At 41.8% G+C, this 71,518-nt stretch overlaps 3 protein-coding genes across 4 annotated transcripts in view; 1 reads left to right on the top strand and 2 right to left on the bottom strand.

Moving 5' to 3' along the window:
* CTSL (cathepsin L) overlaps positions 1 to 8,425 on the top strand; it is an 8,732-nt gene extending 307 nt beyond the window's left edge. The window contains exons 2-8 of the mRNA XM_075067234.1: positions 1,859 to 1,988; positions 3,061 to 3,183; positions 3,269 to 3,424; positions 3,642 to 3,866; positions 6,509 to 6,677; positions 7,025 to 7,142; positions 8,031 to 8,425. Coding sequence (XP_074923335.1) covers positions 1,859 to 1,988; positions 3,061 to 3,183; positions 3,269 to 3,424; positions 3,642 to 3,866; positions 6,509 to 6,677; positions 7,025 to 7,142; positions 8,031 to 8,130 — 1,021 coding nt within the window. The 3' untranslated portion in view covers positions 8,131 to 8,425. The remainder of the gene's footprint in view (positions 1 to 1,858; positions 1,989 to 3,060; positions 3,184 to 3,268; positions 3,425 to 3,641; positions 3,867 to 6,508; positions 6,678 to 7,024; positions 7,143 to 8,030) is intronic.
* An 18,874-nt stretch (positions 8,426 to 27,299) lies between these two features.
* Positions 27,300 to 57,356, bottom strand: LOC116837929 (fructose-1,6-bisphosphatase isozyme 2). The gene is made up of 7 exons (XM_032802841.1): positions 56,992 to 57,356; positions 51,213 to 51,375; positions 50,198 to 50,290; positions 41,697 to 41,837; positions 40,232 to 40,369; positions 33,250 to 33,369; positions 27,300 to 28,004 (listed from the first exon to the last, which is right to left on the bottom strand). The coding sequence occupies exons 1-7, from the start codon at positions 57,162 to 57,164 to the stop codon at positions 27,810 to 27,812; spliced, it is 1,023 nt and encodes a 340-aa protein (XP_032658732.1). The 5' UTR covers positions 57,165 to 57,356; the 3' UTR covers positions 27,300 to 27,809.
* A 9,326-nt stretch (positions 57,357 to 66,682) lies between these two features.
* LOC116837917 (fructose-1,6-bisphosphatase 1) overlaps positions 66,683 to 71,518 on the bottom strand; it is a 20,007-nt gene continuing 15,171 nt past the window's right edge. For both annotated transcript variants that reach the window (XM_032802816.2, XM_075067232.1), the window contains 2 exons: positions 69,066 to 69,185; positions 66,683 to 67,072 (listed from right to left, as the gene is read on the bottom strand). In XM_032802816.2, the coding sequence (XP_032658707.1) occupies positions 66,881 to 67,072; positions 69,066 to 69,185 (312 nt within the window). In that variant the 3' untranslated portion in view covers positions 66,683 to 66,880. The remainder of the gene's footprint in view (positions 67,073 to 69,065; positions 69,186 to 71,518) is intronic.

Raw genomic sequence — 71,518 nt, 5'->3', positions numbered from 1 at the left:
CGCGCCTGGCGGGGCGGGAGATCGTTTGGACCGGTTGTGAGGGGAGAGGAGCTGCCTGCCCCTGACTGATGGGCCAGGGAGAGCGAGCGGGACTTGCCTGCCATATCCCGCCTGGGGCTAGGGAGCGAGCTGATCGGGAGATCCCCGGGCTGTGGGTGTCGGGGGTGGGGGGTGGATCTCGAGGTGTTTGGGCCCCCCTCGGCTGGGGGACAGAGGATCTAGGGGTGTCTGGGCCCCCTAGGCTGTGTCGGGGAGGGGGGCGGGGATCTAGGGGTGTCTGGGCCCCCTAGGCTGTGTCGGGGAGGGGGGCGGGGATCTAGGAGTGTCTGAGCCCCCTTGGCTGTGTCGGGGAGGGGGCCGGATCTAGGGGTGTCTGGGCCCCTTGGCTGTGTCGGGGAGGGGGGCGGGGATCTAAGGCTGTCTGGCCCCCCAGGCTGTGTCGGGGAGGGGGCCGGATCTAGGGCTGTCTGGGTCCCTACGTGCCGAGTGTGACGGCGGGCACTGGAGGTGCCTGGGCACTGGCTAGCTGCAGTGTTCGGCTCGTGCTCATTGCAAGGCTCCTATCTTGGCTCGGTAACGCCCCGCGGTGATTGTAATTGGGACCCGCTCTTCCCGGCTTATTCATCCTCCAGCAACGCAGGCCGCCTAGGAGCCAGGCGCTGTGATTTCTGCTCCCCGCGCTGTCCCTGGAAGCCGCTGTGGGCTCTGACAGAGCTTGTTTGGCTGAGCCCGGAGCACGATGCAGCTCTGGGCCTGGGGCTCCCTATTACGCTCTCCCCGACAGGCCCCAGCGGCGCCGCCCCGGACTTGTTTACACACAAGTGGCCTTCCCGAGCAGAACCCTTCCCTCCCGTGCGTTGGGTTTGGGACCGGTCTCCCGGGTCAGCGCTCATGTGAGTGGTCTCACGTGATGGATCAGTGGAGCTGCCCTTCCCAGCTGCTAGGGCGGCTGCCTCCTGCAAATCGCCTTCCCCCCTCACCCCTCTCCGGGAGGACAAGAGAGTCTGGCCCCTGCGGAGCCTTTAGGGGAGTAAGAGGCATGGGGTGGGGGAGCTGGGCGCACGGAGGTGGCCCTTAGGAAGGGACCTTCACCCTGGCCTCAGCTCACATTCCACAGTCTATGATTTTGGAACTAGTTTCTGTGAGGAGAGCGGAAATGATTCCAGGAAAAGACTCCTGAGTCAACTGTGCAGACAGGCTTCCCAGAGGCAGATGCTTTCTATGTGTGGAAAATGTTCCTCTCTTCCCACTATCCAAAGCTTCCTCTAAAGAGTGCAGTCACTGTTACGTGTATTTAAAAGAACTGGTATGGAAAACATAATGGGGAAAACCAAATTACAATGTGGTGTGAGTCCTTTTCTCTTGCAGATAAAGGATGGGTATCCTATTGAAATGCAGTGATTGTCAGTTAACACCCTATTGATTGGATTTGGGTGAAAATTAGAAAAGGAGGAGAAAGACAGAGGGAAGGGCAGAACTGATCGAAAGGGCTGTGAAGTGGGCCTGCAATTTAATAGAATTTTTATGGTGTGAAAATGTCCTGCAGCATTTAGGGTTGGTGGACCAAGTCTAGGCCCCTCTCCATGAGTTCATATATCTCTAGTGCCCCATTATAAGAAGAGAAATCAGTTCTTTTTTGCATGCCATGAGTTAAGGAAGAAGTGGTTCTCTCTTCTTACATAAATGATAATGGCTTCAGCTTTGTGATATACCCTCCAAATAGGTCATTTTGAGTGATGTTCCCCCCACCCCCATTTATCTTTGTATGTTACTAAACAATCTTTCTACATAGAAACTTCTGATAAACAGAATTTTACATGTGAGAAATGGCTTAACTGGGCTTGTTAACTTTTGGTAGACTTTCCAACATGAATATATATCTGGGCATATTTTGCTTGGGAATATCATTTGCTGCTCCAAGAATAGATCCTGTTTTGGATAACCACTGGAACCTGTGGAAGTCATGGCACACTAAGACCTACCATGAGGTAAGTATTTTGCAGAGGCAGACCCTACAGTATATACATTTGCTTAGTACAGTAGATAGTAGGGACACTAAAATGTAACCTAAAAGTTAGCATTTAGAACTGAGTAACTATTCCCAGCTCTGCCATTAGCTCTCTAACCTTGGGAAAGTTACTCTGTTTTCCCTGTCTGTAAAATGGAGGGGTTTACTTATCTGAGGGTGGTACTTCTACACTGCAGTAAAAGAGCCACAACAGGGCTGTGTTTGGCCCAGCCAGCTAACTCGGGCTTGTGGTGCTAAAGATTGCAGTGTAGACATTCAGGCTGAGGCTGAAATCTTGCAAGGAGAGTGGAAAGTGATTAATTTGTAATGAAAGAGAGAGGTGCTGGGGATCAAGCAATTTTTTTACATTCATAACTGATGCAGCAAGTCCAGAGGTGCTGGGGCTCAGCCTTGGCAAGCCCTGTGACAAATTAAGCACTGAGAGTGGGTCTCAGTGTCTGGGTTCCAGCCCAAGCGTGAGTGTCTACACTGCAATTTTTAGCTCTGCAGGCCGAGTCAACTGACCCGGCCTCTGAGACTCATTGCTAGGGGTTTTTTATTTCAATGTGAACATAGCCTAACAGGTGTTAATGTTAAGAACTTTGCCATCGTTGTATGAAAGACAGCATAATAAGTAAAAGAAGAACACATAAACTATGTCTGCACTACCACTTTTGTCAGTATAACTTATATCGCTCAGAGGTATGAAAAAAACAGCCCTCTGTACCTAAGTTACACTGGCAGAAGGGCCAGTGTGGCCAGCACTGTGTCGATGGGAGACTCTCTCCTGCTGACATAGCTACCGCTACTCATTAGCGGTGGTATAATTATGTCAACGGGAGAGCTCTCCTATTGGCATAGAGCAGCTATGCAAATGATCTTACAGCGGCACAGCTGCATTGGTACAGACTGTTGCGAGCAGTCTGCAGCTTCCAGATTACTTTGGACAAGAAAAAGCCTAAAAATTGGTATATTACTGTTTTCGTTTGTTCTTTTACTCATGGAGAGAGGCCAAATTCCATTATCCATATCACTTGTTCTCTGCCCTTTAGAGGGAAGAAGGCTGGAGGAGAATGGTATGGGAGAAGAACTTGAAAATGATCGAACTACATAATCTAGATCACACAATGGGAAAACATAGCTACAGAATGGGAATGAATCAATTCGGTGACATGGTATGTATAAGGAAAGCCATAAAACTTGTTTTGTTAGTAGTGATATATAACAGAAGACAAGCACACTTATTTTTTCTTCCTTCAGACTAATGAAGAGTTTAAGCAGCTGATGAATGGGTTCCAATATAAAAAATCAGAAAGGAAGTACAGAGGATCGCAGTTCCTTGAACCCAACTTCCTGGAGGCACCAAAATCTGTAGACTGGAGGGAAAAGGGATATGTAACTCCAGTTAAAGACCAGGTATGTTGTCTTGTGTGTAGCAACAAATAGAATGTACATGTCTGTATGTTATGAGCACTGGAAGGATTTTGATATTGTCACAAAGGTTGAAGTCCGTAATGAGCATGAATGAAGTGAGACTTGGATAATGGTATACTCCATAACATTTAGACTGCTGTGGTAACATGGACTAGTACATTGCCTGTGCTAATGAGCAATTTTTCCTTTTCAACTTCAGGGTCAGTGTGGATCTTGTTGGGCATTTAGCACAACTGGTGCTCTTGAAGGGCAGCACTTCAGAAAAACCGGCAAGCTTGTCTCACTGAGTGAACAAAACCTTGTAGACTGCTCTCGTCCTGAAGGAAATCAAGGATGCAATGGCGGTCTCATGGATCAAGCTTTCCAGTATGTACAGGACAATGGAGGAATTGATTCAGAGGAATCCTACCCATACATTGCAAAGGTAAATGTAACTAGCTCCAGGCTAATCTGTTTTATCTGTACAGTGTGTCTTAAGTATAGAAACACAAGGTAAATGTACAGGTTGAAATTTGGGGAAGAAAATATATTGACAGCTTTTAGAACAGATCTGTCCTTCCCTTCATAGTTATCCCCCAAGCAAATGAGATACCTGCCCACCAGTCCCAAAATCAATCAGAAGTATCAGAAAAGTGACCTCAAAGATTTAGGCAAAAACCAAAGGCTCATCAGAACAGTTTTAAGAAGTGACTAGCAAAGCAAAGGGCCTTCCACTGATGATGCTCTGCTATCACTTACATCACCAGAAATGTTAACTCCAAGTTAATCTCAGATGCCACAATGATATGCATGACAGAAGCAGTCTGTCACATAACCAGGACCCAAACAAGGTAGCTTTTTATATAGATTCATAGACTCTAGGACTGGAAGGGATCTCGAGAGGTCATCGAGTCCAGTCCCCTGCCCTCATGGCAGGACCAGATACTGTCTAGACCATCCCTGATAGACATTTATCTAACCTACTCTTAAATATCTCCAGAGATGGAGATTCCACAACCTCCCTTAGCAATTTTTCCAGTGTTTACTACCCTGACAGTTAGGAACTTTTTCTTGATGTCCACCTAAATCTCCCTTGCTGGAACAGTTTAGCCCATTGCTTCTTGTTCTCTATCATTAAGAGGCCTAGGTGAACAAAGTTTTCTCCTCTTCTGATGACACCCCTTTTAGATAACCTGAAAAAGCCTATCATGTCCCCTCTCAGCTTCTCTTTTCCAAACAAATAAATCCAGTTCCTTCAGCCTTCTCTTATGGTCATGTTTTCAAGACCTCCTAATCATTTTGTTGGCTCTCTCTGGACCATCTCCAATTTCTCCACATCTTCTTGAAGTGCAGTGCCAGAACTGGACACAATACTCCATTTGAGGCCTTACCAGCGCAGAGTAGAGCGTAGGAATGACTTCCCGTGTCTTGTTTACAACACACCTGTTAATGCATCCCAGAATCACGTTTGCTTTTTTTTTTGCAACAGTATCACACTGTTGACTCATATTTAGCTTGTGGTCCGCTATGACCCCTAGATCTTTCTGCCATACTCCTTCCTAGACAGTCTCTTCCCATTCTGTATGTGTGAAACTGATTGTTCCTTCCAAAGTGGAGCACTTCATCCAGTTTACCTCAGACCATTTCTCCAATTTGTCCAGATCATTTTGAATTTTGACCCTGTCCTCCAAAGCAGTTGCAGTCCCTCCCAGTTTGGTATCGTCTGCAAACTTAATAAGCGTACTTTCTATGCCATTCTATATAAATCAGAGCTGACTCTTCTGGGTGCATTTCATTTGCAGAAGATGTGATGCAGTACATTTCCTTGCAGTTAATACTGGTAAAGGGGCAATATCTGCATTCAAAGTGGTCTTCAACAGTATTCCCATGTAGAGAGCACTATAGTAATCCAGTCTAGAAATCCAAAGGTATTCAGAGATGACTGGCAAACTTCAGAAATAGCTTTAAATTTCCTGGCCAATTGTAGGTGTTAAGTGTATAGCTTGTGAGGACTACATAAAAAGAAAAATGGGAGCAAGGAGACTTCTTGCTGCCAACCACAACCTGGGATTCTGGAATATTGGATTATATGTAGAACGTATATTGGGTTTTTAATTTAGGAAGAAGATTTTATGCTTGCAGTTTCATTTGAATCATAAACTCCTTTGCTTGTTAAACACGTCTCCAATTTTTGGTCTCATCTACACAGCGTAGAGAATGAATGAACCACATGACCCTTTTTCAGTTAGATTAAAACTTTTTTTTCCACATCTCCTTAATTCCTAATTTGTCACATGTGTCTCTGAAAACACTTGCTCCTTCAAAAGAGTTATCACTAATGTGTTTTGTGAAGTTTCTCACACACTTGCTTTATTCTTTACAAAATAAGAAAACTTTACCAAAAAAAAAGTTCAGGAGCCTGCGTTCCTTACTGTGCTTTGGGTGATCATGATGTTGCAAACCAAATGTTAACTTGAGTCTTGCCATGTAAGTAATGCAGGAGCACACTTCAGCTGTTCAGTTTCAAAGGACCTGACTTTCATACTGGCCATTCATTTCATAAGGTAAAGTTTTGTGCCCACAATTCATCATGCTTATCCTGGCAGTTCATCCTTTATTCCAACAGTTATTGTAGGCACAAAAATGGATACCCTGTTGAAGAGTAGGTTCAAAATATAGGTGCAAAATGTGTAAGTCTACAAGTATTATATGTTAACTGCTTGAGAAAATAAGAGACATCTAATGCTCGTATTTTCAAATCAATTTTGACAGCTCACGCTCTCTAGTTAATTCTGGCTACTTATAAATTACCTGAGTGGGGTTTTTCATGGTGTTTCTCTGAATGAATCTTGGTCAAAAGATCAGCATGAGACAACTGGGTCTCTTTCAGTCTCTTATTCTTACCTACTTAAAACTTACATTGCTTAGGTGTGTTTTGTTAAAGAAATGCACCAGGATTGGTTGGCAGACAGTTTCAACATACCCAGCTAGACAAACTAAGTGCAGAGTAGCTGGCAATACCTGTATCTCTCTGCTAATGTGAATTTAGAGAAATATGTAGTAACTCAAGTTTCCTTTTTTGTCAAGGATGATGAAGACTGTATGTATAAGTCAGAGTACAATGCTGCTAATGATACTGGCTTTGTGGACATCCCAAAAGGACGTGAAAAAGCACTCATGAAAGCAGTGGCATCTGTGGGTCCAGTCTCTGTGGCTATTGATGCAGGCCATTCATCATTCCAGTTTTATGAATCAGGTAGTGATTTGCTCTCAGTTTTGAGAGAGAACTTCATGTACTGTATCTAATGTTGCAGTCTGTACTTTAATTACTGATGCAAAAAAGTTTGATCTGGAATTCAGGTGCTCTGGGGTCAGTCTCCATCTCTTATGCAGATTTCCTTTGTGATCTTGGGCAAGTAATGTAACCTGTCCTTTGGTTTACTCTTCTGTGAAATGGGGAATAATGCTGAAATATCTTGCAGAAGAGATGTTTGGCTGATTGACCACCATTAAGATCTAAAGACAGAAGATGGTCTAGAAATGCTTTAAAAAAAAAAAAAAAAAAAAATCTTGGGAGTCCTTACTTGAACTTGTATTTTCTAGGTATCTATTATGAGCCAGAGTGTAGCAGTGAGGACCTGGATCATGGTGTTCTGGTTGTAGGCTATGGTTTTGAGGGAGCAGATGAAGATGGGAAGAAGTACTGGATTGTTAAGAACAGGTGCAAAACTTCTGTTTTTTTTTTTCTTTTTTGTACAACACTCTTCAACTTCAGTCCATGGTTTATAAAGTTGGGGTTGCAAATGGCTTGATTACATGTTCAAGTGAATCAGTGTGAAAGGTGCTATGATGCAGAGTGGGGGAAGTCCTGCAAATTTGGCAAAACTCCATAACCACCTTTATACAACAGTGTCTCAGTTCCTATGTAGGGGAGAGAAGTTATACCTTTTGGATTCTTAAACTTGGCTTTAAGCAGCAAATTCATTCTAATGCATTTTGGACTGTTTAGATCATGATCTAAACTGGGATTGAAAACTAGCATAAAGTTGGGATGCCTGTAAGTGTGGAGGAGAGACACTCTGAAGGTTTCATATTTTGTACAGATGTAAAAGGACTGAGGACTGGCCTCTTGTTCTAGGACAGGAGGCAAAAATCTGACAGGTGAAAGATAAGTGGGATCACAAAATCTTGGTGGCTGGTCTTCTGCTTCCTCCATCAGAGTACCCTCCCCATAGTTATCTGCAGTCTTTTGGTGTATTACTTTCTGGGAAGTCAGTTGGTGAAGTCAGTTACACACTTGACCACAGAATCAGAAATGTTGCCTTGCTAGTTCTGTCGTGGGGCAGTGCTGCCCACTCATATCCACTCCAGCCACACTGCTACTGGAAAGAGAGTCAAAGGGGTGCATTACAAAAGTTCTAGTCTGCACTCTGGGTATCCTTAGCATATCATGCATTTTACCAATGGAGACCGTTTGTTACTTCAGCTTTTTCACAAAGGTGAAAGGTGGAAATTGCCATTCTAATCCATGGGACAAATGTAGATCTCAGTATTAAACTCTCTTGCCTTACTGTTAAGGCTAACCACAGTTTTTTGTTTTGTTTTCCAGCTGGGGTGAGAAGTGGGGTGACAAAGGATATATCTACATGGCTAAAGACAGGAAGAACCATTGTGGAATAGCTACAGCAGCTAGCTATCCGCTAGTATAACTTACTGAGGGGGGACTAAGTGTTTCATTGCAAAAGTGGTTTTAAACTGATTGACAAACCGATGTTAATACATGTGGTAGGAGTTGTATCTTCCAGGATCAGACTTGCGAGTTTTACATGTTGGTGACAAGCCACTTGTTTAAATTAATGTAAATGTTAGTATGTAAACAAGCTTGTAATATTGCTGGCTTGCAGACTGCTTAATTGATTGGATTCTTTTTTGAATTTCCTTTTTTAACTGTAATGTGCACAAAGGTTTACTTTTTAAATAAACACACCAATTCCAATGTATAAAGGTGACTTTGTCATCAATATATATACATAAATGAAACAATCTTAACCAAACCATGTACCCCTCACTTTCATCATCCACTGAAATGTAGCACTTATTCAAATGGAGTACAGTATGGTACACAGGACAAGAATATAATTTAAAAAATACTGTATCTGTTTGAAGTACACCTGATGTAGTGGGAGTGACCAAAACTTGGTATTTCATGTGAGACTCTGAATTTCTATTTGAGAGTCATGCAGGAGTTTTCATTACACTCAGACATATTGAACAATTAATATGGCATATCAGTCATATGATCCAAGAGGAACAAATAATTAGGCTTAGTGTGCCTTTCACTAAACGTTTTTGATATTGTAGTGCCAAAATAGTTTTTGGATTCATTTATGTATGCAAGCAGCATCCTGTTCTGCTGTTGTAATTTAAGTGACCCATGAAGGAGCTCTTAAAAATCTGGACTTATGCCTTTCCCCTTGTCCTCGCCCTTTGTTTTTTCTGTGTTTATATTAAAGTCCCTGAAAATCTTTAAAAACGATCTTCACTTTCTTTACACACATCAAGATTGTCGAATCTGATCTTCCCTGAGTTTGCTGAAAACCCCTTGGTGCTCTTGCAGCTTAACTGAAAGGACAGAGCTGTTGAAATAATAAACCATCCTTCTCCAAAATGTTTTTCTTTGGAGTTTTTAGGCTTTTCCGTGGCACTTACTGTAGCACCTCCCAACCACACAGGGCTTTATCCTTGCTGCCCATGTAAAGTAAGGAAGTATCTTACATTTTATAGATGAGAACTTGAGCACCGAGAGTGACTTGCCAAACTTACACAGGAAATATAGCAGGAGTGGGAGTAGAATGTAGATTTCCTCAGTACTTGCCATATCCACAAGATCCACCTTTCTGGTTACTGAATTCTCATTATGGGTCATACTAGTTTGCATTTAAACCCTGGTATAGGTTTGTGGTGGGGTGAAATATCAGCAAGATTTCTGCTGTCCTAAAATCCATTTTTCAGAGAATGCAATCGTTAGGAATCTCTGATACGTGTTTACATTCCAATACGTGGAGGATGTATGTGAGTTTGCTGCTTCCTTGTGGCAAAATTCCGCTCTACTCTGCACTAACTAAGCCTCAGCTGAAGTAGTGTGTTCAATTCTGGGTGCTACATTTCAGGAAAAATGTGGACAAACTGGAGAAAGTCCAGAGAAGAGCAACAAAAATGATTAAAAGTCTAGAAAATGTGACCTATGAGAGAAGATTGAAAAAACTGGGTTTGTTTAGTCTGGAGAAGAGGACTGAGGGGTGGTTATCATAACCGTTTTCAAGCACATAAAAGGTTGTTACAAGGAGGAGGGAGAAAAATTGTTCTTAACCTCTGAGGATAGGACAAGAAGCAATGGGCTTCAATTGCAGCAAGGGTTGTTTAGGTTAGACAGTAGGAAAAGTTTCCTACTGTCAGAGTGGTTAAGCACTGGAATAAATTGTCTAGGGATTTTGTGGAATCTCCATCATTGGGCATTTTTAAGAGCAGGTTGGACAAACACCTGACAGGGATGATCTAGATAATACTTAGTCATGCCTTGAGTGCAGGGGACTGGGCTAGATGAACTCTCGAGGTCCCTTCCAGTTCTATGAAACAGGGAAATGGCTTACCGTGTAGTATATAATAAAAATATACCTTTAAACTTAATTTTGAGTTCTAACTATGGACTCAAATATATAAAAAATTATTCAGTAAAAGATACCATTTTGACAAAACTTTAGATACATTTTCATATCCAAGCTTCAAAATTTACAACGTGAAAATATAAGCTGATTAAGAGCTGAGTGTGCATTGAGGTTCTCAGTGGATGAGAGATGAAGGTCAGTATGCTTTCTAGTAATAGGAAAAACCAACAACCTTTTCGTTCTTAATGGAATAATTGTATTGGAAACAAAATGTGAAATCTTAATGCTTCTCCTATTAGGTCTTCCCCTTTCTCTTCAAGTTAGTTCTGTATTGCTGACGTACGTGCTGTCATCTAGTATGTATTGTGGTTTGCAGTGTTGGTGACACATTGCAGGTGTGTTGCCTGGATCTTGTGTAATTAAAAGTAAAATCTAGATGGCTGCAAAGCAGCTGAGGTTAATAATTGTAAAATGCATATATGGAAAAGGTCAGACTCAGTTTAGTTCTTGTCTACAGGGAGTCTCTGGCTACTGGTTCAAACCTTTAGTGCAGTTGCATTTTGCACTAGTCAGGGTAAGCTTGACAGGCATACATTTGTTTGCACTTGTGTAGCAACACTAATAGCTAAGGATACGATTTAGTCAGGTCAAGGAAGTCACAAATTCCATGACTACTGAACCTCTGTGACTTTGCTTGAGCTGGAGCTGTACATCCTCCACCTGTGGCTTCTACCGGAGCTGGTGCTGTATCCACCCCTTTTTCCCCACCCCTGCCCGTCTTCAGCTGGAGCTGTGTGCCCTGGACCTACAGCATCAGCTGGAGCTGTGTTCCCCCTACCCTTCACAGCTTCGGATGGGCCTGTGCACCCTCCCACAGCTGCAGCTCCTAACAGGAGCCAGGGCTGTGTGCCCTCGTCCCAGGGCTGTAGTGGAGGCTGGAGCAAGGGATGTGCCACCCCTATGGCAGTGGGGCTAGGGCTGTCAGTCCCTTGCCAGGGGCCTCCAGCTATCATTCCCCCGCCCCCCAAGCCCTCTCTTCCCCCAGTTTTTTAAGGAAAAGTCTCAGACCGGTCACAGGTCCTGTGAATTTTTGTTTAGTTCCTGTGACCTGTCTGTAACACTTACTAAACATAACTGTGACAATCTTAACCTTACTAATAGCTAAATATGCTTGCTGAGAAGACTAAGCTTTAGATAAAGTCTATAAGCAAGTACAAATTACTTTGTTTACCAATTAATATGTCACAGTGCCCAGATCTCTAATGAAAGAAGCCCACACATAAGGGAGCAGAGACGAAGTTGCTGTCAGGAACCCTCAACTCTGAATTTCTTGACTCTGTAGACAAAAATCAGTCTTAACGTATTAACAGTTCATTTTTATTTCCTGGAGGGATTGGGGGGGGTCTTAAGATGTGTATTGGATAGTATATACTTCTTTCTCTAGTATTGCTAGACACCTCTTTGACTGTCCCACACTTAAAACAAATGAATCGCTTCAATTCAGATTTACTAAAATAATTTTCTAGGAGAAAAGCCAGGAACAATATCAGTCCAAAGACCGTTTTTGAAATAAACCACTGAAACAGATTAGAAAGAAGATCTTGGTCATATTTAAAAAATCAGCTGCTCTGTAAGAAGTAATTCTTTTTTTGGGCCGGAGGGGGAGAAGAAACATCAGAAACAAATTACGATACAAGTAAAGATCTCAAACAAAAGCCTTTATTTCAGGAAAATTCCATTCTATTAGGAAATGGCGGTGATCTCTGTTTTCAAACTCAGGAGGGAGAAAGAGGTCAAAATTAAAGTGAAGATCAGGATGCTGCCTACGAAGCTGAAGAGGAGGTTGGAGCTTCTGCCAGCTGGGAAAACTCAGATGTGTGGTAATCCTAGACATGACCTATTTTTTTGGCCCTCTGCTCTCCACCCCTGAAGATTTTTGAAATATGAACAAATATCTGTGATTTTTTCCTTGCTCATCCTTTTTCCAACATCAATTCTGATAGAACTGCAATTCCCAGCATGCCTCAATAGCAACATGATATTTACTGGTTTGCCCCCCTCCTTTGCTGCTGCTGCTGACGATGGCACTGCCTTCAGAGCTGGGCAGCCAGAGAGTGGTGGTTGCAGGCCGGGCACCCAGCTCTGAAAGCAGCGCCACCACCACTAGCAGCTCAGAAGTAAGAGTGGCAGTAAAAAGAAATTGTACCACTCCTCTCTCCAGTAGTGTCTTCTATTTGAGAACTTGAAATATGGGTAACCCTACTGCCAACACCTCCAGTAGGCCATGCTGACCCAGAGTTGGGAATGGACTGAGTCCCACAGAGTCATTGCACAGGACCTTTGTACAGATGTCCCTGTTCTCCAGTGGATTTCTCAAAATCAGCTGGTTCTGAAGACTGAACATCCTGTTGTTTGTTCCAGTCAGAAAGGACCTCTCCCTACCTCAATCTGGTGAAAATATTGCGCTCCCTTCCAGGTGATTTGCCTTTGGAGATGGCAGTTTGTCGCTTTGTGAGAAAAGGGAGGCCAATCTATTTGCATAAGCCTCTTTAACAGTGGTGCCAGCTCTTGTGATTTTTTTTTTTTGTCACATCTCATGATATTTGGTGGTTAAGTGCTAGCACCAGGAGTCATATGATTATGTGAGAATCTCAGCTTTCATTTAAAAAAAACTGAATGCCTGGCCCTTTCAGTTGTAGAAAATGTGAGCCCTACAGGCTCAAAACCCAGAAGACAAAAAGGCCCCCTAACTTTTTGAAAATTCCAAAAGTTTTAACACAGTCTTAATAGCTTTTGGGGGGAATGGGGGCTGACATAATTTCTGTACAGTTGAAGCTGGCAATGCTGTGAGTTTAATTATGCCTAGAGTCTTTCCAGTCTGAGAGTGTACCAGATCATGCAACATAGAAGTTGGGAGACAATCTAGATTTACAACTGAAGGGAGAGGATATGCCTTGATTCAGTGCACTGGGGGCCCACCACAAAGGCAACTGGGATGAATTGCTGTAAAATGTTGTGGGAGAGGAAGAGGTTTGTTGACCAGAAACACCAGGATTAATATAAACAGCCAAGTTTCAAAACTAAGATTTCACTCTGGTCAGAAGGAAGGAAACCATTTCTTCAGAAGAGAGTGGGGCGGGGGGAGTAGGGGGAGGAGGGAGAAAAGGTGCTCAAAATTGATAATCCAGTTTTTCAATTGCACTGTCTAATCCAGTGAGAATCCTTACATATGGATGGAATACCACCATGTCAGGAATATGGCCAGCCAAGTGCATAATTCTAACCATTGAAATAAACATGTCCAATAACAACTTCAGCAATGTGTCTTAATTTTAGCATTTAAACTATATCATGTATGTGTAATTTGTATTTAAACATGCTGATAGAGATTTAATAGCAGTTATACAGCTGCTATACATTAGTAAACTCTGGTCTATATTACAGACCTATATCAGTGTAACTACATCACTCAGGGGGCGAGAAAAATCCACACCCCTGAGCAACGTAGTTATACCAACCTAACCCCCCTACATGTACACAACGCTATCTTGGCAGGACAGTTTCTCCCACTGACATAGCTACCGTCTCTCATGGAGGTGGATTAATTGTAGGCTTAGACCTTAGAGCATCTTCATTACAGTGCTACACCTCTGTGCTGATGCAGCGTTTTGAGGACTTGTGTACGTTACCACTTCTGTTGGCGTAACTTATGTCGCTCAGGGTTGTGAAGAAACATCCCCCGAGCGACAAAAGTTACAACGACAGAAGCGCTGGTGTGGACAGCGCTACGTTAGCAGGACAGCTTCTCGCGCCAACATAGCTACCGCTGCTTGAGGAGGTGTTTTTATTATGTTGACAGGAGAGCTCTCTCTTGTCAGCATACAGTGACTACACGAGCAATTTTACTGCAGTGCAGCTGCATCAGTGCTGTGCTACTGTAAGCTCACTAGTGTAGACATGGCCTAAATGTAGGCGTGCCCTAAGTGTGTTAAATCCCATAATATGATTCCCTTACAATCCCTATAATATATAAAGCCAGTGAAAAGACTCTTTGGAAGCACTTGTTTAAAGTGTTAACTATGATCTCTTGAGTGGGAACTGTTCAGTCTCTTATCACTTGTCCCCTGCTGGATTGAGCAAACAGGCATTTAATGCAAAAAAAAACCTCCTGATGCGTTTCCTGTTTATGTGTAACTAAAAGCTTTAGTCACAAGACACATTTTGAAATATTTCAGTGGTAGTCAACATTTTTTTGTAGCTCCATATTGCTAATGAGGGTTGATTTGTTGTATTTATTACGTGTTGTATTATTTTTAAGTAATGGTAAAGTTTCTTCAACTAGAGAGTCCTGTAGTCCATAAGCAAAATATCTTGTTCAGGTCCTGTCTCCATAGTAGCAACCAGAGTGCTAGAGACACAGTTATACCACTTAAATATATGGTTTGGCAATAAAATGTAGACAGGGCTGAATCAGAAGGACAATGTTGTGCAATGTTTCAGGAATGCATTCTTGGCTCAGTTCCAGCTATGTTGCAGAATGAACTGTTTTAATTTTAATTGGAGGATAATTTATATTGCCCCTGGCTTCTCAGAATTCTGGTAGTTACCATATAGGTAGGATCTTTATTCTAAAGATCTCCCAAGAATACCACTTTCTGTGATCTACTCTGTGACTGAATTTTTTTTGGTGGCTAGTGACCACGTGATCTATTGTATATGTTCTGTGGATAGGCAAGATCATAAAAACAATTTAGTGCTTCCATTCTCATGCATGAAGCAGCCTCTCAAAACTCCAATAACCAATTTATCTAAAAATCCTAACTATTCCCTCTCTCTCTAAAAATAAATGCAGTAAATGTTTGCTCATTCTTTCTTTGCATGCTCAATACAGTGTGACCAATTGCTTTTATGAACTGAGTTAAGTGCTCTTTCTTTGCTAATGCTGACCAGCTCATCACTTGACACTGACAAACTGATAAACAAGTTTATTTTCCTCCTCCTGGATGAAATTAGGTGATCGCTGAACTTGGTCTTTCAAAGCATTCCAAGAAAACCCAAGTGTTAGCATGACAAAATACTTGCTATCCAGTTTTGTCATGAACCTTAACCTCTAAACCCTGATTTGGGACAAGTTTTCTTACAAAAGCCCTTTTTGATGTTGCACAGTTTTCTAGTGAGTAATTAACCAGTGGTTCGCATAGGTAAAATGTTTCCTTATTAATTATTTTCTAGTGAATAAATGGATTGAGGGAGTCTTGAGCAAACATGGCCTGAGACAGAGACACACAGCAATCAGAAGATGGTAGTTGTGTAATCGCATTAGAAAAGGACTGTGGCAAGGCTCCTGCTTGAGGATATAAGTAACATCGTTTGCTGTTTCCAATAATTTAGTAACTGTCTCCATAATAAATTCATAGTTATTCATCCTTATTATGCATATTTATATTAAGTATAACACTGATTATCATAGTTTTAAATATTAATACTCATGGTGATTTCTGGATATTAACAGATCAAACCAGCTGTAGTAATCATGTCACTATGCTTGCATTTTACTTCCTGGTTACCACTGCACTTTACTAACTCCTTGAACAGCCTGAAAGCTCACTGTGGAGCTTTTCATCCCTGAATAAGAATTGGACTCAATGTCCCTCACTCATTCTCTCCCTTTCTGGGGAATAGCAATGCATGCTACAAGCTGTTTCAAGCCACTGGCACTTACTGCTTTTGCAAGAAGCAACTTGGGGTACCTATAATACCTAGATGAAAGGACAGCATTACACACAATTAAAGCGAGCAGTTATAGGGGAGACCTGCACCACATATTTCTTAGTTGGTTGCAATTAATGAATGAATGGTAATATGAATGAATGTGGGTGGAAAGATAAGATTTGCTTAAAGACCTGAATATGAAGTTTGCAAAAGTCCTCGCCAAACAAGGGACTAATGTAATGTTGCAGGTGGAGAGACTGATCTGAATAGATTTTGGAAACCAGGCCCTAGCTTTCTTTTACGCAGCCAATTTTGTTTTTCAGTGAATACATTAATTGCTCGTGTAGGGACATGCCCTGATTTTTTTGTTCTGTCCTCCTGCCTCCTTGGAAGAGAACAAGCTCCAGGTGCATCTAGTAAGGTTCATGAGATGTGTGCCATGCACCAGTTCTGGACCAGGGCATAGCTAGGAAATGCACTTCGGGCAGTAGTGATAAGGAGTCCTTATCTGCAGCCTGGCAGTAGAGAGCTGCTCTGTGCAAACTCAGGGCTGCAGTAAACCCTGCAGTGTTATGAATAACTGCTTTGTGGTGGTGAATAACCAGTAGATGAGCAAAATAGTGGATCTACTATTCCGTTTTTCTCGACTCCACTGCCAAAGTCCCTGGAAGCCCAGCTCTTGGCTCAGCAGAATGGCTCTGGTTTCCCTGCTGTGAGAGTCTTCCATGGCCTAAAGTAAGATTTGTTTTCATACTTATAAAAGGAGACTATCAAATATGTATGAAGTGCACCAGAGAGCCACACTGTTCCAGTTTTTCCTTCAATTACACTAAGCTTCAGTAAAGTCTGAATGTGGCCCCTTAGCCTGTGTGGGGAAATCTTTGGTCACTCAAAAATAAATGTTTTTTTATCCTCTACTCTTCAGCAGGGATTTATTTAGGAAATAGCTAACAAGGGAAGTGGAGTAGCTACACAACATTCTCAAAACTGCAGACTGAGGTGCGTGGTGTGTGATAAGCCGAGTTTAGGCAAAATAGCCTCCTCAACCAGACAGTGCTTGATACTTGCCTTTTCTTTAGATTGAGCAGTTTCGATGAACCAGTTTTCATACACATTTATTTCTGTCAAATGTGACCAAAAATGTTACTGTGTGATGGTAAATATTTTCAATCTTTTCCTGAAGTATTAAAATTTCACTTTCAGTCTGGGATTGGTCAAATGATGGAAATCACATGGTATTTCCTCTGGCTCACTGATTGGTGTACCACATCACATGAGTTCAGAAATGCCAGTAGAAGCCATTTGAAACTTGTTTTCACAGCAATAGTGACTTTTGTTTGTTCTTTCTGTATCAAATAGGGTGAAAAAAGGTCTCTAACTCTTCTAAGGGTCATAAACCTTTGTTTCCTTGGTAACTATGTGGAGTGTGTGGGAAATAGAGTGCTTTGACAGTATTGTCAGCCCTCAAGAGTCACGCTCTAAAAAATCATGAGCCTGAATTAATAGTAGATTATAAAAAATAACAGACACTGCGTTCTTCTCATTTGCCTTGCTGGTTTTGAGTGTTTGGGGTTCATATTTTCAAGCTTTTCCTGGCAGCTATGAAGTCTAGAAACCTGCTTTAAAAAAAAAATGAAAACAGATTCTTAATTAATTAAATAGCTGCAGGAGCTGGGCCTTTAAGAACGCCACCGAGTATTGTGAGGATTAGCTACACAGGACTTACAGCTGCCCTCTGCTCCACACCCCATTCTGAACTGGGAAGCAGTGGTCACAAACGCTGGTGAGTGTTAATCTATTGGCCATGAGAGATGAAGAGGGAGAGCTCTCTCTCCCCCACCCTTCTTAGAAGACATCTCTAGGTAAGACTGATTGAGAGGATAGTGTTGGAAGGAAGGTCTATCTCTGGGCCTATTTGTGAGAGGGGAGTTATGTGGGAGGGGAGGGTCTCCAGCTCTGTTGGTGTGTAGTTCTTTTTCCTTATGGCTAATTCAGATAAACTTCTAGAAGCTTATCTAAAATGAACTGTATGCCTTGGGGATCTTCATCACTAGATTTCTATGCTATTTCCAGTGAGGAGGCTGGTTCACTGTATTCTCCTACGCAAAGTCCAGCTGTGGTAAGAGTGGTTCCGGAGTGAGTTTTGGAGCTATTACAATTATTGTTGTTGGTTTATGTATCATGGTGGCTGGAATGACTGTCTAAGGAGCAGTTGAGAGAGTCTTTTGTGTATGTCGTGGTTTTAACATTCATACTGGGTATTTTCAAATGGAGGAGTAGTGGAACAAATAAAACATTTTGAATAAACACAGTGGCTCTGAACACTGATAATTACCACAAGCTGAGGCCTTCTCTGTGTAATTAATGCTGAAATGGGGCATTAGCTCTTCTCCTTGCAGCTGGTCATTAATCCTAGAACTTCCCTGGGCTGTGTTTTTTGTTTAAAGTCCATAAGCTAAATGTAATGCAGGTGGCCTCAGAATGACAGGTCAGGTGCTGCTGAGTCATGAATGATTGTTAAATTACACAAGGCAGATTTCTAAATACTGCCGCTTCACTCCCTGGTATGAATTCATGTTCTGTCAGTTTTAGTCACAAGATTGAAAGCAAATTGACAAAGCTAGATGATGAACTCTTTAAATCTTTTACTTAATTATAAGGTATTTCTGAAAGGGGAAAAAAAGACTTTCAATGGGGATAGCTTTTCGAATGATACTGCATTGGAACAGCTCCTGGGAAGCACAGCTAAATGGTTCTACCAAAATTTATTACAGAAATGCAATTTTTATAACTACAGATCCTGTTTGAGTTCCCTGTATGCATTCCTGCTGTTCCTGTGTTGAATTGTTTCAGACTGTGCTAAAGTAACATCACAAACTGCTCTTACAGCTCAAGTGCTCAATGGTGGTTGAGAAGTGCTCTTGGTACAGGTAGTAAGTCTTCCAAGCTATGGATATGACAGTGCTACTAGTTTTGCAGGAGATAATTTATTAATAATTTGCTCTCTATTGTTCTTTGCGTCTTGAAAACAATTTGTATACATTAATTAGTGCTCAAAACAACAGGCAACATAGCTAAAAAGGGCAAACTAAAGCAGAGAAGTCAAGTGATTTCCCCTTGATCCTACAGAAAATCAGAGCTTGTCTACATTTAAAATGGTACAGTGGCACAGTTGTGCTGCTGCAGTGCTTCAGTGGAGGTGCTACCTATGCTGTTGGGAGAAATTCTCCTGTTGGCATAGGTGATCCACCTCCCCAAGAGCAGTAGCTAGGTAGACTAAAGAATACTTCTGTCCACCTAGTACTGTCTACACAGGGATTTAGGTAGGCTTAACTACACTGCTTAGGGGGTGCAGATTTTTCACACCCCTGACCAACATAGTTAAGCTGATCTAATTTTCTAGAGTAGCCAAGGCTTGAGGGACCCTTTGGTTCCTGCCTCTTGAGTTGTGTTTATAGACCATTAGACCACATTTCTCATGAGCTATAGCACTATATTTCAAAAGAAGCCCTGATTGTTCCCTAAGGTACAGACAGGCAACTCCTAAGCACTTCAGTGGGAGTTATAATTTAGCATTTGTCTCAGCTGAGGTCAGGTCCCCATTGTGCTAGGCACTGTACAAACAGAGAGAGAGAGAATAACTGCATCGGAGTCTGCTATCAAAACAGACAAGCCAGACAATGGGAGGAGGAGGAACAGGCACACAAATGTAAAGCTATTCCCTGAAGGTCACACAGCAGGGTACTAGGTTCTTTTAAAAGTATCACTTTAATGGCTTTTTTTAGGTTAGTTTAAATTTTATGTAAAGTCTAGTTTGTAAAGTGGCTCATTTCCTTTCATTTAACATTTCTGCTATATTTTCATTTTAGCAACTCTCTCATGTTGAGGTAGCAAATAGTGGCAGGTTAAAAGGCAAAGGAAACAGTCAAGGCAGGAACAAAACAGGAAACCAAAGAATCAAAAGGGCAGAATGTTGATAGAATGACTCTAAAATAGGTGCGCAAGGTGAATGGAGCATGTTTGTGTTCATCCTGGAGTTAGGTTTTTTTAAAAACATGTGACACAGAGCAACCAGGATCTCTGTTTTAGTATGAAGTAAACTGACTTCTCTTTTTTCAGGGCATGTCCTGACAGCTCATTTCAGTTTAACTCTGAATCAGTGAGACACAAACAATCCTGCCCTGGGCTGGGATTAGGCCTGCTGAGTGCGTTCCTTCCCACACCAGCGCATAGCTGAATGAGTAATTGAGTGGATATTTTATCTCCACCAACAAGCCTTCTGTTCAAGTGATAAACTGTTCCACTGGTGAGCTGCAAAGGAGCTGACAAGAACATTTAGGTTTAGCTTCACTTAATATTGCGTAGACTTGAATTTTCATGGACTCTATCTAGTTTGAGCCTGTTCTCTCACTCATTATGTTTGTTAATCATTTTGACAAATGGTACTGAATGGACAGAGCTAGCAGAAGTTTCAAGAAATACTCTTGCCTCAAAAGAAACGCTAAACAAAACTTTGCTAAATTTGACCCAGATCATCCCCTTCTCTGGGAGAAGTCCCATAGCAGGGGGTGTTTAAGGTAGCCTGATCTGTTTTTACTGAAACCAGGCTTTCTTAAAACAGGTAACCATTATGGGTCTAATTGGTTTAGCTGAACAAGTTCTGAAACCAGTCAGAAATTTTTCTCAAAGTAGATGTGCCTTGTGCAGATCCCCTTCATTATCTGGTAAGGGGGCAGGAGTTGCCCCCATCCTGTGGAAAATGCTGTGGATCTTGCCCTGAAATCTGGCAAATCCTTGGGGCTCTGTGGGAGGCCGGAATTATATGCATGGAGATCCTGTGGTTCTGTTTTAGCTATGGCCTCTGGCATGTCTACACTGTATACTAAACAAGGTTCTGATTCAGGTTTGAGCCCAAGCCCCACTTCCAACCACACAAAAATCAGGGCTTGTCTACACTGGCAATTTACAGCAATTTCTGTGCGCAACGAGTTTCAGTGATTTAAAGCACCAGTGTAAACAGTGCACCAGTGCTGGGAGCTATGCCTTTCATGGAGGTGGGGTTTGTTTGGGTTTTTTTTCAAGTGACCACACAAGCCATGTTAAAGCACTGCCATGGCAGCGCTTTAGCATAGCCAGTGTAGACTAGCCTTTAGTCTGACTCAGATCAGCAAGTACACTAGACCTGGACCTTGGGATAGTGTGGCATAGATGTGTTAGTACAGCTTTGAGACCCAGATCCAGTAATCATAGACCCAGGTTTACAACACAGGGTATATGTTTACAAGTGCAGGCTTGTAAGCACTGAGTCTACAAGCCTAGGTCCCACAGACATGGGTTTATAATGCAATCTAGACATACCCTGGAGTGCATTGCTGGCTCTCTGGCCATAGCTATCCTCAGGGAAATCAATGGAAAATATAACACAGCCCAGGGCTTCAATGGGATTGCACCAAGCCACATTTCTAAAGCCAATGTTCTAAAATCTGCCTCCACTTCAATTTTTTTTCCTTCAAATCCCAACACTATTACATTTGACTAATAGCGTCAGCATTTAAATGCTTCCAACTAGGCTTTGGCTTTAACGGCTCACTGAAATGAATGGGTTGATAGCAATGTTTGTTCTATGCTACTGCTGTTGTCTAACTGAAGACACTTTTCTGCAGAGCTGGGATAAACAGGGCAGCAGTGTGTGAATAGACTGTGAAGGTTTCTGGCAACAAAATTGTCTGAGAATCTCATATTTCTCAAAGAGAACCCACATGTTCTGAGTCCTAGTCCTGTGATTTAGCCACAAGACAATCCTTCCCTTGCTGGAGATGTATTATCCACTCAGAGAAATTTGCTCTCTTTTGCTTAACCAGGGGTATTTTCAGATTCTCAGATATCAAAGGGTTCCAATAGTTTCCTTGTTTTACTCCTGAAATAGGTTCTAACATATCAAACTTAATTCTAAGAGAGAATTTCAATACAACAGTAAAAGAGCAGCTTTAAAAAAAAAAAAAAAATCAGATCCCAGCTACAATATAACTAATCTAGATTTCTGCATGTTGTTCCCAAAACTATAGCAAATATTTGTTGCAGCTGGACTCTGTTTTCTAAATATGTTAAATTTAAAAGGACAAAGAAATATAGCAATAGGGATAAATGTACAAGTGCATCTTCAAGTATATGTCTTAACTGTAGACATTTGCAGAGTTTGTTACCTGTAGCTGGTAATTGCAAGTGTCAAAGCTTTACCTATTGTGTCATGCTGATAGTTGGCTGAGCTGGAATACAATGCTTCTGTTTGATGAAAAAGCTTGATCGCATGACAATGCCAAATGGACAGAGCTAACAAATATGATCAGCCAAAAAAGTGTTTACTGTATATAACACGTGCCCCCAGGGTTCCCAATTTCTCTTGGCAGCCTTGAATAAGGCTGCATGTCCCTATTTGATTGGGTTTCAGTTGCTAAATGTGATCTCTGATGCTTTATTTATAAAGACCATGTCTGATTTCCTTCAGCTGTCTGCCTGCACTCTCACATCCTGGCAACCTGCCATGGATAAGAGGTTGTGCCCCAGTGATATCAGGATTCTTGTGGAGTTAAATGCAACACAGACTACCTGAGATCTCAGACCTGATCTACACTTAAAATTTAAACTGACATACCTAAATTGCTCAGGGATGTGAAAAATTCACCTGCTGTGTGATGTAGTTAAGCTGACCTAACCTCTGGTGTAGACACTGCGAGGTCAACAAAAGAGTTCTTCCATTGACCTAGATACCTCCGCTTGGAGACTTCTTACTACATTGATGGAAAAACACTTATCAATGTAGAAAGCATCTACAATACGACTCTACAGCAGCACGACTGCAGCATTGTAGACATAGCCTCAGCCAGAGTGCATGGTTTGTGTTTTCTCAAAATAACTCTGAGAATGAGGTCTGAATATGTATTTTGTTAAAAAGAGATATTTTCAATTCCAAAATCAAATTTGACTTCTTGTTGTTTAAGAAGGATCTTGCCTCCCAGGCCATGGGTTAGAGGAGATTCCTGTGAGAGTAAAGAATGGATCCATGTTGCTCCACCTCCTCCATCCCAAAGCTGGTCACTCATCCTTCCATCCTGTCCCCTGCAGCAGTGAGGACACGGTATGGCCATGCCCCTTGGCTTACCCCTAGGTCCCCCTATTCAGTCACTGATAACGCTCTTGAAGAGAAGAAATGGACATGCTGCCTCTTTCTCTGTGCCACATTCTTCAAAAATAGCCTGTTGTTTACAAGTCCTTTAGTTTACTATCTCTGGGATCTAGGCATGTGGCATAACCTAATCAGCCAGTATTTTTGACTTTTTGAATCTATCTCAGAATAATTTCACCAGCTGAAGCTTTGTCTGCATTGGGATCCTGTTCTAATTCTAGTAACTGATGGCCAGTCACCAATGTAGAGAAAGGAGAGTTCAGTAATAAGGGTGCTAATAACTAGCCTCCAAGGCTTAGTTCCTAATTTATTTAATCTAAGGGCATGGCTACACTTGCAGATGTAGAGCGCTGTGAGTTAAACCCGCCTTCAGAGAGCGCAGTAGAGAAAGCGCTGCAGTCTGTCCACACTGACAGCTGCTTGCACACTGGCATGGCCGCATTTGCGACACTTGGAGCGGCATTGGGAGCAGTGCATTATGGGCAGCTATCCCAGTATGCAGGTGACTGCAACATGCTTTTAAAATGGGGGTGGGGTGGAGTGTGACAGGGAGTGTGTTGTGTGTATGTGGGGGAAGAGAGAGTGAGGTTTTGGGGAGCTGAGAGCATGTCACCATGCTGTCTTGTAAATTCAGACAGCAGCAGACCTCCCCTCCCCCTGCCTCTTTCTCACACAGCATTCCATACTAATGGCTTGCATGCCTGCTGTCAGAAATGGAGCTTTGGAAGGGCAACCCCAGGTATGAATTCAGTTATGCTAGTATGAAGGTGCTTATATCAGTAGAGTTTGTTTGGGTATATCAATACAAGCACCTGTATACTGGTATAACTGAATCTGCACTAGCAGGCTGTACTGTGATATTATATTGGTTTCTAAGTCAATATTGTTAAATCGGTACAAAAACTGCATGTAAACTAGCCCTTTGTTTTTGTTTGTCTTTTTGTTTAATTTTATTTTTTAAAACTGCAAGAGAATAGTTCAGCTGGCAAAGACGACAGCTAAATGTTCCAATGCAATGACTGAAAAGAGTTTTTTACGTAAATCAGTGCCTGCTGGAAATAAAAGCTAATTTGTCTGGTGAAATTTCAGAGTATTCCAGTGAATAACAGTGTTTTAAATTAGTGTATAATTACATTATAAATCTAATATGCTTCACTTTAAGGCCATCTTGGTTATTACCTTAATGCCATCATGGTGATTTCTCAGTTCTCTCTGGCTGCTTGCCCCTCTTATATCTCACAGAATTAAACGCTGCTTCGGTTGCTCCAGGGTTAGTGGTGAGGAGGAGGAAGGCAGATAAGAAAGGGAAGTTGGAGCAACCAAGTACATGATATAGATGTTGAGCAAAGGCTGTTTCCACTGCAATACTAGAAGACTCAGTGGCATTTTAAAAAAAAAGGTGGGGGGGGGCAAAGTGGAGTGTTTGTTTTAAAATGCAGCCTTCAGCTGCAGCAGTAACAAGGTAACAGTCCTGAAATGTGGTAAGACTAGCAATGTGCATGTGTCTGTTTGCTACAGACCCTTTCTCTCCTCTACTTTTGATATGTAGAATACAGATCTGTCTCATCTTACGCTGGGGTTCGGTTCCGCAGTCAGCGCGTAAAGAGAAAACCATGTATAGTCAAACTTCCATTGAGTGTAATGGTGGGCAGAATCGCCTGCACTACAGGAACAGTATTTAAATTGTTGTTTGTTCTCTGTTTTTTTTGTTTTTGCAGACCTCGTAAAGCTGAATTTGTGCATGTTAAATGCGCGTAAGATGCGACAGACCTGTATAGCTCTCAAGGTTACAGTTCTAAAGAGGATCAATTGCACTTCTAGTTGAAGTGACAGTGGCTTATGTAATTAAAGTGGTTTAAACATTTCAATTCTAAATATCATTTTTCAAGTCCTAGACTGGGGTAGGCAACCTATGGCATGCGTGGTGAAGACAGCATGGAAGTTGATTTTCAGTGGCACTCGTGCTGCCCGGGTCCTGGCCGGCGGGGGGGCTCTGCATTTTAATTTTAAATGAAGCTTCTTAAACATTCTAAAAACTTTTATTTACTTTACATACAACAATAATTTAGTTATAGATTATAGACTTATAGAAAGAAACCGTCTAAAAATGTTAAAATGTATTCTTGGCACACACAACCTTAAATTAGAGTGAATAAATGAAGACTCAGCACATCACTTCTGAAAGGTTGCTGATCCCTGCCCTAGACTCTAGCCAAAGGGAAATTGTTCATAGTTCCAGGATAAATGGTTAAGCCACCTCTGAGAAAAAAGGCCAGAGCCAAAATAATATTTTTCCCATTAGAAAACATTTTTGTAACTTTTTTCGAACAGGTCCAGTGCTGAAGTGTGTGGCAATAGAAAATTCAAATTTGGCATTGAAATGGTCCATAAGATGGAGAGAGACCTTTCAGTATCCTGATGAAAATCCCTTTTGATTTGGCTGAGATCTGAGGATCTGAAAATTGCAGCTCATAGAGGCATAGTAGCTCCATCAAACAATCACAGGCAGTTTTAATAACTGTCTCCCTTCATTTTGAATAGAAGATCTCCACTGCACATATAGCTTGTTTAGGACTGAGGCAAAATGGATGAATCCTGCCTCAGTAACTGTTCTCATCTGGAATGCAGGGGGTAGGCATCTATAGCTGCTCTCTTCTGGATTTTTGTGTTGTAGGGTGATCCTGCACCTTAAAGTAATTGAGCAGTAGATGAGGTAGAGCTGATAGCTGTTTTTGGTTCACAGACTCAACTAATACATAGGCATGAGAAGTAGGGGTGCAGGGCACCCCCAGGTTCCGCGCCTGGGGTCCCAGTCACCGGCCCCATGATTCTGCTGCTCGGGTTCCCGGCTGCCGGCCCCACTACTGTCTGGGGGCTCTGGTGATGGCCCTGAGTCTTGCTTGGCTGTCGGCCCCGCTCGGCCGCTGGCACTGTGCCCAGGGGCTCTCTGCCAGTCCAAGGTCTGACTCGGCTGCAGAGTCCTGGCAACCAGCCCCGTGTGGGGGGTTCTGGCCACCGGGGGCTTGGGGGCTCCGCTGACAGCCCCAGGGTCCTGCCTAGCCATTGGCCCCACTTGCAGGATCTCAGCCGCCACGTCTCCCACCCCGCTCCCAGAGGGGCACGGACAGGGGTAAGAGGGTACAGCTCAGCACCCCCAATTCAAAAAATGTTCCAGTGCCACTGGAACTAAATCCATGTTCGGTCCACAAAATACTCCATCCCCTATGAAAAATGTTACTGTATGTAAGTAGAGCTCTGCAAATCTGCGGATATCTGCTTTATATCCACGGATTGTTTTTGCGGATTGCAGATCAGATATAGATAACAATCTTGTATCCATGCAGGACTCCCTATACAAGGGTAATGTGGTGTTTTGAATAGCCCATGCCACTTTACAAATGGATGTATTACAAGTGCATGAGTACAGTAAATTTAAGTGAATTCACTTGTTGAGTATAACTCTCAACTTGTAATGGTCTAAATGTGGACAAAAAATCAAAATGAGGGAGAAGAAAAAGGAGATGAAATGCAATACAGTTAGTGTCATGATGATGTGTTTGCAAGGCAATAACTTACGTTAATACAGGAGACAGGCATCTGGATATCAAGGTGATAGATGTACTAGAATTAGCTGGGATAGATAAAGAGGAGAGTAAGGCGGGATATGATAGAAGTATATAAAATCAGGAGTGATGTGGAGAAATTGTATAAGGGAAAGTTATTTATTTGTTCTCATAAGAACTAGGGGCCACCAAATAAAATTAATGGGCAGCAGGTTTAAAACAAATAAAAGGAAGTTCTTCTTCACATAGCGCACGGTCAACCTGTGCAACTATTTGCCTGAGGAGGTTGTGAAGGCTAGGACTATAACAGAGTTTAAAAGAGAACCTCCATGAATTTATCTAGTTAAGTCCCTTAATGGCTATTAGCCAGGATGGGTACGGAATGGTGTCCCCAGCCTCTGTTTATCAGAGGGTGGAGAGAGATCACTTGGTCATTGCCTGTTAGGTTCACTACCTCTGGGGCATCTGGCATTGGCCGCTGTCGGTAGACCGGATGCTAGGCTGGATGGAGCTTTGGTCTGACCCAGTATGGCCGTTCTTATGTTCTTAGATAAAGACCACACCAGGTATGGCTGGAGGGGAATAAGTAAATATATATCTGACATGAGAAATCTTTCATTAAGAAGGAGAGTTGAGATGTGGCAGTTGCTGTGTGGTAACAGCTTGCGTGAAATTACATGGGACTCTGGGAGGGAGAAGGGAAGTGGGAATGATTTCAAGCACCATATCAAGTATTTTTCCGTTCCCATGGAAAAGTAATTTAATTTTAATATTTATTACCTAAGGCAAATACTATTTGGAACATACTCCAATCACAAGGCTAGTGGTAGTAGGAAGGCTGACAAAATAATAATTGCCCACAACAAAACCTCAACAGAAAATACAGATACAGTCTCTAAATGAAGTCTTGAATGTTGACATAAAAATGCTTTGTCTCAAAGAATGTGAGCTACTGCATTATCAGACACCTAGCTTCAGATCAAATAGAGTGTAACCCAAACAACTCACTTCCTTTTTTAGTATTAAGTAAATACTGGTAGTATTAAAATTAGGACTTTGCTTTTACTCTTGTATTACAGAAACTGAGACTAAAGAATGTTTGCACTTTTTATTCAAGGGGAATTAAAACCTTTAGGAACAGTCTTCACTATTTCTATTATCAGTTCCCCCTTTCACTGACATCCCGGAAACCAGTCTTCTGATTGCTGCTCTTTCTGGAAAGTGATGTAGCAGGTGTGGAAGGAACATCTGGTGTGTGAATGCTATTAGCTGCTTTTCTGGTGTTTCTGCACACAAGCGAGGTATTCCTGCACATCATCGGGGGAACCAAGAATCAATGGGACTCTCTGGTGAAGAGAGTCAGGCTTCACATCCAGTACTGGCTCAGTCCCTGTAGTAGCCATCCCACCAGCCTGCTCAATGATGAAAGCCATTGGGTTGCACTCATAAAGGAGACGGAGCTGTAAGAAATGACAAAACACAGGACTGTTTGGGGGGGAAATAATAACAAAGCACTTCTCAGAACGTAAGTGTTGACCTTTGCTTTATGACCTTGGCAAGCTTCTGCAAATCTCCACTAGAGAAGCGACCACAGTTCCACTGGTGTTAGCAATGATGGAAGCTCTGGTGTAGACCATCTGCCAGGGTTTTAACCACTGTGTTCTTTAACTCTGTCTCTTTTACAGCCTCTCTTTATTCAACCTTCTTTCAGGGTTTCTTTAACAATAACATCCCCACCATAAGCATCCTATTGTTTCATGTTCCCATCTCCCATTGTGAGATTTTTAAAACTTTCTCTTCTGGCTTCCACTGCATCTTCTGTAGAAGAATGCATTGACATTGCAGAGAAGTATCAATATTCCAGTGGACTTTTAGCATTCCAGAGCTGAGGGACACAGTAGGTGGGACAGCACTGGCAATAGGTTTAGCCTGACTAACCAGGTTCTTGAGGTTGCATGCAGCAATGAAGTGGTTAAACTAGCAAAGGTGACACCTTCTCACAGGCCTTATTTGTTATCTTGAAGCTTGAACAGTTGTGTTTGCTCAGGATATTTTGGAGTCTGAAACTTGATGCTGACATTCTCAAGTGTCAGGAGTTGACTGCAGCACTGCACAACTGTGGCTAAACCTGTTACAGTGAGCTAAGTTCATGCAGATAGTAACTTTTAAGTAACTATGGTTATTTTAGAAATGTATTTTCAGTTTAGTGTGAAGGAAATTAGGTGCCCCAATACCTATTAATGTTAACAGAAATTTCAGACATGGTCATAAAAATGTTCCAGTTTGAAAGCAAGTACATTTGGGTCATATGTCAAAAAACTCCAGGGTCCTGAAACTAGGGGTCTAGGAATGTGGCAGTATCCCTTGGCTTGAAGTAGTTTCCATCATATACAGAGTTTACAGTTTGGTTCAATGGCACTCAGCACCCCCACTAAAAATTGTTCCAATGCCACTAGGGTGACCAGATGAGGAGAAGAAGAAAATATTGGGACACATGGGGGTGGGGCGGGAGGGATCACCAGCAGAGCGCAAAAAAAAAAAGAGTACCGTGAAATATTCGGACAAATTGTGTCCTGACCAAAGATTGGTCAGGAGGCGGGACAAATACCTAAATATTGGGATGGTCCTGATTTTATTGGGATGTCTGGTCACCCTAAATGCCACTGAAAATACTACAGTATGTAAACGGGAATGAAAGGCTGGTGGTTTAAGAAGGTTCAGTTAATAGACTTGGTTTTGGGAGGTATTAAGATACAATGTGTGGCACGGAAAAGCCTATACAAATGTAAAGCACCCTCCCAAAAACAGAATGTGCTTTGGGGAAATGAAAGTGTGTAATGGAATGCAACCAACCCTGTAATAATTTCGGTGATCACACTATTTGCAATAAAACCAGGGATTTCATACACTTAAGCAATGTACATAGCATTAACTTTAAAGATAAGTAAGAAATAAAGTTAGTTTGTTTCAATGCCACTCTAAGTAAGTACACAATGTCCAGGTAACATGGGGCAATGGGCTTTGTATTGTCTTTATGGCATGGTAAATTCGAAAAAGAGAACCTGCCACAAAACAGCAGTGGTGTCACTGCCGAATCACATGGGGTTTGTCACTGCTTTGGTGTGACTGTAAACCTTAAGAATACCATTCATCTACCTCAGGGGTTGGCAACCTTTCAGAAGTGGTGCCGAGTCTTCATTTATTCACGCTAATTAAAGGTTTAGCGTGCCAGTAATACATTTTGATGTTTTTTGAAGGTCTCTTTCTATAATATTTAACTAAACTATTGTTGTATGTAAAGTAAATAAGGTTTTTAAAATGTTTATGAAGCTTCATTTAAAATTGAATAAAAATGTAGAGTCTCCCGGACCAGTGGCCAGGACCCAGGCAGTGTGAGTGCCACTGAAAATCAGCTCGCGTGCCGCAGGTTGCCTACCCCGATGTACCTCAACAGCTGGAAAACTAGATAGGACCAGCAGCGATTGTGATAGAACCAGTAGAAAGGGGAATTAGAACAGGCACTAGCTGGGGGGATGCAGGGGTGCCCCTCCTGCTTCCAGAGTGTCCGTCCATTAGCCAACCAGAGGAGGAAGGGAACTGACTGTTCCTTTGCTCTCCCCTTTCATTAATTTTAAATCCCAGGCCAGGCCAGGCCTTGAGGAGCCTCTTTTTGCTCTATTTCAGCAACCCCTGCCACCCCTACCCCCTGGAACCATAGTTTAGGAGCTGTGTCTTACAGATGCTGCAGGTCTGACCCATTGCCTGTTTTGGGATCAAAAAGAATCCTTTTTTTTTTTTTCTTCCAATTGTGGCAGATTGGCATAGTCCTGTTTTGGGGGTTTTGTTTGTTTTTTGCCTTCCTCACAGCATCCTGGAGGCACAGTTAGGCTAAATAGGAATAGGATTTAATAATTTGTGGTAGTATTTGGTAGGGATGTTAGTTTATTGCAATTTGTGGCTGGTTTCCAGCCTAATTAAAAGGAATGGCTCTGGGAATTTGCTGATGGGCCTTGTGCTCATGGGATAGACCAGGACCTTGTGTCCTACATAGGCTGAAGTCCTCCTGTTTTGGTAGCCTCTATCACCCTTACAAGGGGATGGGGGTGGTGGGTGGTAGGATTCAGAAGAGGAAGCTGAGTCTACCCTGAGTGTTGGGTTATATGGTAGAGGCCTTTAACCCCGCCCTGGAACTACATAGAGGCAGTTAAGTAAGAGTCTAGGTGACAGGGGAGGTAGCCCCCCCTCCGCTGTGATGGGTTTAATAAAGTTGTGGGCCTGCTGCTTAAAATCCCTCCGCGTGTCTGTCCTCATTCACCACCATGTCCAGGTCAAAAGCATACTTCTTGACTTTGTTCAAAAAGCTGACCGCATCCAAGCGTCCCTCCTTTAAATGCATGAACATTTTGTAATTCATTAGAGCATTATGAACATCAGATCCAAAAAAATGATTTGGTTAACATTTCCAGTTTAAAAACAGCATCTGCAAATAGGCTGATACTGTTTGTTTCAATATGAGAGACAAAGATTAACTCTCATTGTCTGTCTATCCTGAGCACTTGACATGCTTATTTTATCTTGACCTGTAGGGAGTGGCCTTTGTCCTATACTAGCTTGTTCATTTAGTCTGCTCATCATGCGCTTCAGCTCCAAAATCCATGAAGCAAATCCATCCCAGCTATAACTCCATATATTTGCGCTCTCAGCACTCTGCCTATGCACTGGGGATATGCACTGTCTTTCAAACTGGAACAGCCGTGACTTTGGATGAATTGGTCTTTATGGACAAACCTACTATGTGCGGCAGACAACACAGGTCTAGAAAAAGTGGTGGTGATACTTTACCTCAAATCACAAGCCCTTTTCACTCTTAACTGAAAGTAACAGTTCCTTATTTTGTTTGTAAAATAGCCATTAAAAGCAACCTTCCCTGTCCCCAATATTAAAAACCAAATTCTTAGAAGCGGACTGAAAAAGCAGTACCTCCAAAATTCTCCTTCCAGCACCTAAATATAACATCTTCACAGTACACCCAGGCTTCCTGAATGAAAGTCTTGAGCTAACTGTCACCCTCCCTCTCCTCCATGGCAACACAATCCAAGTCAGCTATTAGCTACTAGAGGCTAATTTACATGTGTAAACCCTTTTATTCCATATTTGTTCCTTGCTTTCTCTAAAGCTGTGAAATGAAATCACCTTGAAACGGCTATTGCCTTCAAAAAAGGAGCACAAAGTAAAGTTTTTAGCATATTTTTTATAGTATCTGGCACAGCTGTTCACGTAAAACGAAGATCCCATGTACACATACCCTTTGCCCAGAGGTTTAGAGCACACTATGTATTTCACAATGTATGGTGTATGCTGCCTCTTGGTATATGCCTGCCAGTACCTTCAGGATGTCCTTTTTTTCCTGTCTCTTATCTCATTCACTTCACGGTTGCTTTATATCATTTCCAAACATAAAGACAACCTGAAAAAGAAAATCTGTAAAGCTTGTTCTCTCTCACACGCAACCACCCCACAAATTCTATAATAAATGGCCAGTCCCTTCCAGAAGGCCTTTAACATTCAAACATTCTGAGCAAATATGCCCCAGAAGCCATTCCTGGTAACATGGTTCAAAAACCAGTCTGGAAAATCATTGCATAATGAGGGGATTCCTGCAGTGGCAACATGGTGTGAATCCAGCTATTTCTCTACTTTCACCAATTCCTCTTTTTCAACAAGGACTTATTGATTGGCCTCTTCAGATGAGTTTTTAGTGCCCTGTCCCAAGGTGGTTTGTGTAGTTGGACAGATTGGCTAGTTCTGTGGGACAAAATATCTTTGTCCACACTGGTCAAGGAAACAGTGCTTGCTAGCTCAGCTGTATTTAAACATGATTTCTGGTAGCAGAGTGTCCTTCAGTGAGGACAAGGCCACAGAGTCAGTACAGCAGACCCAATCTGTGTACTGCGAGACTCGGGCCTTGTCTGTATGGTGGTGTAATGTGCTTTATGAGGGTGAAATATCTAAAACGCACTAATGTGTTGCACATTAACTGGTCTGTGTAGACATTGGTGCACACTAAAAAGCACTAGGGAATCTTTAATGTAGTACTGTTTCAAATAGCACTACATGAAAGTGAAGCAGCAGAATCTATATGGACCAATTAATGTGCAAGAGGTCAGTGTTCTTTAAAAATCATACCCCAGTGATTACTCTACCTCGTAGACAAGTCCTACACTATTTTGAATACTTTCCCAGGGGAGCCATTGTGATATTTCACTCTAGGGGTTGGCTCCAGTTACTATAACTGCTTGATCCTCAGTACCAAGTAAAAACAAACAATTAATTTTTAGGTCAAATGGTAGAGGCCTGCGTGTTCTGTGCTGAAGATTCCAGGTTCAATCCCCGCTGGAGACCGTGAATCAAAAGTTGGCTCCACTGAAGGATGTGTGCATAGCCTGTAATGCAATGATTGGTTTAAAAACACCAAAAATAAATGGGATGACGCTGAAAGATCAGAAGTATGTTAGATGGGACCACTGTTGAGTTGGGCCAAATCGAACTTGTAAAAACTTTGACCTTAGTGTCCCTTAATATACTCCCCAAACCAGCTCAAGAAAAGCTATATTTAAGCCATTATGCATAAATTATAACCATTCTGTCACACACTGGAAAAGCAGTGGTATTAGGTACAGTAAGTTCAAAAGACAAACAGTTTACCTTTCCCTTAGGACTCTTCTGGTTTGCTGGGTACATGAATATCCCACCATACATCAGGGTGCGATGAACATCAGCCACCATCGAGCCCACATATCTAGAGCCATAGGGGGCACTGCCATCCTGTAAAACAGATGGAGACCTTGAAGCTGAAGCTGTTATATCTGTGGATACCAGTCAGCTCTGTGTTCTTGGGGAACCAGGGTGCAGTATCTAGCCCAGGGGTAGGCAACCTATGGCACGCATTCCGATTTTCAGTAGCACTTCCATTGCCTGGGTTCTGGCCACCGGTGCGGGAGCCTCTGCATTTTAATTTAATTTTATGTGAAGCTTCTTAAACGTTTTAAAAACCTTATTTACTTTACTTATAACAATAGTTTAGTTATATATTATAGATTTATAGAGACCTTCTAAAAACGTTAAAATGTATTATTGGCATGAAAACCTTAAATTAGAGTGAATAAACGAAGACTCGGCACACCACTTCTGAAAGGTTGCTGACCCCTGATCTAGCCTGTCTGACTCCTGAAAGACACTTCCCCTGCCCCCCTCCATACACACACACACCAGACGCTGCTTGAACCAAAACCAATCAGAGAAAAGGCTTGCAGAGAGCAGTGAAGGGTATTGGGAGACACACCAAGACCCCTCCTGACAAAGGAGACAAGATTAAGACATCTCTATTTCCATACAGAATGGAGAGCAGAAACAACTCCCCTAGCCTCATCTGCATGAAAGATGGGACAGGGATTAGAATACAGAATGAAGAATAGAGAAGTCACTGAACTCTGGGACCAGAAAAGCAGGGAAGCACTGCATCATGGGAATCTCTGCTCCAGATGTTAATGAACCTGTGCCTGCCCACACCCAGCTCAGCAGTTATCAGACCAATTCCAGTAATGAATCTGTGATTGACATCCAAAATACAGAAGCAGCCTGGTGGCATTGTGAGCTCGCTGGAAGAAAACAACACCCATAACCAAGAGTGTTCAGCTCCTATTGTCTAGCCTAAAGAAAACCCTTGAGTCCTCAGTTTACCAGTAAACAAAACTAGTGTTCTCCCTTGAACCATTGTTGTCCTCTACAAAAAAACAAACCCTGCCTATGTTTAAGTGTTCTGATGCTTAGATCCAAACTATGCATCAGTTCCACTGGGACTCCATCTTCTCCTGACTGATCATGCTGGGGGCTCTGTCCAGTACTCAGGACCCTGAGCTACCATCATCACCAGTTCAAGCCTCATGGAGTGGGTGAATTCTCCTTCTCTCTCTCTCTTTCTTTCTTCTTTTCTACCTTAGGTATTAACCTTTTAATAATGTAGGTTATGTTGGTTTAGCCCTCCTTGCGTAGTTATCACTATTATTCAATAAATAACTTTTATGGTTAAGTTGGTTGCTTCTCTCTCTCTTGCTGAACTTTACTCTTTTTTGTGTGTTTTAGCTTCCCCCATTTACTCTACAGCAATAGTTCTTTTACCTAAGCTTAAGATCCTTGCGGTGCCCAAAATACTGTGGGGTTTGCTCATCAATTGTGATGTGCGAGTGGAGATAGGGACATGGACACGCAAGGGTGGCAGCTTGAAAGTGCTGCTTTACCCGGTCCGCTCAGACTTGCTCTGTTAATGTATGTGCGAGTATCTTCATCCGGTTCTAGGGCTGGAGGAGCCCAGCCCTAGGAAACCTAGGTCCTGCAGGATAGCTCCATTGGGAGGGGACTTGCATAAGGAAGAAGTAGAGCTCCATATGAAAACACACATGACCCAAGCAGTACTTTGATAGAATTACAGAATCTCCCCTCCCCCCAGAAGAGTAACCTGAATAAACGAGCATACCCCAAAGTAACGGGCAAATCTGGTAACACTGCCAGGCTGGGTAGCTGGCGAAACTGCAATGTATCATTGCCCTCTTCGTTTTGTTACAAGTCAGAAATCAAAGTTTGCTTAAATCCCTGACCATTTATGGGACACTCTAAATGTTGGCAGGGATATAGTTCGACACACCCTTTTTCAAAAGGATAGAGTCTCTTATAAAATGTAGTAATGTCCATGCAACCCCAAAGTAGTGGCAGCAGTTTTTAAACTCTCCCTGGGCAATATGAACCACTCATGGTAACTTTGTGGCGTCACGTGTGCAATCTGAGTACATGAGAACCTGATACCATCTTGCCACTTTCCCTGCTTGCTCAGTCTTGAAAGCCAACATGGACTGAGACTGCTGATAATCTTGCTTCCTCATGTGATCAGAAAAATGGATGTAGTCAGGTGCTTCCAGGGATGGAGATGCAGGAAGAGCAGAACAAGGGGGATCTATCCTTGTGCTACTCTCTGAGGATTCTTGTTGTTTTGCTCCCAAATAGGTGTTATGATTTTAGGATTGTTGAAGACTTATTTTGGAGATTAGTTGAGGGACTGAAGATTATTTGGAGTATGGGTTTGTTTGCTTTGAGCTTTTTGGAAGGCAGTTTATCACAGAAAATGTCATTTCTTGGGAGAGCAGTAAGAAAATGTATGCCTATCAAACTTGACAGTGTCCATTTAAAATCTGGGGGACACGTGCTCCCTGCATGCATCACCTCTGATCCTCTGCCTCTATCTGTATATACCTTCCAACTTCTGCAACAAAGGAGGCAGGGGTTTTACAGACAAATTGCCTTCATTGCACAATCCTTATTCATCCCCAGAGCCAGATCCAACCTGTGCACTGAATGGGGTAAGGGGTCCTGTTGTTAAAAAATAGTATGTGATCAAGTAATTTAAAGACTATATATCACAATCCATAAGCACAAGGGAGCCAAATTCTGCACAGGCAGCCTTAAAAGAATAGGAAATGCCAGGATTCTGTTCTAACTTTTTTGAGTACTTGACTTTTTGATCTTAATAATGTCCTTTTAAGAAAAAAAAATTGTGTGTATTTTGACAGAGGACCACATTCCACTAGTGTATGTTGAGTTGTCTGCATCATGTGGTGATCATAAGTACAGTATATGGGAACAGGAAGGACAGCTGGTAATCCTGCTTCCTCTATCAGTATTTCATTGTTTCTTACCATAATAGAAACATAACTGATACAGACACAGCTGAATGCATGATCATGCTACAAATAATAGAAAATAGAAACTGCTTCATTTTAGTGCAGTTGTCACCTGTACCACAAGGACCTGGCAAACAGACAAAAGCAAACTTTTGACTTCCCTTTAGGAACAAGACACTAGCAGGTGTACATTCAGTATTCCCTTTAGTTTTCAAGTTTTACTACTTGTTTGATCCCTTATGATACAGTCTGGCATTCTCACAGCTGCAACTGAATATCTCATATGTTTCTCTTTCAGATGAGAAAGCTAATGTATGCTGCATGATGGCTGGAACAATGCCCAGATTTCCCCCTCAGACAAAGATAACAGACATGAATGCCAGTGAAATAATTTTTTCCCTCTGATTAGACTCTTGGAAATGCCTAATTTGTATGTGCATCTGGAGAGCATTTTGATATTGGCTCAGTGGGTCCTAATGAGAGAGATTTCCAAGATCCCTGCAGCATATGCGTGGCCACTGAGTACCATCACCCCCAGAACTGCTGCGATATTTTCAACTGTGGGGTGGTGGAAGCAGGCATCCGTGCGTGCCAGTATCATGCTCTGTGCAGCTCAGTGTGTGTTCCAAGGGGCAGGTGTGTGGGCTACTGTGCCTCACATAAAACTGGATGCCAAGTCTCTCTCCTCCACCTTGCCCCAGTCGCTCTCACAGATGCCCACTTCTGCCTCCCCGCTGTTGGAAAAATTGTGGTATTAGCTAATTTTGCTATTTCCAAGCAGTCTGTGAAATCACGATTTTTCACAGGATCCTATTTACGAGTCTCTTATCTTTAAACCAAATCGATTTAAATGGTTCAAAACATGAAAGTCATGTAATGTTTTCCCAGAGTATTACATCAGCTTTCTCCTCAACCCATGCACATCAACTCATCTGTGTGGCACCTGTTTTCTTCTACAGAGTTTGTGTTAGATGCATGGCTAGAAGGAAGATCTCAGGTGAAGGGGGACATAGCTATGGCTTAAAGTAAAATTTGGTTTCCCTAGCTATCTTCTTATTTACAAAACTCATTTCCTCCATAATCCTGCCCTTAGTGGAGTGCATGTTGGAATCAGCATACTCCTTTACATACACTACAGGAAGCTCTTTAGGTGGCAGCTGCTATTCAAGCTTGAGCAGCTGACCAGAGGTTTTGTGATGGTTAACAAAAGATTTAGGTTTACTCTGGACTCTTCTCCCTTCCACCATCCCCGCACCTTTGCCATGGTGAGTAGTCACATTCCAGAAGAGAGGGATTGGTCTAGGGCCTTTGCATTTGACTTTGAAGCAAGAAGCATGCCCTTCTAAACCAAGGTGAGATGCTGTGGTGGAACTGATAAGAGAAAAGGGTAACAGAGATCAATGAATATAAGGGACAGGAAAATGAAAGGTAATTGAAATAATTAGTTAACTAACTTAGTTACTAATATGGCCTAGCAAAGAATAAGAACATGCACAGAGGCAAATATAAAGTGCTTTTTTTAAAGCAAGGTTCTATGTTTCATTTAGGAATCTTGGAGAGAAAATGGGGAATTTTCCTTCAGCTTCCTCCCCTGCCTCCAAACTTGGAATTGCCCAAGAAGTTCATTTTTTATCTTGGTCTTTGATTTTGTATCTGCAAATAACCATGAGTGCATATTTTGGCATCTAGCTGTCTAATAACCTGATTTGCAGGCTCGTTCAAGTAGCAAGATGTCTAAAAGCCTTTGACTTTATGCCTGAGAAATTGCACCTACAATTATTTGCTGGTGCAAAATTGCCGGCTGCTTTTTCTGAATTAGGCCCTACATCTTGTTTGCTTCACCTTCAAACTAATGCAGCCCGAAAAGATTGTACGGGCAGAAGCTGCTTGTTTTTTCCCTTGTGGTATTGGTGTCTTTTTCTGAAGGCTCTCTGCAGCCCAAACCCTGCAGCAGGGATGAAGAAAGCCCTTTCTTCTAGTGGAAGTGATAGCACCATAACGGCTTGTCTTTTCCTGAAGAACTGTTGGTCATGCTGAACTGCCCCTAGATTTTCTGATGTGGACTAAATATTCAATAATGACTGGGCTGAAATCTTTTATAGGACCTTCCCCAGAAGATGTGAGTAGTGACTCCATTAACACAGTATTACCTTTTTAAAGTTTAAAAAACAACGCTGCTACTAACTAGCTGTTTTAGTTCAGAGACACTTCCAACAGCCAGTTTACAACAATAGCACAGAGCAAGGTCTAAACAATATGTTTTTGTCAATGAGGTTTGAACTCCCGCAGGATTTATTGAGTCGTATGATAGAACAGTGTGACAAGTTACAGATACTCCACAAAGGTATTGACAGAGTTCTGGTGAAATGTCATTGGATTGCACTGTTTGATGTATTTCTCTCACCCTTTGAAATTTAAACATATTACATGGCATTTCCTGTTGGCTAGCTCTGCTGCTTGAACAAACAGTTTACACTTTTTTCAAAAGTCAGGTGGCTTTATAAAAAGTAGATTACGTTCTGATCTGGGGAATTGAAGGATTCATATATAAAGAAGCAGTTTTCAGGAAGCAAGAAGGCTGTAAACTGCGTTCCACTTCCCTCAAAACTAGACTAAACTCCTCACGTCTCGGTTTCAAATAAAACCTCATAAGCAGACGCACAGCTTTCTAGTGCTACATATCTCATGGTAACAACTTAGAGCAACAAAGCAGAGTTCTTGGGCAGACGCAGAGCAAAACTGTACCCATTTTGTTCAGTGTAGCGAGATGTAAGTTTACAGCCTACCAAGAAGTCGTCATAGAAATATGACCTGCAACCTTATATAAAGATATGATCCCATCAGACTTGACAAACTAAGCAGCATCAGTTCGCTCTCTCCAAGCAAAACACATGGTGGTACAGGAAGTAACTAGCAAGTAGACTCTAGTGCTACTGTGCCATTACTGAACCAGTGCCTCATTATAGCGCTCTGGGGAAGTTTGCTGCTGGATGCACTGTCTTTTAGGAGAGACATAGATATGTGTGTGGGGGGGGTTATTTTTTTTATTTATGTATTTATTTATTTTGTTGAAAGAGTAGGATTAATTCTATCATCCTAATGAAATTCAAACTTGAGTAATTATAGTCTACCACATTTTGAAGTGACTTGTTGGGCATACACAGTCACATTTTCAAAGAACTTTTCAAAACTGCACAGGCAAAATTTGTCCAGGTACCTGTTCATGCTCATAAAGGGCTAAGTCATGCCTTATTAGGCACTGATCCATGCTGAAGGCATTGCAGATGCGGAGTTCCAGGCAGCAGCAAAATGTAGAGGGTAGCGTGCCCTCAGCTATACCTGTTCAGGTGGTACAATGTACGCCTCCTATGGGGGAAGGTGCATGGGCATGAATCCAGCTCTTTGCCTTTGGGGTTATATTGTGCCCCATGAGATGTTAGGAGGGAGCAGTCTTTGTGCTTTGGGAAGCATGGGATTTGCAGCTGTACCCTGCTGCTGCACAAGGGTGCAACTGGGGGGGGGAGGATTTTTACGCCCCGCCCTTCAATGCAACTTACTGAGCAGTAGTGAGAAATCTAGCCCAAAATGGATAATTGTGCATGTTGTTAATTGAGGTACATATTCAAATATATTTGAAAATAGGTGCATGTCCAAATTTTGCATGCATAATTTCAGCAGTTCTTTAAAACTCTGGCTCTTATTATCTAGCACATCTTCCTCCAAACTGTTACAGAATGCCGATGAGTTTGGCTACCATAAAAGTTGAAGTTATAAAGGATTTTCAGAGAAGTGAAAGCCAAACTACTTTAGCCATGTAGCCAGAATGTACCAGGTTGTTGACAAGGAGTTTAATTCAGCAAAACAATCAAACCTATCCTCCTCTTTGAGCTGTACTTTGCTCAAAGCAGCAGGAGCCCTTGCTGCATTAGCTGATTACAAAGCTGCTATTTTCTCACCTCAGGAAATTTCTTCCTTTGTAAATATTCTGTCATCGAAGGATCAAAGTACTTGGCATAACCCTCATTGATACTGTAGATCTTCCCTTTCTTCTTGATTTTCACATCTTTATCTACCAGAACAAATTCACCAAGGGCCTACAGAAGAATGAGGTGCACCAATTACTAGCAAGCAGTGGAATACCATGCTAAAGGAAAGTTTGAAAGACTTTAGCACAACATGGTCCTTTAATCAACATTCATTTATATGACTTGTCATTGTTTCATACAGATCACAAGCTGGAAAGCTGCTTTAGGTGCAGGAAGATTTGCCATATCTTCAATGTGAACAAAAATAATCTCAGAAATAATTATAATAAAATTAATACCAGTCCGGTATTGTGAACCCCAAATGTTAAAAAATGAGTCAGACCTGAAAACGTCATGAGACTGGCACCAAAATCATGAAATTTTTTTTTAATTATTTTTTTTTTTTTTTTGAACTGCCCCTGCACACCCCTACTGTGTGTGTGTGTGTGTCTCAACTAGAGTGTTGCTAACATCCCAAATATATTGAGTAAGCAGATCTTGGCCGCTGCTACATGAGATCTCCCTGGCTGCCTGATGATTTGGGGCTTCCAGCTTCTACCCAAACCTGAAAATTCTAATTAATTTAGTGTCCTCCCTCAGCCCTCACATCAATTCTGTCCCCAGTCTGTCTGCTTGATGTAATCTCTTCAGTAAATTACTTTTAGAGCTTAGGTATATTGGTCTTCACTGAAGTCAATGCACAAAGATCATGGAGACGAGATTTTCACCCATTGATTAAATAAAACCTTTTATATTGTTACCTATCTTGTGCTGACTTTCCAAATGAGCCATCTCCTTTCTCCTTCTCAAGCTCCCTGGACAATGCTGTCTGGGCTTCTGGTGTCTGATTTTGAGAAGCAGTTTGCAGTTTTATGGGCACATCTTTTTATTTGCAATATTTGAGTATGCAAGTCAAAGCACTTAAAGTAAAGCTACCTAACCTGCAGATGCAGTCAGACAGTTAGGGGTATAAGTGTGTATGAATTATGCCCATAATTAATATTTAAATTTGCTGAATTAAAAGCTAAACTGAGGCCTTTCTAAAAAAAAAAAAAAAAAAGGGGGGGGGGGCCTTAATTGGGGGCAAAGGCACTGATGAGTTTTCTTAAACATTTCCCAGTATAGGGTTGTGATGTAGTCTTAAAATGAATGCACAAGGGCAAGGTCTCAATTTCTTCCCTTCCATGAATGGGATTGTGGTACTGCAGCTAATATGGTTTTGTATTACCAGGTACCAGTAGGACAGGGATGAATTAAAACAGGACCTGGTCAAAAGGAAGAATGCCACAAATAATAATCTCTAGACCAGATTGGAATGAGAAAATAAGTAAAGCCTAGCCTATGAAATACTAAAAGGCAAAAAGAATGTGTATAGTAATTAACATTTTGTATATACCGGATCTAGCATGAAGCAGTCCACTCCTTGCCCGGTAGAAAGAGCCACCAGCGTAGCGCTGCCATACAAGGCATAGCCTGCTGCAACAATATTTCGTCCTGGCTGAAAGGCATCCTTTTCAGAGGGCTCATCTTCTGTTGTCTGAGGAAAGAATTATCACAATGGTGAAGGTTGAGATCTTAATGGAAAACAATAAAAACATAACTCAAATTTAAATGAAAAACTGTTAAAATAACGTCCTCTAGGGTTGCCAGGCACCCGGTTTTCAACCAGAACGCCCAGTCGAAAAGAGACCCTGGCCGCTCCGGTCAGTACCACTGATTGGGCCGTTAAAAGTTGGTCTGTGACACAGCAGGGACCTGGGGCTAAGGCAGGCTCCCTAGTTCTTCTGGGAGCTGCATGGCAATTGCCAATTTCCCTACTATGCACCTCCCCACAACAGCAAGCTTTGTTGTTTATCATTGGTTTTGCTTGTTGTGGTTTTTAAATCCATTTTCATTCCTCTAGGACTTATTTATAAACCACCATACACATTTACGGCATTATATAAATAACAATGTGAGTGTTCCTAGTCAAGCCATATAAAATGCTTTACTGTTTTTACAAACATTAATATTAAGCACCCTATTTACTCTTCTTTAGAGTAACATCTTTAGAGATCTGTAAGCAACATGTGAGTTAAATTCATAAATGATATTAAACTGGCAGGAACTGCAAATGTCCATGAGGACAGAGACCTAATTCAAAAGGACCTAAAAAGAGAGCAGAAAAAAATGCAAGATATATCAAGCTGGGCAATGACTATTCAAATGTTCTTATTCAATGAAAAGGAGAAACTTGAGAAGCCATAATCCTGAAAAAGACCTAAGGGTGATAGGGAACAACAAATTAGCATGAATTCATTATGCCATGGGACAGCAAGATAGACCAGTAGAATTTTGGGCTGTATTCACAGAAATGTCATGTCATATGGAGAAGAGAGGGGATGTTGACATAGTCTTCCTCCATAAGACTGTACATAAAATTGCATTTATCTCTAGGTACCACATTGACAGAAATATATTTACAGACTAGAGGGAGTTCAGAGAAAAGCAACAAAAGTTATCAGGGACTGGAGGGCCTGACTTAAGAGGAAAAGACTGAAAAAGAGAAATATTTACAGTTTGGGTAGGAAATGACAGAGGTAGAGACATAAGTCTATGAATGTTCTGAAGAGTGTTGAAATGGATACAAAAGCAGTAATTGTATTATATTATTAAAGGGAAAATTTGCACTAAACGCTAGACAAACTTCTTGATAGACATATTAGACTTGGATTAGTCTTCCTACGGAAGTGATGGAGGCCCCATTGCTTGGGAGATTTAAAAGTACACTGGACAAAACTTTACAAGCTATACTTTAGTAGGACACACCAGTATTCTGACAGGGAGGCAGAGTAGCTGATATTTTCTCCAGTCTGACAACTACCTTTTCAGACTCTGTGATAAATTTTGAGAATTGTTATTCTCTATGCTCATTCAGGGTGAAATAGTGCCGTTGACTTCACTGGGGCCAGGGTTTCACCCTTGATTTTTGGCCTATTTTGCCAAGAAAGTTTGTCAATTGTGGTGGCTTTTTTGTGATGACACCTATTTAGTAGGAACTTGAATGAGACCTTTAGTCACAGTCCTGAGGTCCCTGTTCAGTTTCTACTCATTTCTGACTCAGGCAAACAAACTCCCATGGATTAGAATGGGATTTCATTAGTTTGAGTAGAAGCTGAATAACTACTTGAGGATTTTGCCCTAGCTAGGGTTAGTCAAAAATTTACTATTAGAATTGTTTTTCAGTGGAAAATAGGGTTTTTGACTGTAACAGGGCCACCTGTCCTTTTAAGGACAATGAAGCCTTGGGCCAGTTAGCCCAGCCCTACCTGTGCAGGGTGTCAGATTTAAAAGGAGGAAGAGGAAGTAGGGAGTGAGTTCCCTGAGGAAGGCTGCCAGAAGTCCTTGGAGAGAGGGAAGCAGGATAGATGGCTGGCTAGACGAGCTGAGGACAAGTGTGGGCAGTGGAGGGTGTCTCCTGTGACTAGCCAGACAGGCTGCTTCAGTGTGGGGAAAGGAGCTGAGCTTAAGCTAGGAAGAGCCACAAGAATGATTAAAGGATTAGCAAGCATGCCTTGCAGTGATGGACTTGAGCTCAATCTATTTATTTTAACAAAGAGAGGGGTAAGGGGTGACTTGTTCTCCATGAAGATACTTATAGACTGTGATCCAATATTTGTTAATGGGCTCTTCAGTCTCGCAGAGAAAGGAATTGCATGCTCCAATGGATGGAAGTTGAAGTTTAGACAAATTCAGACTGGAAATAAGGTGCAAATTTTTAATGGTGAGAGTAATTAAGCACTTGGACAATTTACTGAGGGTCATGGTGGATTCTCCATCACTGACAATTTTAAATTCAAGACTGGATGTTTTTCAAGAAGATCTGCTGTACAACTCATTTTAGGGAAGTTCTATGGCCTATGTTATGCCAGAGGTCAGACTAGATGATCACAGTGGTCCCTTCTGGCCTTGGAATCTATGAAACTGGCTGAGGGCTACGGTCTGCCAGAGGGTCTTGGTAGGAGGATAGATCTGACCTGGACAACGGGGTTGATTGGGGCCCAAGAGCAGGCAGTTAGGTAGTGAGATAGGCAGTTGTCACTGGGAGCCTGCCAGTAAGGAAGGAGAGTGAAGGCCCAGAGGAGCTGGAGACTCTTTTGTTTTGATGTTATTTTTGGACTTAAGGACTCTGTTACCCTGGACGGAATCAAATACTTTACAGTGAGTTGGCTGGAAGGCCAACCTGCTTCTACAGTAGGAGTAGACCGCAGATCATTTTTGGGAAACTGAGGCAGAAGTGCCTTAACACCAGGTCTTACTGAAGGGGCATTCTAGGATAGTGAGTCTGCTTTCTGTGGAAATTTTGGACTTTGTTGAAAAACCAAGCACCCCAAACCTGAAAATCTTGTGCCCTATGATGCACTGTGGTGGCTGACGAATAGGGGAGACCATTGTGCGTCAGAGGCAATGTAGTTTATCCAGGGAGCCCAACCAATAGCAAAGAAAGGAGGCATGAAGCATTCAAATGACAACTCTCATGAGAACCAGGAGAGTATTTTCCAATCAAAATTTTTGGTTTTCAGCTAAAAGATTTTGACTGAAAACTTTTGGATTTTGGCTGAAAGTCTTCAGTTTTTTTGCTATTCCCTGCACTGCCTCATTTTCTAACCAATTCTACACTGGTGAAATATAGCAATTGTTTAACAATATGTAGCAAGATGACAACTATTTACAGAAAGAAATTAAATCCTCTTAATTGTGTGTGTGTTTCTGTGGTGATAGGTTATGGGTTTTGGGGGGGGGGTGAATTGTTCTTAAATAAGAACAGACAGAATTAGCTATATGGGCATATTATTCTCAATACCAAGACACAGCCCCTTAATGGCTCCTGAGGACCTAAGACATCGTATATGTTGTAATTTCCTATGAATGCAGTCACATGTAGTCACATATTATGGATCCATGATAAAGAATTCATTTATCCCATTTGGTATGGTATAACTAATTATTATTCAGTGCAGAGCAGCTCATTCAGAAAGGTTACAGTGTACATAATGAATGCAAATTAATAAGAGTGCAAATTTTAGATCCTTAATATCGACTATATGCTGCTAACTCTCTCTTAAAGAATCTCTTTTTCAAAAGCAGCTAGCTTGCCATGAACTGCATCTTTTTTATGCTTTCATACCTTAAACCTTCTGTTCTAAAATTGTATGCCTATGGCGTGTGCACATCTCAACATCAAAGCAATAATTGTCCACTTTAGACTACTTACTTGCAAAATTAAATCTTAAAAAATACTTATGTGCAAGATTGCAAACAATATTGTGAATGCCTAGTTTTTCTGTACTCTCCGCCTCCCTCTCACTAAAAATGGCCAGTGGGGGTGTGTGTGCGCGTGTGTTTGACCCCCAAAAAAGGCTTCTCATTCAGACCTTATTAGACCCTGGTGTTTATGTGAAGCGAATGTAAATAGATCGTGTATGGAAGGCTGTTTTCAAATACAGTATATTTATCTGAGGTGATTGTTGCAGACTCATCACTAATGAATGCTTCCTCTCCCCCACACTCCCTAATATTCCTGGATGAGAAACTGAACAATGATGAGCTATTCTGAGAAAGCAAAGGAACTTCTCCCTAAGGAAATGGACGCTGGCCAGAATTCAGCTTGTTTTTCAATTATTGTTCACGTCTGTGCTCTGAACAACCAAAGGAGGAAAGAGTTCAGTGTCAAACAAACTTCCACAAAGAAATGCAGATCTGTTCAAAGGTAAAAATAAAACACTGGAAATGATGAGATTATTTTGTAGGCTTTTTAAGTCTGTGGAATAGTTCTGCCTTAGTGAAGTATAATAAAAAGTGAACCAGTAAGTATTTTCCTTCAACAATATTTTGGCTATGGTATAGGGGATGTCTTAGCATAGGCTTCACAATATCCGACTTCATAGAATCAAAGGTTTAAACTTTGCAAAAATCAGTTCAGCACTTCATTGTTGCAAGGTAGATGAAATCAGTTCCTTGAGGTTTTAATGTATCTTTCAGAATATACTATACAAACCGAGTTTGAAGTTTTTGTCATAAGTGACTTGCCCAAAGCCCAGGAGAGAGGGGTTACTATAAGAGCTGGGATTAGATCTTGAAGAATTCTGGTTCCCAGTCTTGCATTCAGACCACTAAACTATGCCTCTCTTAGTAAAGATCAATAATTAAACTGATGGATAGTGAGAGAACTTGTCTTGAGATCTTGACAATATTACAAAAAAGGCAGTGGAATGTCACAGGACAGCTGTGGGGTGTAGACTCATGCAGGCTCAGTGTGTGTAGAGAGAGGAAAGAAGAGCTTAATTAGACTGCTATGTTTTCCTCAAAATAATAATTTTTAGTTATGTTAAAAAGTAGGTTAAGCCACCACACTCCCAGGAGTTCACGTATTACAATGGCATCAGTTATTATCTCTTAACAAACACACTGCTTAACCAACACAACATCTCAACAGGATCTGACAATTAAGACCGGGAAGTCAGTTTTAAAGGCACCTGATCTTTTGACTTAAGCCAGATGGTCCACCCACCTATCCATGCTTTGCTTCCTTAAAGCTTTTTTGTTTTGTTTTTTTTGTTTTGGTGGAGTTTTAGAAATAATATTCCTGTTGGTGAAAGGAGATTCAAGGGGAAGCAAGAGGATAGCAACATATCCATTCATGACGAGAAAAGAATGCAAGCAAAACCAAGGAGAAAAATAGAGTAAACAAACGATAACGTTTCTTCGAGACTGCAGTACTGCATTTCTGCCACCAAGTGGGGCTGTGTGAGACTATAAATTAGGAGTGGTGTGCTGTCCTAGACTTGTTTACAAGGCTCAAGGTGGTATCTTCCAGTACTAAGTAGGCAGGCACTGTTAGTTTCCTCTGTTTCCTTGGATTCAAAAGAGATCCACAATGAGTTATGGGGGTCCCTTTTCGAGCAGGTGTTCCGGTCAAAAAATGGACACCTGGCAACCCTAAATGGTAGTGGTCATTCTGTCTTTACCTTCAAGAAAGAAGTACTTCTTTAAAGAGAGTGCTCAAGATTCTAATGACTAGTGTTGGTAAGAGAACCTGACCCTACCATTTGTTTCTTCTCAGGCTCTCTCTTCCTTGCATCACTATATCAGATTTTAGGGACAGGGAATGAAAAAATCAGTGTACCAATCTGGCTCAAACCATTCAGAAGGCCCCGTACATATCTTAAGGCCTTCTCTTAGCAGTGAATTGTTATATCAAATGGAGTTGCCTCCAGTTCTTGAAATATACAGAAAAATCTTTTAAAAGACTACTTTTTAAATACAGCCCTGTATCCAGAAATATTTGGCATGGTTACCAAATCAACACTGCAGTTATTTTTACGTAACCTGAACAACTATCTTTAAACTCCAATGATATCTGAATTTTGGAGATTAAGCCCCTCTTGTCAATGTGTAGGGAGCATGTTCATCCTTGTTGTGTGCTTGTACAGAACACTATTCATAAGGGGAGAAGATGTGGTCCAAGACTGGACTAGAAGTCAGGAGCTCTAATTCCAGCTCTGACATTCGATTTCTTTGTGGCCTTGGCACATTACTTGGCCTATTTGATGATTCATTGTTCGAAAGATTCTGTCTCAGTCTATTAAAGTTCTAACTAGCTTTATAGCTTCTTTCCTAAAAGGAAGTCACTTCACAGAAATGTTTGAACACTGGAGTGCCTTTGGCATCCAGGTTCAGGCAATGACATGATGAGAAAATCATTCATATGCAGTATCATATAATCAGAAGGGACCCCATAAGTGTGGTAGCAGTTATCTGCTTAAAAAGACCATTCATCTAGTTTACTTCAAAGTCCTTCCCATGGGGAAGATTTAAAGTTGTTTAAACTATTTTCTTTCCCAGATAGATTTTCAGTCACTTGGGAGAGCATTTCATCTTTTTTTCTTTCATAAATGTTTGTTGCTGCAGAATTGCAAATATGTTTTATTACTTGGTTATTTTGATTTTTGCTAATGGCTTTGAAGAAGGGCACGTTGGTAAAAATACCATTAAAATCCTCCCTCTGCATACCTAGCTAATTTATCCTGCTAAACCAGCACCTCAGTGGAAAGGAAGATGCTAAATAAAAAAACGCTGTCTGTGCACAAATGGCCTTTCTAGTACTTGTGTGTACAGCATAGTTTTTTGACTTTCAAGTGGAATTTGTTAAATTTTTTATGTAACTAAACTAAGTGCACTTGATCCTGTAGCTGGAATCTTTATCCTTTGGTTACATCTAATCTTTTGAGGGACTGAAGTAATTTTGTATTGCACATTGTAGGTTGGTCTTCATTAAGTATTAATGTTTGCCCCTACGTAGACTTTAATTCTAAAATGAGATGTCAGAAGGCACTCAGGTTTGGTTTTGTTTGTTTGAGAAAACTAGGAAAAAATTGTAGAAAACGAATTAAAAACCTTATTGGCAGTTGGTTTTGAAAGGCCTTGCCATTACTGGTGGGGGAAAAGGTGTGTTCTTAACTCCAGTTAGCCATCTTGAGGTAAAATCCTAAGGAAGACAAGGCAGTTTGTAGTTTTCACACACATTAGCAGCTGGAGTAATATGTAAGAGGGAGCTTATTCTTGAACTCAATCTGTTAACTTGTGAAGACTACAGGCTTCCTTGTCTTCATTAGAATTTTACCTCAAGATGGCTAAGCCTTTAGGATTCATGTTTTTAAGCATTTCTTTACAAACATGCGAGCTGTAATCTTAAAAAAGAAAGAACTAATGTCTCGTGTCATCATATGATTCTGTGAAATAGGGCTTTCATAAAAGCAACAAATATTGCGAGACTTGCAGTAAAATTGTGAGAACTGACATCATTCTAACTGTTGGCAAATGCTGGTGGTTAAATGATTACCACTCTGATACTCAGACCTTCTTGTCAACTGTTAGGAACGGGTGACATCCACGCTGATTGAATTGGCCTTGTTAGCACTGACCTCCCATCTTTTCATGTGCTGTAATATATATACACCTCTACTTCAATATAAGCCACCTGATATAACACGAATTTGGATATAACGCAGTAAAGCAGCGCTCCAGGGAGGCAGGGCTGCGCGCTCTGGCGGATCAAACCAAGTTTGATAAAATGCGGTAAGATTTTTTTTGGCTCCTGAGGACAGTGTTGTATTGAGGTAGAGGTGTACCTGCCTATTGTATTTTTCACTCCATCCATCTGATGAAGTGGGTTTTAGCCAATGAAAGCTTATGTCCAAATAAATTTGTTAGTCTCCCTAAGGTGCCACAAGGATTCCTGGTTGTTTTTGCTGATACAGACTAACACTGCTACCGCTCTGAAACCTGGTACTCTATGTAGCTCCCTAGTGGGCAAACAAACATTGTAAGTTGTAGAGATAGACAGGAACCAATATTCCAGACCTGAACATTCCTCAACTTTAAGTTTTTGGTTCTGCACCTTGACAGTGGAGCTCTGGCCCATCTCTACATCCTGTCTCCACCCCACCCCACCCCACCCCACCCAGTGTATTCTGGGAGATTGTATTTTTTTTTATCTCTGAAGCATAGGGCAGCCCTAGTTGGAGATGGGCCAGTGGGTGGAATATNAAATAGGATGGATGTAGCTAACCAATTGCCTTATAATTAAAAGTCACTTTTGTTTTAATTACTCTGTGTGATGCAGAAGGAAGTCCTGTGGTCCAAGAATTTCATGTGGACAATTAAGTGTGCTTCTTCCTAAAAATTGAGCCCATTATTTGATATAAATATATATTCGTTGTATATCTATATCACTGTCTCTTTTAAAGCTCTTTTTATTTAAGACAGTGGAAAAGAAAACGAAGCAAGCTAATATATATAGGAAATGTTTTGTTCTTACTGAGTGAATCATACTGTCTGTTTTGTTCATCAACGTACCTTCTTGTAGATAGCAAATATCGTTCCTATTGATGCTAAGCAATCTATATTGGAAGAACCATCTAGTGGATCAAAGCACACCACATATTTACCCTAAAAGAGGAGAGAAGAGGAGTATTAAATATGTTGACCTGCTGTATCTTTTTCCTTTGGCTGGTAAACATCATCTTTTTCTTACAACATTTAGATAACCAAATGCCCTTGACAAATCCAGACCAAACGTATGGTTGTATTCTGTATAGCACATCACTGAAATGCAGAGAGAGAGGGGGCTTGCCCAAACAGCTGACAATGTAACTACACAAAAGATCAGGAGTGAGGAAAGGGCATAGTGTGAAAGCAAAGGAATGGAGTGGTTTTGTTCCAGTGTGTCTTGGTTAATTGAACAAATTTTGTTTAAATTGTATTGTGAGCTGAATGAATGGATTTATGAAGCGAGGCTTGAGGGCAGGGAGGCAGGGATGGCTGGCTTTTGGTGGAGTGCTAATTGAAAGCCTGAACTGTGAATTAGTGTTTTCTTAGGACTTCATGTTAAATTGATGGAGGGGGTATCATAATAGAAGATGATTTCCATACATCTGGAAATCCCAGAAGTAGCCATTTGTTCTCTTAGGGCAGTTAATTTAGAGCCCAGTTCTGCCAGCCTTGCTCAATCTGAGTAGCACTTTACTCCTTATAGCCCTGGCTAAATATTCATGCAAACAAAAACGGGTCACACCAACGTTCAAAAAAGGATCCAAACATGGTAGGATTCAATTAGGATCCAGCTCACAAATAATTAGTCCCCCAGTTTTTTAATTATGAATCCTTTGCAAGGACTTCCTTACTTATTGAAAACCGCTCACCCACTGTAACTAATCATTTAAGCAGTAGAATAATATGCCGATTCTCTGCTATTGCTTAGGAACTTGTCTTTTTGCTTTCTTACAGATAACATAGTCCCTAACCTCTTTTTCAATACTCGGACTAACAGCACCATCTGCTGCTAAATGAGAGAACAGACATATATACAAACCCTCTTATCTTGTGGTGTGATAATGGCATCTTTATTCTCCTCTGAGACTAGGACACAGGTGCCATAGGAGGACTGTAGCATGTTAATAACCAGAGAATTGGATAGCACATCCAGCTTCTTCACTTCATCACCGGTCACATTCACAGTTCCTGCTATTCCATACCTAAAGAAAAGATGTGTACATGGCAGTGAAAACAGTAAGAAACCTCAAAGCAACAAGACAGGCCTGAATTTTGACAGGAAAATAATGTTCATGAACATTAAGTGTTCAGAAAAGTGATGACCGTGGCTTTTCCCTGCCAATCTCTCATCCTCCGCACCTCCCACATACACCCAAGTCTTTAAAATACCTTTGTAGTTATCCATTCCTGGTGGTAAATGAAAATCTGCCCAAGGGAGGGAAAGATTGTGGCTTCATTTCTGGGCTGTGCTGTGATCTCTTCATGGCAGTTCAGCCACTATAAAGCCACCTTAACTGACCTCTGAGGAATATCCCAGGCACCAGAATGGGCCTCCTCTATCCTCCTTCCCCCCCTCCTACCCCCATGAGGCTCCTGCTGTGAGTGAGTGCTGGGGGAGGTGGCCAAAGGATGGAGGCTTGTTTGAGGAAGGGGAGTGTGTGGCCAGAGCCTGTTCTCTACCTCAGAGCAGCCCACAGGGAGCCATTCAGCATCTCCATAAATTAAACCAGCCTGTAAGAGTCTTTAACTTATATCTGGGGCCAGACAGATCACTGTCCAGGCCCCAAATTCAGAGCCTTACAGACCTCGTTGAGCTACCTCTCTCTCTCTCTCTCTCTCTCTCTCTCTCTCTGAACTGCACCTCAGAATGAAGCTCTATGTATTAGACAGTGATGGCATTTCCATGATAAACCCCTATTTTCAGAGGTTTAGTTTAAAAAAAATAATTCTAAGGCAAAACTCTCAACTCAGAAATAAAATTGTGATTTACTTTATCTTATTCAGTCACTGTTGAGACTGAGGGAAGCAAATAAGAGACTCTGTGACATTTTATTACTCTCCTATAAAGCAAATACTACTTTGATTTTATTCTATAAAGGAGCAGGTGGTTAGTTCTCAAATGGACTATTGGGTTTTTTTGTTTGTTTGGGGGTTTTTTTAAGAAAAGAGAAGAGTTTTTAAAACTCTGTTTTGTTTAGTTTTTTCCCCTGTTGGAGACCTTGTTGGGGGAACTGTGCTCCCCATCCCTCTACAACTCCCTCAGGAAAGCATGATGAGTGCTGTTTTTTAAATACAAACCAAGATTTTCAAAATTAAGTCATGTTCTTGGGGTTCTTCAGTTTTTGGGTACCCAGCTTGCCACCTTAAGGTGCCTCAAGTAGGGCCCCTCCCCCTAAAAGATGCCTAAAATCACTAGTCGCTCTCAAAAATTCTAGCCACTTAGCTTAAAAATATGTTTGTCTGGGAGCCTCACTGTTGACCATAGCTCTTAAACATAAGCAAGACTGCGGGGCACACTGTTATAGCTTCCCATGGGAAGATAAAAGGTTATATTCCTTGTGCTTCCAAACCTGATGAAAGTAACTAGGATGTGGAAAGACTACAGCATCAAGCCCAGAATATTTATTAAGAATTCTTCATTTGCTGTCCAAGTGATTTGATCTTGCCCTCATCGCTGAAGTCAGTAGGGTTTGACCAAATGTGCTGCATACTTTGCTTTTTAAAATCAGAATGATTGCATGTTGCAGTTGGTTTAGACTTCCTTTATAGAAAACGGAAGTAGGTTTAATGTCAAATTTTATATCAGACCCTAGCCATAATTTTAAAGACATCCCAAATGGCACACAAATTAATTGGTTTGGTAATATGCCATACTAATGTTTTCCACATGCAAGTGCTTCTACTTCATGTAATGACCTATATATATCACCAGATGGCTCAATTTTGCAGTGACTGCACTTCAGAAAGAATTGTTGATTCCTCATGGAAAACTTATAGTTTGACAATTTTCAAAATTTATTTCCCCTTGTTGTTAGGGAAATTTTGCTTGAAGGCAGGAGTTTTGTTTATTAAATATCATTCCGTTCCTGCTGCTTATTTTGCTACCACAATAATGTTTGTGATGGCTTCAGTGGTTGCTGTGGAAATTACATCTGGGGCTGGGAGGGGGATAAGGGGAGGGGGGACATGGATTATTTCACTCATCACAGAAATGCATCAACCTCTGAGATGGAATGGAGCCGCTGTTTTAATGTACAGAGTATTGGGATGGGAAGTGATTCCATCAACTCTGTCCTTCCTTGTCTCCTTTTGCCTCCTTTTCTTTTTTCCCAAGAATATGAGGGCCTGCTGCTGTCACCTCCACGGCCCCAGAGTCCATCACTTTCTCCCTGATGGGTTCTTTTCCTTGAACTGATGCCCTCAAGGAGTGTACTAGAGCCGCACTGGGGCATCTGCCATTGCACAGCAGCCACACCTGGCAATGGAACTGCAGCTATAACAATAAAAGTATAACAAGATAGGGAAGGAGCAGACTCCCTGAGCTCACAGCATAGGATTGGAAGCTATGATATCACAATCATAGTTAGTGCCATGCTGAGGATTTCTGTGGAATTAGTTCTACTCTCAGTTGGAGGGAAGATTGCCACCAACAGAATCCACAGTGCGACTTCCTGCTGCACCTGGAAATATTCAGACATTACAAAGGACTGACATTAGTCAGGGAACAAGGGGTTGGAGCAGATAAATTCTTGTGAAACAAAGGTCATGTTTTCATGTGTTTGCCAACAGATGGCCAGACACTAAAGCTAATAAGCAGAGTACCCTATCTGATTGCTTCACTCTTTGCTTACCTACATGTTACCACAGCTGTCTGCTCTAAAGCACTTTGTCACTCGCAGCAGCTTTGTCTGTTGAGGGGGGAAATGTTGGAGACTCCCCAGCTGAGGGAAGGGAAATGACCCATGAAATATAAGTACAATGATTTCTAAATAGGGTATTTTTAAGTCTTTCATAGTGACATTTCACTGTTAAGATTGTTGGGACATGCTACAAGGTGCTGCTATTCATAGTATGTGGTTTTATTAAATGATTATATATGACATACAGATTAGACTTATTTAGTTGATATAAAGAGTGCAGCTCAGTAGGCTCACAATTAGTTGCAGAGCCCAACAAATGACTTCAGCTGTGTATCCGCTCCAAGATAATCTGCTCATATTACATATGTAATGTATGATAAGTATTTTATTTTCAAAGAAACAAATGGCATTTGCCTCCTAACTGCCCTCTGTGTCTTTCAAAATCTTCTCCTTTGTTGGTGAATAGAAAACTTTAAAAAAGTCAGTGTTAACTTTTTAAATATTAAAGAAGCCATGCCATACCCTCTTATTTGGGAGAATTAGAAATGGCAGGCCTATTTAACTTCATCTGTCATTTAAAAAAAAAAAATTCTAGCCCTTTTTCATGTGAAGATAGCATTGAAAATATAAATTGATGTCAATTCTATTGATTTACAATTGGTCATTGAAATTTCCTAAAGATCATGGTTGGTTGTATGACATGACTGATGATATCAGTGGGATGTATGATTGCTGGATTATTTCCTGAAACTTTTGTTGTTCAAAGAGAGGCCTTTCTTCCTTAATATAATGGATGCTTCTGTTCTGAGGGAGGAATTGTAATGTTGAAACATTAGTCATGTCTTTTTAGGTTAAGAATAAATTCTGTTTATCTATATAATATTCACTATGTATTTTAGGGTTTTAAAAATTGGAATGCCTTTGTCGTGTCAGTGAAAACAGTTTGGCTTCAGTTAATATCAACAAAAGAAAGAGAGAGGGGAAAATGGTCTAGTGGTTACAGCACAGGAGAGGTTCAACAAGAAAAAGTGGGGAGTCCTGCACTTAGGATGGAAGAATCCCATGCACTGCTACAGACTAGGGACCGAATGGCTAGGCAGCAGTTCTGCAGAGAAGGATCTAGGGGTTACGCTGGACAAGAAGCTGGATATGAGTCGACAGTGTGCCCTTGTTGCTAAGAAGGCTAACAGCATTTTGGGCTGTATAAGTAGGGGCATTGCCAGCAGATCGAGGGACATGATCATTCCCCTCTATTCTACATTGGTGAGGCCTCATCTGGAGTACTGTGTCCAGTTTTGGGTCCCACACTACAAGAAGGATGTGGAAAAATTGGAAAGAGTCCATCGGAAGGCAACAAAAATGATTAGGGGGCTGGAGCACATGACGTATGAGGAGAGGCTGTGGAAACTGGGATTGTTTAGTCTGCAGAAGAGAAGAATGAGGGGGGATTTGATAGCTGTTTTTAACTACCTGAAAGGGGGTTCCAAAGTGGATGGATCTAGTCTGTTCTCAGTGGTAGTAGATGACAGAATAAGAAGTAATGGTCTCAAGTTGCAGTGGGGGAGGTTTAGGTTGGATATTAGGAAAAATGTTTTCACTAGGAGGGTGGTGAAGCACTATCTAGAATGGGTTTCACTAGGAGGTTCTGGAATCGCCTTCCTTAGAGATTTCCTTTAGAGATCCGGCTTGACAAAGCCCTGGCTGGGGGAAGGATTTAGTTGAGGATTGGTCCTGCTTTGAGCAAGAGGTTGAACTAGATGACCTCCTGAGGTCCCTTCCAACCCTGATACTCTGAGAGTCAAGATCTATTTCTGGGTCTGCCACTGACTCACTGTGAGACCGTGGACAAATCACCAGCTGCTCTATGAATTATATTTCCCATCTGTAAAATGAGGGTAATGATACCTTGCTCATATGGTGCTGTGATGTTAATTCATAGTTTGTAAAGGATGAGGATGCTGTAGAAATGCAAAGTACTAAGTACTAGAGATTCCTCTGCCATAGAGTATAGAGAAATAAACTGCTTAAGGGAGTATTCTGCCATCATTACACACGTATAGCCACATCACTAATCCTTGGAATTAAGCATCCAAACCATGCACATATACAAGAATATATTTAAATTATACAGTTTTATCAGATTTCTCTTCCTGCCCCCAGCCTCTATTGACACATTGCTTCTGAAGGACCCAGCATCAGTGTCTGTTTTGAGCCAATGCATGAAAAACAGGTCAGTTCATTTCAGACGGTTTCAAGGCAATCCTCAGTTCCCATCTTCTAATAGACCAGAAGCCAGACAAGGTGGTTGTGCTTGCCCTTCACAAAAGGCCACACACCACTTTTGGGTGACCTTGACACCCAGGGGAGTGGGAAACACACAAAGGACAATATATGGCCTTCTCTTAGCGCTGCTGAATCATAATATTGTTAGTATTGTAGTGATGGATATGGACATCAGCATTCCCAAGGTAAATCCTGATTTTCCACAGTTCAGACACTAGCTGTGACAATCTGTTTGGACATTAGCAGAAGGTATCTAAGTGTGATAGTCTGCAAATTTTCTAAGACTTAAAAATACACCAGTTTCACCGTTTAAAAAAGATAAGATTAATAGGACAGGAAATAATGGCACTAGGTTTTTGTTTTGCTTTCATTTGACTGTTTGTTTTTTAAACTGAAAGTTTGCAGAACCACAGCTAGTCTCAGGGAACAATTTTAAAATGCTCCATAAACACACACTCACCCTTCTGGCATATGCATCATTTCCAACCACTGCTAGATTTGAGGCTCAGAATTCACACCTTCAGTTATGTGGTTTAAAAGAGGCATATTGAATTTAAAGTGGGTGAATTTTTGAAAAAAATTCACAAAACTCTTGCTCTTTCCCCAGTCTTCATGTGGAGGCAAATCCCCCTCTTTTTCCTCCTCCCTTCCCCCATATGTCTAAATAGGACTCACATTTGGGCGAGGCCTGCCTTTCTGACTGCAGAGGAAATGGCCTTCACGGCAGTCAGCATTGAGTTGAGCAGCTGTGTCAGCTCCCCTGTAGCGCCTTTAACACGTCGACCCTTTTCCATAACGTATCGGGTAAGGGTTAACATATCTGTTTCGAAGGGACTTCTGTCTGACATCTTTGCTGGCAAATAAAGTTCTTTTTAGTTAGAACTAGTTGCTTTCTTGCAACGTTGCTTCTTCTCAGTAGCTGTTGTATTTTAAGATGTTGTTGGCTCGTGTGCTAGACAGAGTTTATTAAAATGTTCTTGAGCCCATGTGATTTAAATGCTTGAAATAGCTGTGCAGTCTGCCTGTTCTGTAGCTCTCCCAGGATGCATAAAAGCAGCTTGGGAAAGAGACAACTACTGAAAAACTACCCTCCTCCCCGTTCTCCTCCACATATTTAATCTAGTGATTTGCAGACCTAATACTAATCCTGTTGCACGGAGAGCAATGAAAGGTTATTAGTATAGCTGACTTGCTAGCAAGTCAGCTAAGTGCCATTCAGCAGATAGGCAGGGGAACTCTCTGTAACAAAGAGGACAAACTAGAATTAAATTTTGCTCCAGCTGACGGTCTGAAAGATAAATCAGTTTACTTATTTGACACCCTCTTGACAAAATTCAAATGGAGAAAATATGCAACAGCGTTGTTGATACGCTGCTAATTCCTTATGCAATTGATTCTGCTGCACATCACACTGAGCACTCTGAGTTCAGTACACCAGTGATCTCTCTTTCAGTACAACTGAGGGTTTTGCTACACTTGCAGCTGTACAGTGCTGGGAGTTAAAGCTGTCATCATACGGCTGTGTAGGGAAAGCGCTGCAGTGTGGCTACATTTGCAGCTGTGTTGGGAGTAGTGCATTATGGGCAGCTATCCCAGTGTTAAAGTGGCTGCAGCGTGCTTTTCAAAAGAGGGGGGTGGGGTGGAGTGTGACAGGGAGCGTGGGGGAGACAGAGAGAGTGGATTTTTGGAGCCGACACTGTCTCAGCTCCCTGCCTTGCAAGTTCCGACCACTTCCCCCACCCCTCTCTCATTCACTCTTAAATGCAAATAGCCTTCAGACCAGATAAGCAGCTGCTCCCACGGACTCTCCCCCACCCCCCTCCGCCATGCTGTTTCTCTCCTCAAGCAAACACACGTTGTGGACATTCCCTGCCTGCCTCTGCTTGAGCAAACAATTGCTGTGTTTGTTTTTCAGATAAGCAGCTCCGGGAGCCCCGAGTTCACAACAAAACAAAGAGAGTTCTTTAGTTAAAAACATTATGGGAAAATTCCAGAGGTCAGTTACAGCGTAGTAAGATGAATCACTGTTTACACTGACACTCCAGCACCAGTGCTGTTCTCTTTATTCCTCTCATCCATGTGGAGTACAACCAGCGCTGTAGCCAGGGAGATACAGCGCTGTATGTGCCTTGCCAGTGTGGACGGGGAGTAAGTTACAGTGCTGTAAAGCCACCACCAGCACTGTAACTCTCAAGTGTAGCCAAGCCCACAGACTAGGCAATTTAGCTGCAGGGTCAATAGCCAAGTTTATCAGTCTTTGAACTGGAAATTTTGCCCACAATGTTGAGGGGCTGGGCAGTAAAGATTAGTGCCATGAGGCACCTGGTATTTGCCGGCTGTCCCACTTTGGTCTGCTTCTTCAGTTCCCTGGTCACAGAGGGCCTAGCTTTCAAAGGCATTTAGAGTCATAGTGCTAAAGGCCAGAAGAGACCACCAAACCATGTAGTCTGACGTATATCACACGCTGCCACCACCACTACCATTCAGCACTTGCACAATTCCCAGTGAAGTCAGTGGAAGTTGCATGGCCTCTCCCTGGGCGCAGGAGGGCTGCAGAGTTCTACACCTCTGAAAAAAATCACATCTTAAACATGTGTCACTGTTAAAAAGGGGTTAGTACCTAAAGTACCTACCTCATGGGTAGTGTGCGGCTTAGTTCATTGTCTCATGGAAACTGTTCTGGCATGTTAAATTATATAACTAGACATTAGCATGCTTAGCATCTACACATCGATTTGCTACAAATTTTCTCTAAAGGTGTCTTATTCCTTGTTAGCCTGCTGGGATCATGTTTAACTATCATTCTTTCTTAGGCCATGCTAACTTATAATATTACAGTGCTGGTGTAGGTGAAAAGCACTGGAGAATTAAGGCCTGATATATGGTTAAGCAGTTAATTCAATAACTTACAAGAGCAAGTTAAACTTAAGCATTTCTATACACCACAAGTTTGCAGCAATGTTGCTAGATTGATTTAAAAATCAATATTATTACACTGGTGCAACTTTTCTAATATAGACAGGCACTAACTTGCAACAGCATTACATTCATAGCATGCTTGGACAGCCTTATGATTGTGAAGCGCTTTAAGATCTGATGAAAAAACACGATATAAGAGCTAAGCAGTATTATTATTTGTTAGAATACTGCTATGTATGGACGGACAAATGCCGGTGAAATAGGACTGATAGCACAAATGCTCTGTAACCTGACAATTACACATGAGCTGATATTAACATTTTAATTACACATGGTACAGTATAGTTTCTCAATACAGATAAGACAGTAAGGACACTGAGTGAAGATGCAAAAAGCACAGGTATGAAAAAGTTAGCCCCAGTTGTGAACTTTATAGTTACATTTCCTTATGTTTGTTAAGAAGAGCTACAAGACTAGATAATGACTTGCAACTGTAATCCCTTTCTTTTTTTTTAATCTGTAGCATTTTAAGTTCCTGTTCACTTGATCAACTATCAGTACATAAATTAGGGATCTTTAAGAAGCTTTAAATTGTTCAATATCATCCTTTAAAAATCAAAAGCTGACAATGCTACGTGACACCAAGGGGCAATGGGTAGGTGCATGCTGTATGAGGTAGACTTCAGCTCTTGGGATCTCTGTCATATCTCTAAGAAGGCGCACATGGAGTGGCAAATGGAGTTACTCAGGTGGATCTCCACAAGGTTTGAGTGCTAGCTTTCAACTCTGTTACCGCTCTCCTACAAGATGCTGATAATTTCCAGATTATTTCTTCTATCTTTCATCTAGCACTATCATGATTTACTTCAAAGCACATGAATCAAAGTATGAGTAACTGTGATGATATTTTGAGAGGTTTCAGAGTGGTTGCTGTGTTAGTCTGTATCAGCAAAAACAACGAGGAGTCCTTGTGGCATCTTAGAGACTAGCAAATTTATTTGGCCATAAGCTTTCATGGGCTAGAATCCACTTCATCAGATGCATGGAGTGGAAAATACAGTAGCAGGTGTGTGTGTATATATACATATAGTACATGAAAAGATGAGAGTTGCCTTACCCTGTGGGGGGTCAGTCTAAAAGACAATTCAATTAACAGGAGAATACCAAGGAAGGAAAAATCACTTTTGTAGTGGTAATGAGGGTGGCCCATTTCAAACAGTTGACAGGAAGGTGTGAGTAACAGTAGGGGAAAATTAGATTTTCTAATGACCCATCCACTCCCAGTCTTTATTCAGGCCTAATTTGATGGTGTCCAGTTTGCAAATTAATTCTAATTCAGTAGTCTCTCGCTGGAGTCTGTTTTTGAAGGTTATTTATTGTAATATTGAGACTTTCGGGTCTACCATTGAATGACCAGGGAGCTTGAAGTGTTCTCCGACTGATTTTTGAATGTTCTAATTCCTGATGTAGATTTGTGTCCATTTATTCTTTTGCGTAGAGACTGTCCGGTTTGGCCAATGTACATGGCAGAGGGGCATTGCTGGCACATGGTGGCATATATCACATTGGTAGATGTGCAGGTGAACGAGCCCCTGATGGTGTGTTTGATGTGGTTAGGTCCTGTGATGAAGTCCCTTGACTAGATATGTGGACAGAGTTGGCACTGGGGTTTGTTGTAGGATATAGTTCCTGGGTTAGTGTTTTTGTTGTGTGGTGTGTAATTGCTGGTGAGTATTTGTTTCAGGCTGGGGGCCTGTCTCCCAAGGTCTGAGAGAGTGAGGGATCGTCCTTCAGAATAAGTTGTAGATCCTTGATGGTGCGCTGGAGAGGTTTTAGTTGGGGCTGCAGGTGACAGCTAGTGGCATTCTGTAACTTTCTTTGTTGGGCCTGTCTTGTAGTAGGTGACTTCTGGGTACCCTTCTGGCTCTGTCAATCTGTTTCTTCACCAGGTGGGTATTGTAGTTTTAACAACGCTTGATAAAGATCCTGTAGGGGTGTGTCTCTGTCTGAGGGATTGGAGCAAATGCAGCTGTATTTTAGAGCTTGGCTGCACACAATGGATCGTGTGATCTGGTCTGGATGAAAGCTGGAAGAGTGTAAGTATGTATAGCGGTCAGTAGATTTCCAGTATAGGGTGGTGTTTGTGACCATCGCTTATTAGCACTGTAGTGTCTAGGAAGTAGATCTCATGTGGACTGGTCCAGGCTGAGGTTGATGGTGGGGTGGAAACTGTTGAAATTCTAGTGGAACTCCTCAAGGGCTTCTTTTCCATGGGTCCAGATGATGAAGATGTCATCAACATAGTGTAAGTAGAGTAGGGGCATTAGGGGATGAGAGCTGAGGGAGCGTTGTTCTAAGTCAAAAGACCACCTTGGCTTAACCATGAGATCTTGCATGACCTACAAAACAAAAAGGAGTCATATAAAAAATGGAAACTAGGTCAGATTACAAAGGATGAATATAGGCAAACAACACAGGAATGCAGGGGCATGACTAGAAGGGCAAAGGCAACAAAATGAACTCAAACTACTATGGAATAAAAGGATACAAGACTTTTATATCAATAAATTAAGAAGCAAGAGGAACGACCAAGGACAGGGTAGACCCTGCTCAGTGAGGAGGGAAGAAACAGTAACACTAGGAAAACTTGGAATGGCCAGAGATGCTTAATGACTTCGTATGTTTTTCGGTACTTCACCAAAGAGTCTGAAGGCAAATGTCTAATCTAGGTGGAATGCTTGTGGGAAGGGGGCTTAGGATTATTAGGAAGATAAAATAAAAAATAAGCAAGTTAAATCACTTGAAAAGTTAGATGCCCTGCAAAGTCACCAGGGCCTGATAGAAATGCATGCCTAGAGAATATACATCAAGGGTTAATTAGAGGAGGTATCTGAGGCCTCATAGCTATTATCTTTGGAAAGGTCACTGGAGACGGGAGAGAATTCGCAGAAGACTGGGAAAAGGGTCAAATAATAGTGCCCATGTCTATAAAAGGGACATAACACACCAGAAACTACCGACCAGTATAGTTTAGACTTCTGTTGCAGGGAAGAACAATGGAGCAAGTAATCCTTTGCAGAAGATCATTTGCAACACTTGGAAGTGGTAAGATGATAGGGAATGCCAGTAATGGATTGTACAAGTACAAATCATTCAAACCATTGATATAGCATTTCTTTGATAGGATAACGAGGCCTTGTGGATAAGGGAAGAAGAGCGATGGATGTGGTATAACCTAGACTTAGTAAGGCAATTGATAACGGTCTCTGCAGATATCACTAATCGATAGACTAGGCAAATACAGATTTAGATGGGCTAACTTAAGAGTGGGTGCATAATCGGCTGGATAACTGTAACTTCAGAGAGTATGTATTAAGGGCAATCCCAATCCTTACTGGAAGTGTATATACAAGTGGGGTTTCCCGCAGGGGTCTGTTTTGGGACCGGCTCTGTTCAATATCTTCATCACAGATTAGATGTTGGCATGAGAAAGTACACTTAATTTGCAGAAACAATACCAACTGGGAGGGATTTGCAATGCTTGGGAGGACAGGGTCAAAAGCGTTCAAAATGATCTGGACAAATTAGGAGAAATGGTTCTGAGGTAAAGCGGATGAAGACTTCAATAAAGACAAATCAAGTGCCTCCCACTTAGGAAGGAAAATCCAGTTTCACACTACAGAATCGGGAAGAGACTGTCTAGGAGGAGTATGGCACAGAAAGAATCCTAGGGGTCATAAGTGGATCCATACAACTAAATATGATCAACAGTGTGATACGTTGCAAAAAAAGCAAGAGTGATTCTGGGAGCCATTAAACAGCTTGTGTTAATGTAAACAGAAGACTCGAGCAAGTCCATTCTCTGCTACTCCACTATGCACTGGTAAGGCCTCAACTGGACAAGTATTGTGTCAGTTTGAGCACTTCAGGTCATTACCACGCATATTCAAGAAGATTGGAAGAAAATGGAGAGGGTCCAGGCGAGACAAGGCAACGAGGAAGATTAAAAGTTCTTGAACATGACCTATGAAGGAAGGCTGAAAGAATTGAGGTTTATTTAGTATTTTTGAAAAGAAACACTAGAGGGGCACATGATAGCAAGTTTTCAAGGTATCTAAGTGTCATCAAGGGCTAGAGAAAACTTTGTTCACCTTTAGTCTACTAATAGATAAGAACAAGAAGAAATGGGCTTTAACTGCAGCAAGGGAGATTTTAGGGTGGGACATCGGAAAAGGTTTCCTACTGTCAGGGTATTTAAAGCATTTGGAATAAATTGCTTAGGGAGAGATTGTGGAATTCTCCATCTCTGGAGAATATCTTAAGAGTAGTTAGATACTGTCTATAGGGATGGTCTAGACAGTATTTGACTCCTGCCATGAGGGCAGGGGACTGGACTCGATGACCTCTCGAGGGTCCCTTCAGTCCTAGAATCTATGAAAAGTTCAGCCATAAAATGGTTGGCAATACTGGTGGAGCCACGTCAGGATACTCCATAAGCATACCGATGACTACTGTATAATTTTGGAGCATCTTTTCCCCGGGCTGTATGCTTTTGTTTTTTTTTTTTTCATTTGAGAGCTTTATATGAAGAGAAGAACCTTAAGTATTTTGTTTACTCAGGAAGAGCATGATTAAACTACTATACTGCATACTCACAAGGGGACAGAGTTAAAGTTGTACATGCAGCCTGAAGCAGTGATTTCAACCATTTCCATATTGGAACCCTTCTAACCCTAAACCTCTCCTATCTATCCAGAATCTTGCTGGGCCCATCCAACTGCAGCCCAATTAACAACACAGGAATGGCAGGATGGTTATGATCCACTTCACCTATTCCACTTATCCCAGGTTCAGAACCCATGTACATATATGCCCATTGGAATGGGGATAAAGTTCAGTAAACAATTCTAATCAAAAAATTTGTTTTAGTTGGTTCAAAGGGTATTGTTGAAGCTAACAGAACCATTCTTTGATCTTTGCACCTCAATGAAAAGTCTTAAATCAGGTAATAAATGTCAGTATGCTTTGTATTTATAACATGAAAGGCAATAAATCAGCACTCGTACACCCCTACAACACTGCATTAATTTCCACGATTCTACTTGCAAACTTTGAGATTTATTGCAAACAAGTGCTGGGTTCAGAGTGGAAACAAAGAGGAAGGGTCAATTGGTGTTTAAGACAGAAGACCGGGGATCAGGAAATCTGAGTCCGATTCCTGGTTCTGCCAAAGATGCGCAAGGTCACATAGAGCAAGGTATTCAAGCTGTTTTGGTGGACAAAATAAGTGTTTAATACTGTGAATGATCAATACTGTTTAATGTGAGGGAGAGGAATAAAACCTCTCAGGTGTACAATTATGTTTATAAAAATGCTTGATTGGTCCCTTAAGATCAGTGCTATAGAAATGTAAAGTAATTTTAAAATATACATAAAGCCTTGTCAAGATCCAGTTTGATAGGATTCTTCACTTGACTTGCTTGACAATCACTACAAAAGAAGTGGTAATGATTCACATTTCTATTAGGATGCGAGACTAGAGCTGCTTCTTAAACATGACACCCCTGGACCTTCTCCTCCCCCCTCCAAATTTTAAATGTTAGTAGTTTGAGTTACATATATAGGCTGTAATCAGAGCTGATGACCTTTCACCAAATGCCAAAGTTCTTCAATGTCTTAGCAGAATACCAATATGGCAACTGAAGCCAAAGATTTACACTCTGGTGAGTAATCTTTTTCACTTCCATTCAGTATGAATGGCTAACTCTGCCAATGGATTTATAAGTATCTCTTGCAGATTTTTATGTAAATGGTTACAACAAATTTAAAAAGCAGTCAAGGTCATGTGAGCTTTCATTGTTAGCCCTGTATACCTTACAGCTACCCCTTAACGTTCAATACTAACTTGTTCAAATGACAGCCCCCCCCAGCCCCCATCCCCACTACCTAATCTAAAAACTGAACTGCTATGATTAGGCAGTACTGTCCTTCATTCTATATAACCTTTGCCTTCTGCCAGGCTGTAGTCTTTAAAAATAGATATGCCCAGCTAGAAATTCCTGATGTAGTTCAGCTTAAGACACAGCTAAGGAAATACTAACAGGTACAGTACCTCGTCTACCTGTTGTTTCATGTGCATGGATTGACTAGCCACTCTGATGCAAATTTTAAATATAAAAACCCAGGAGACACTTTTAAGTTGTAGGTACTCTCGAGAGAGTGCTGGTAGGAGCTATGTCCTCAGCCTCGGTTTAGATTTAACAACAAAACTATGCTTACCCAAGGCTCTAGAGCCCCAACATTAACAATGCAGTGAAGTCTCAGCAGCATTAAGGGGCTATTTCAACAGGAACTCAGCCAGACACATACAGAAATTCCTTTTGCACATCCATTTTTATCATGCTGGGAAGCATACCCTTAGTCTTTTCCAAAAACTGTATCAAACACATCTTGCCGTGTACTTGGAGGTCACCAAATTCAGACTTTCAGACTAAGGGGGTAGAGAGAGCAAGTTCCAAGGAGCCTGAGCCCTCAGAATGCCCTGCCAGTTGCTCCCTCTTATTGGGGGTGGGGAGGAAGGGCCCCTTGTGTCCCTGTGCCACTGCTGTGGTCAGCAGGAAGAGGTGCTTCCCTCAGGTGGGCTGGTCCCAGGCTGTTTAGGGCTTTATTGATCATAACACACACACTCTACGTTCTATCCAGAGACTGATGGATAGTGGGGATTTTGAAGCACTCATAGGAGTTCACCAATTAGCAGGTTAGCATGTCGTTCTGGAAGGTCTTAGTGGACATATGGCTGCTTGGGGGGCACAAAAGTGCCTTTATGGCTTCACTAATAAACCATGCATTGCTGTACACCTGTTGTTGTGATCCATGGACCTCTAGGAATAATAACTGGGGCTGAACTTCTCAGCAACAGCAAGGCTTCAACATGCAGCAGCCTGCTTTTGGTCAAAGAGCTAAGCACAGCAGAGCTATACCCTCTGAACATACTCTCCAAATCCAGATTAGCTTCAAAGGCCTCATGTAGACTAGAGCTGATTGCCAGTCAGCTACCCATTGTAAATGCTAATCTAGATGCACCACAAATATTTGTTGCTGATCAGAATGACCATAGGTTGACCATAATCAGGAACGAACATCTGTGTCCTGGAACAAGTGTTTGTGGAATATCTAGATTAGCATTTACAAATGTTGCACCAGGACTGAAGATTCTAGTATTTACAAGACCCAATAAGTCAGTCTATAAGGAAACTGCAGCCAGCCATCTGCAGGGAGAAATCTTTCAGAAAAGTCTGGTGTTCCCTGTAAAAGGCCCTCTGCTGTGGCACTCCTTCCCATTGGAGGGAAATGGGATGTGGGGGTGGGGGGCCACTTTACCTATAACACAACTTCTTTATCAAATATAGTGGATTTTGTGTAGTTATGAGGTAAGACAGGAGGCACATTATTCCCTTAAAGTTTTGCTTTTAATGCCACAATGGAAAAAAAGTGCATTTGTGTTGCACATATTAACAGTTTACTTTTTGGTAAACACAATGAAAATATGGTTCTCTTGCTTTCCTACAATAGTTTAAGTCAATAGTACTTCACAGTATCTTTGGTCCCATTGTAAGGCACTTCTTTGTACTGCAGCAAGACTACTTCACTTGGCTGAATGCTTCTTGACCACGTCAATGTATTCCTGCACATCATCAGGCGATCCCAGAGCAATAGGTGCTCTCTGGTGGATATCTTCAGGCACTATATCCAGCACTGCTTCATTCCCTGTAGTAGCAATTCCCCCAGCCTTCTCAATTACAAAGGCCATGGGGTTACATTCATAGAGAAGCCTCAGCTAGAAGAGAGAAGCCAAAATTAGTGATCAGTAAAGTACATTATCACAGGATATTTTTGTCTAAAATGTATATCAAAGTTTTCTAGTATTAATCATACTAAAATCAGCAGTAAATATTTCAAATTTAAATCACCACTTGAAGCAAAGATCAAGCTTATTTATAGTGTCCCTTTTTTCCTAGTATAGACAGTGAGGTTTTGTCCCCATCTCCCACACTGCGAACATTATGTTGCCACGTGCGCTCTTTATGGAGATTTGTTCACTTTCCTGTTGACTGCAGGCACGATGCAGCACTTAAGTGAATGCTGAGTACTGTAGAGAAGTGGTTCTTGACTGGGCGGCGTGGGTACCCTTGGGGTATGCAGAGATCTTTCAGGGGGTACAATAACTCATCTAAATATTTGCTAGTGCTTTTTATGTAGCCTGTTTAATTATGCAAAGTCAGCACAAACTAAACTTCATACAGACAAAATGAGAAAGTAAGCAATTTTTCAGTAATAGTGTGCTTTGACACTTGTGTTTTGTAAGCAATAGTTGGAGAGGTGAAACTTAGGGGTATGCAAGACACAGCCTCCTGAAAGGGGTACAGTAGTCTGGAAAGGTGGTGAATCAATGCTGTAAAGTGAGTGATAGTGTGCACAACACTTATTAATGAATAGTTAAGTTGAAAAACAAACTATAGGTCACTGAAGTTTCCACTGAGAAAAAAACTGTCATTGTTTGTGTAATGAATAACTGTCTTATCTACAAGCTGAAGCAATAATTCACCCAGAAGTTTTCAAAAGAGATTAAAGCTTTGCTGAATAAACAGTTGTCCTCCCCTATTCTTGGGAGGAGAAAGGGGAAGCAGACTGAGCTCTACCAATTCTGTAAGGATGGGAGGGTGGAATACGAATGCAAGTGCCTAGAGTCACAACACTTTCTCACAAACCACCACTTTCTGGTGGTCGAAAGTAGAGGAACAAGTAGAGTGATCTGCAAGCAATAGCTCCCTATAAGGCAGTGGTTGTCAACATTTCCAGACTACTGTACCCCTTTCAGGAGTAGTTTTTTGTACCCTCAAGTTTCACCTCACTTAAACTACTTGCTTACAAAATCAGACATAAAAATTCAAAAAAGTGTCACAGCACACTATTACTGAAAAATTGCTTACTTATTTTGACCATTTAATTATAAAATCAGTTGGAATATAAATATTGTACTTACATTTTGGTGTATAGTATACAGAGCAGTATAAACCATTGTCTATGAAATTTTTGTATGTAGTGACTTCACTAGTGCTTTTTATATAGCCTATTGTAAAACTAGGCAAATATCTAGATGAGTTGATGTACCCACTGGAAGGTCTGTGTACCCTCAAGGGGTATGTGCACCCCTGGTTGAGAACCACTGCTTAAAATAAGAATCTACTGGAGATGCCTTAAACAGCTGGAAGTTGAAGCTAGCCAATTTCAGACTGGAAATAGTGTACATTTAACAGTGAGTAATTTAACCAATTGAACAAAATGTACCAATTGCTGGCAATCTTTAAATCAAGTTTGGATGTTTTTCTAAAAAGATCTGCTTTAGGAATTAGTTTGGGGAAATTCTGTGGCCTGTGTTATACAGGAGGTAAGATGAGATGATCACAGTAGTCCCTTCTGACATTGGAAAGTATGAATCTATGAAAAAGGCCAGGGGATTGGGAGAGATTAGGGAGGTGGGAACCCATGGGCCTCTGGCAGAACCAGGAGAACAGCAGAGAATCCTACAATGATATGGTGAGATGGCAGAACTGACTGACTGATTGGGAGAGCACCCAGTTCTTAATGTGTTTTAATGCTACTTAAAAAAACCCTGCAGTGTCAAGCCATGGCAATAGATATATTCTTGCAATTTGTGCACCATAAAACTTAAAAATTGGCTGTTCATTTGTAAAAATCTTAGAATAGTTTAGACAACACTGACTGTATCAGACTACATACTTTCTAAAATTAGGTTAATTCATTTTTACCTTTCCTTTGGGACTTTTGGAGTTGGCTGGATATAAAAAGATTCCTCCATACACTAGAGTACGATGTACATCAGCTACCATAGAACCTATGTACCTCGCACCATACGGAGAGCTGCCATCCTGTATAAAGACATTTGATGAACAACTTTTGATTAAATCTTATTAGCTTTTTAGTGGTAATAACTTGGCTCTTGCATAGTGTTTTTCATCCACTGAACTCAAAGTAATTTACAAAGAAAGCTTAATCATCATCCTCATTTTACAGATAGGAAAACAGAGGTACTGGGCAAGTCATTTTGCATCCAAGTCATACAAAAGGTCAGTGGCAGAGACAAATGTCACAGGACTCCAGATTCCCATTCCAGAGCCTTAAGCATGCTACCTTCTTAGTACACCTCTACCCCGATATAACGCTGTCCTTGGGAGCCAAAAAAAAAATCTTACGCATTCTAGGTGAAACTGTGTTATATCAAACTTGCTTTGATCTGCTGGAGCGCCACTTTACCACGTTATATCCGAATTCGCGTTATATCGGGGTAGAGATGTACTGACAAGACAACCGTTAGAAACTAGAGTTTCCATCTTCCATTGGGCGGGGGGGGGGAAACCAGGGCTGTCCCTAGCTCCTCTCCAAGTTGTAGCCACCAGATCACACCACTTCAGAGCTATAAGTTAAATCAGATCTATAGCAGAACCTTTGTTTTATGAACCCCTGTCATATTCATTCACTTTCACCAGGCTGGGGCAAGAGATTGGGAGGGGGTGCAGGCTCTGGGCTGAGGGGCTTGCAGTGTGGGAGGGGGTTCTGGGCTAAGCCTGGGACAGGTGGTTGGAGGGCATGGGGGGGTGCAGAAGGAGGGCTCTGGGGGGGCGAGGGTTGGGGCAGGGGGTTGGGGGGCAGGAGAGGGTATGGGGTGCTGGTTGTGGGAGGGGGCACTTACCTTGGGTCGTTCCCAGTTGGTGGCCCAGTGGGGCTTGGCTCCACTCAAGCACATCAGCACCTCCTCCCTATCCTGAGCTGGGCCACTCCTACAATCTGCCAGCCAGTAGTGCACCATGTGACTATGCCACTCCCAGAAGGGAGCAATGTGCCTCTGCTGCCCCTGAAAGAGGCATGTGACTCTGCAGGCTGTCCCTCTCTGCAGGCACCACCCCCGCAGCTCCCATTGGCCACAGCTCCTCATTCCTGGCCAATGGGAGCTGTGGGGGAGGTGTTTGCAGGCAGGAGCAGCATGTGGATATCCTTGCTGCCCCCCTTCCCTGGAGGCATGCTGGTCACTTCAGGGAATGGTATGGGGCTGAGGCAGGCAACCCCATGGCGCTGCCACAGCCAGAGACTGATCCACTGAGAGAGTCTCCAGGATTGACCAGTCGATCGCGATCGACGGGTTGGTGACCACTGCTCTATGGGTACCAGTGGGGACTACCCTGCCACCAGTAGGGTAAAGGGCAGAAAGAGGTGTTCCAAACTCTTTCTGCTCCATGGTCAAATGCAGTGGGGAGAAGAGTCCTGTGCTGGTACCTCTTGTCATGGCAACTCCTTTCCTTCTGACATGATTAAGGGCAGGAGATTCAATATCCCATCCTCCTCCCTCTTCATCATGATATCTGAATGGTGTCTAACTAGTCCCTTGTATCAAGAACAACCAGTGCGGTATTGGAACCCACAGGTTGCTGTGGAGAGAGAAGTGTTGGTTTGGCTCCGATTAGTTTTCACAATGCGAAGTTATAGCTTCTAACCTACAGTTGGACTAGGCTTCAGGACAAGTAATGTTTTAAAAGCATCCCCTCTCAGAAATACAAAAGCATTCCCTCTCAGGTTGAGCCAGAAGGTTGAAAGCTAGGTCATTTAGTTTAAAGCTAGGCAGACAAACTATAAAAGTTAGACTGACAGATTTTCTTTAGGCTTTTTGTTCTCCTCTGAAAAATCTTCACAAACTAACAGTGAATGGCTTAGTAAGGAGATGTGGCACTTCCCCTCAAGGCCACCAATTCAAAGAGGATTTGGGACACAGAAAAAGGTTATCTAATTATCTGCTTGGAATGATTTGTTAGTAGCTTCTTTAGTTTTGTGAAAGCTTTTGTTAGCTCTCTCAGCAGAGAGGAATCAAAGACTTAATGAGAATGGAGACTTTCTTCCCACTCTTAAGGTGACTCTGCACTGCATCTTGGAGCATGCTGCCCAGCTGGGGCAGACAGATGCTAGCTCTGCTTGACCAAACATGCTAAAAATAGTGATGTAGCTAGAGATAGCACGCAGGTGGCAACTTGGGCTAACCACCCAGCTACAGGGGTGGCAGGTTTGTAGAAATTTTGGTGGTGCCCAGAACCTGCCCCCACCCAAACTCCACCCTCCCACCTGCCTAAGACTCGGGAGGGAGTTTGGGTGGGGGAGGAAGTCTGGGCTGCAGGCCCTAGGCTAGTGCAGGGGACTGGGGTGCAGATTCTGGGAG

Source organism: Chelonoidis abingdonii, chromosome 6 (genome assembly GCF_003597395.2).
Source record: "Chelonoidis abingdonii isolate Lonesome George chromosome 6, CheloAbing_2.0, whole genome shotgun sequence".
NCBI lineage: Eukaryota > Metazoa > Chordata > Testudines > Testudinidae > Chelonoidis > Chelonoidis abingdonii.
This window is presented reverse-complemented; position numbering and strand designations above follow the sequence as displayed.

Excerpts from the sequence above, each read along its gene's own strand:
- LOC116837929 (XM_032802841.1), bottom strand. The coding sequence starts at position 57,164 with ATGTCAGACAGAAGTCCCTTCGAAACAGATATGTTAACCCTTACCCGA. Across the intron at positions 51,376-56,991 it reads AAGGCAGGCCTCGCCCAAAT|GTATGGAATAGCAGGAACTG; the intron begins GTGAGTCCTATT and ends TCTTTTCTTTAG. Across the intron at positions 28,005-33,249 it reads AGAAGAGTCCTAAGGGAAAG|CTCCGTCTCCTTTATGAGTG; the intron begins GTAAACTGTTTG and ends CATTTCTTACAG.